The sequence below is a fragment of the Triturus cristatus genome, chromosome 2_1 (assembly GCF_964204655.1).
Source record: "Triturus cristatus chromosome 2_1, aTriCri1.1, whole genome shotgun sequence".
Taxonomy (NCBI): Eukaryota; Metazoa; Chordata; class Amphibia; order Caudata; family Salamandridae; genus Triturus; species Triturus cristatus.
This window is the reverse complement of record NC_140581.1, coordinates 1,061,018,573-1,061,090,661: the sequence shown is the minus strand read 5'-3', so window position 1 is coordinate 1,061,090,661 and position 72,089 is coordinate 1,061,018,573. Positions and strand designations below refer to the sequence as shown.

Here is a 72,089-nt window from a genome sequence, read left to right as displayed (position 1 = left end):
TGGAATCAATTGGTTCATACATATAGAGAGGAAATACATCATAAACAGAGGACCATTGACAATGTTAAACTAACTGGTAACATAAAATGTGGTAATTGTTCTTTATGTGCACAATGCAATGTGGCGAAAGAGATACAACACAATGGTAGAACTGTCGCTGCTCACACCCTCAACAACTGTCGTAGTAAAAACATCATATATTTGCGGAAATGTCCATGTGGGCAAGCATATATTGGAGAGACAGGTCGGGAATTGCGGATTCGCCTCCTCGAACACAGATCAGCAATAAAAATTCTTAGAACAGGGACGTAAAGAAAATGAGTTTGATTGGTATATTTTAGAAAAAATCATCATGAATAAAAGAGGAGGTAATATGGAAGAGAAGAGGAAGGCAAGAGAACAATGGTACATCTGTATTTTTAATACGATTAGACAGGGTTTGAATTCCCGTGAAGAATGGGAAAAACTGCTGAGATAATATAAGAATGACATGTCTCGCTCTTAGTGTAAAAATGAAATTTCTTGAGCTGCACAATCTCTTTTTTATGCGAGTCCCAAGATTATAAAATAGTGTAATCTCTTATGGAAAGGGAATGGGAGTTAGAGAAATTGCTTATTGATTTAATTGTAACGAAGAATCGACCATATCAATTTATAATATTTCTCAATATGATTGGCAAAACATATCGTGTGATGCTAGACCATACATCAAAAATTGCGATTTATAAAACATATGAGCAACTCGCTCGTAATTGAGATGCAATGATTACATACAAACACATTTATAAACATAGAGTTTTATAACTTTTTTTACATATAATTCTCTTAGTACATTTGGAGTTTTTTTATTTAATTAAGTATTAGTGTCACGATATCGGCCAAGATATCCACTAATATGTGTTACACAAATCATACTATTCCTAAATGGCGGATCCGTTTTAGGCGACGAGTCCGTTCTCTTTCTTTATGACCGATGGGCCATAGCGCGTTAGAACAATATAACCCGCTCTAAGATGGCGGATCAGTCAAAGTGGATTAGTCCTCTTTCAATTTAGATTTACTTACTTGTTAGCGGAAGCAACGAGTTGTTTATAAATGGCAATGGGACAGTGTCAGTTACACCAGAGCCTTGCACGGAGAATAGAAGCAGGCCGTGAGACTCTTCAGTCCCGGTAAGTTTGTGTGGGTATGGACGTATGTTTGCACTAGGCTCGTGACAGGGATTTTGAGTTGCCCTAGCATTAACAGTTAGAACCAAGTTATATTTTGCGTTTATTTAGTTCTTAGTTTATTGCATTTGGCCAGGCAGTGTGGAATACTGGATATATATATATACTCATGGTGTTACATAAGAACGCTAAGGTTTAGTCCTTCGTCCCCCATTAGACACACTTTTTTACAATAGGATAGAGATTTGGTCCACATTTATAATAATATTAGGACTCTGATGCCCGAGCGTTGTAAATAGTGATATCTATTGTTAACGCGCTTATGTCTTTAGAGAACTAAATAGGACTACTAGTTTTATGACTATTATTAGACGAATATACAAAAAAAGAATTCCCTATTTAAATTTTTTTCCCTATTTAAACTAACTGGGTGATTATGATTTTCCCAATAGGTTAATGATACGTAGAACATTAAAGACAATTCATGAAGCATCATTGAGGCTGTATAGGTTTTCCAATGATGATCATAGCTTCTGCGGTCATATGAGGTTGGACCCGAATATCAGGTATTAACTGTTAGAGATATATATAAAAGGTATTGTTTTTGCTATTAAAATTGCCATACACAATGTTAGACTCAATATAGGGCTAACTATTAATAATTTACCTTGCAGTTTAACGGACAAGGCTGGGCCCTGCATTAATTATTTTTAATCGAGTGATTCAAAGATTATTGACACCCTCGAAGACCCTAGAAAAGGTACTAAGATGGAGGGGGGGGGGGGGTATTAATAAAATCATGATTATTCCTCTATTATACAGAGCAACTATAGAACATATATGTATATATTTTTCTAGGGAGGAGAGTGCGTCCCCCCATACAGAGTAATACAAGCAAGGTATATTCTGTGTTTAGAAGCTTCTACTGGTAAAGGAGAGATATCCAAGCCTCCGATCTACCCTAAAGCAGGTGGGTAGCCATTATGGGAATGGAAGATAAGATGTGTAAGACAATGTGTGGATATGAATGTTAGCAAGTTGGCTTTTGAAGTATTATGTTGAGCATTTATCTTGAGACTGAGAGTACAATATTTGGAATTGTTCATTTTTAGGTTTTTTTAATTATTGAGAAACGATTAGTTTGATACAAATAAATGATATGATGACATGCAATAGGCTAACCACATGAAATTGTAAAGTATCAACTTGCAATGCAGTTTACGTATATATATTTGATATGTATATCTTTTTACATTGTTTTTAGATTCAGCTTTTTGGGAGATTTACTATAAGTATTTTGCTAGCCTGAAGAAGGTGGGGAATTATATGATACCACCGAAACGCGTCGCTCTCTCTTTTTAGACCTATGGGAAGAATTTAAACAACGATTTGCTATAATAAAGAAATCTTGGGCTCACGAAGGCATTGGCACCATCTTGGACTTGAGCAGAAGAAGAAGACTAAATGCTCACTGTACAGCTATCTACGAACATTACCATCTAGGTTCATGCACTCTGCAGTGCCTATAATACATCGTTGTCTATTTACCTTCCTAAGGATCTTTAGGTTCTCCCTTTTTTTAAGTTTAAGTTTATTTGTCATGAAAGAATAATGCACACATAGTAAGATCATGTACAAAAGTAATCTTAACAACAATACTCTGTAAAGGCAGGCATAAAACAAACGAAATTAATTTCTGTAAGCATACAAGGTAATTTGAGGGATTTAAGAAAACAATGGTTATAATAAGAAACTAAGGAAATAAAAAAAAAAAAGAGGTTCTCCCTTTTGCTATGTGGAAAAGATGTTTTTAATGATTTTATGACATTTATAAATAAAAAACATATATTTTCTTTATATTGTATTTTCGGACTCTATTTGGTGCGAGCATTTAGTTCAATCTGAGTGAATGTGAGTGATTCAATGTATGCTTTATAAAGAAACCCAAGGGGATCTTTTTCATTTGACATAGTGTCTCTTGTTGGTGTCCTGTCCCCCTTGGTGTAGTGGGACCCCTCTCGCTCATTTTTTGGCATAAGTACTACTCTTAACATACGTGTGTTAGCACAAGTCTGAATTATGTTGTAATTAAGTATGTTTGTTTAACATTCGTTTTTGCTTTGCGTATGCAAAAATTGCTGATTGCTGGACTCATCTGTTCTATTTTCTGTACATATTTAGACAAGCCTTCTGCTCCCCAGTGCTTACTAATAACTGCAGCTCACAGGGAAAGTGTCCACTACTATACTGCTTATTATAAAGAGCAGCTCAGAGGGAATGCTTTCACTGCAAAACAACCTTTTTAAGACTCAAATTCCCACACTGCTGGTCTTCAAATGCAACTTATACTAAGATTTCTGATGCTTCAAATGATACTTCAAATTTGCCTCATATTCCTGTCAACCTTGTGGATGAACCCCCATAATCTGCATTGAGAGGCCAGGACACTACCTACCCTTCAGAAGGCACTCAAAGATGCGGCACAACGCCGTTGTAAAGGCGCAGCACTAGAGATGTGAAGCTATGTGTGACCCTGCGACTGACAGACACCATGTGTGGTAGTCTGACAACCCCGCAAGCTCTATGCAATCCTGCTTAAAGTTCTGCCTAGAGCCAGCATCCCAGAAGTAATATATACAAGTGCACAGAAGATGCATGGCATGGGCCAGGAAGGTGAAGTCTGATCCTGGGGAGGCCCGCAATGAACATCTCCTGAGGGCGGGACCTCATGGAAACACAGAATGCCCGCGAAAAGAGCCTAGCACCCAGGAAGCATACAAATTGCCATGGAAATGTGATGTTTATGCTTCATGCTTTCAAATAAACTGCGGATGTTATGCACCAGCTAAGATTCTGACTCTGATTATCCAGTAGGGGGGTAGCTGGGGGGAACAAAGAAGGCCGCGAATAGCGGTGGGGTCACTCACAAGTCTGGGAGGGGTTCATCTCCTCTACACGCCACAACCATATCCGAGGCAAACAACTCTCCGTCTTCGCCTGCACTTTACAACAGCAACCCTCGGGCATCACCATGAGTGTGAATACTTGCACCAACGTGGGCCGACTGGCACTGCCTGGCCTGCCCTCCACCACTAAAGGACTGTGGATGGTTGCATGCAGTTCCTCATGTCTACAAAGCTGATGGGCCCCACACACCGCAAAGACTTTGACCTTCTCTAGTGAAGCATACCAATGCTATATTTCTCTTGACTCCCCAGATCATGAAGGCATACACACCAGTCATGCAGAGTGAAGAAAACAGCCAAGTGTCCCAGGAACCATCAATCCTTACATTATAAAAGAATGAAGAGCCCATTTTGGTACAGTCAGTGTACTAGAGATCCACCAGGTGTGTTTGCAAGCTCCCCTAGCCCTAGCAACTTATGCGCCACAAACACGCACAAGACATGTCGTTCAGACACATAAATGTATTTAATATACACTAACGTTGTATCAAACATATGTAGAAAAAGGTCAGCTAAGATCATGATTATATTGGCATTAGTGGACATGGAAAAAGTAAACAGAAAGAAGTAATTAAGCATGCATATACTTATAGATATATTTCCTATGTATCCTCATATTAATTGGTAGTGGCTGAGCTCTGCCATCATGAGAAGTGAGATAGAGTCTTATACTTAAACCAGACCTAGTACAGTCCTTGGCCCACACAGCCTGTAGATAGTGTAGAACAGGCTTGATAAAAGTCGGACCTGGAGGGTCGGATCCAAGACAGTTTTTTAGCATGTACATGTTAAGATAAATGTAGTTATCTTAAAAATCTGGCATGGATCCGGCCTCCAGGACCGGCTTTGGGGAACTTTGGTCTAGAACTATTTTCGGGGAAATACCAGAGATCATTGGAGACTCTGCCGTCTGGCAGCTTTTGTCCCTCGCTCTCCCAGAATATTCTGAGGATTGCTCTTTATGTATCTTTTATCACAAGATATGTGAGATGGTGTCCTTTGTTGCGGCGATATGTGTCGAGAACCTTAGCAAGAGAATTTGTAGAGAGAGTGTGATCCTATGAAGGGCTCAGTAGTTGGATGCATTTGTTGTGTATATCTTAACATCATAATTCCATGCCTATTATGCATCCAGAAAATGTGGGCACACTACTATACCAAGCGGTAACTAATACTGGACATATATTCCTAACAAAGGTTCAAGAAGCAAATTGCTTAAAAATACAAGACAGAAATATACAAATCAAGAATACATTGATGAAAAAAAGAAGGAAAAGGAAGAAAAAAAGGAGAGAAAAGTAGAAATAACCATATGCAAAAAAACAATCAATATAAATGTATTACAAAATCAGGAACAATTAAGACAATAATGCTCAAAGCAATGTGCTGGTATACAAACAATACAAATCACAAACCAGACAGGTGGCAAACGAGAAAATAAACGTAACATTGGGGGTACAACATATACAAAAATAAATGTGTCGTTCATAAATATTGGCCACAAAGGTGTTGACGGCGTTTCGACCACTGTAGAATTACACAGTATGTCATAAATCCTGACTAATGCTCCTGCCTTTACCGGCTGGTAGATAATTGTTACTTTGGCTATATTGTTTTAAAATTAACACACTTATAGGTCTTTCTGTCTCCCTTTTTTCTTTTGTCATTTTAGCTGATTTATATGTGGCAGCAAGGTTTGATGCCATTAAATCTAAAATATATGAACCTGGATTCTTTGAGATGGGTTGTATTTTCGAATTCAGGACCTTTTGTGGCTGGTTGAAGTTATATCTGCCCATTTTATGTAAGTGGCCAATGGTGTAGGATTTATTCCTCAGTTCCTAAGTATATATGGAATTTTTCTCATTGTAGTTTTTTCTTTTAGTGATGTTGTGTAATTGTCCTTGGACCAATCGAAGTAACTAAAGTTGCAGTCCTCCCCTTTTTAATAGGTGACTTTTTTGATATCTTTTTGCTTTTTACTATGGTTCACTGGGTGTCCATTATGGAGGCAAGTTTTCTATCCTCTATCAGTTCTTTTGCACGGTTCTGTTTTTTCCTCTTTCTTTTTCTCCCCCTCTTTTCCTCTTGTTTAAGTGGGCCTTTTCTTTTGAAGGAGCTTACTTTTTAACTATTGTGACCCATATGTATTTTTCAGATATTGAATTATTTGTGACGCTCAATGGAACTTTTGTCCTGAGGATGACCGTGTAATTCTACAGTGGTCAAAACGCCGTCAACGCCTTTGTGGCCAATATTTATGAAGCACACATTTATTTTTGTATATGTTGTACCCTCAATGTTACGTGTATTTTCTCATTTGCCACCTGTCTGGTTTGTGATTTGTATTGTTTGTATACCAGCACATTGCTTTGAGCGTTATTGTCTTAATTTTTTCTGATTTTGTAATAAATTTACATTGATTGTTTTTTTGCATATGGTTATTTCTACTTTTCTCTCCTTTTTTTCTTCCTTTTCCTTCTTTTTTTCATCAATGTATTCTTGATTTGTATATTTCTGTCTTGTATTTTTAAGCAATTTGCTTCTTGAACCTTTGTTAGGAATAGATACTACTGCCCCTGGTTCAGGTGTGTTGGGCTGCCCCTGTTGTTGGTAATAATACTGAACATAAGCAGTGTTATGTAATACAGCATCATATAAGTCAAATCAACGAACTAACTTAGGAAGAGAGGTCACGTATTAGGTTTGACCTCACAGGTTAGAGATTATAACAGCCTCAACCATTAGACATAATGGTTAACACCTGGAACTGGTTGCCCGAACTCTTAAAGAGATTAGGAAAAAGGATGATACACATGAACACATTCAATTCGAGAAAGCAAACTGTTTGGTTGAATGTTTATAATTGGCGCCTTGTTTCCCACTCCCTGCACCAACTAGAATTGTAGGGGCTGTGACAATCCACGCAAACTCGATGCAGTAGAACTTCTTTAAGTTACTTAGATTTACTTTAGCGCCTTGACGCCTTAGGGTATATGTTTGCGCTATATAAATTGTTCATTCATTCATTCATTCATTCACATTAGCTTAATTTAATTTAAGTCATATTCCTCTTATTTATAAAAAGAAAAAAATGCTTAGATTTAGATTTTTTGTGAGTGACACTTGTGTTGCCTGTACTAGACATTGTACCCTAACAAAATCTTGATGATTAAACCACCAGAAAGTCAAACCCTAAAAAGAAGGCCCTTGGCATTTTTGTGAGCTCACAATAGCATTTGGTCTCTGCTTTTCCAAGAGCGCTGCACGTGCATTGGGCAGGCCTTGGAGAACTGGCCTATCACGCTGCATTCGCATCCTTCACAGAGACTGTAGTGAATTAACATATGTAACAGGATATTTTATTTCTTTGTTAATTTCAGCATTGTATTTTTTATGTGTTTTCATCCCCTGTCGCTTTTTCCAAAATATGGCATATGTCTTGGGGTATCAGTCCATTGTGTATGAACCTGCACAGGAGAATAAACTGAACTAAGCACGCTCATGTACAAGTCCAAGACCTGCATTCATGCATGTCTGAGTGTCTGCCCTACACAGGACCATGAGCAACCTCTGCTTGGGCCCTATCCAAAGATGAAAAAAGGGTGGCACTCATTGATAGAGATGGGTGAGCCAATAAGTTTACAGGACGAGCCGAGCCTGGGCCAAGCCAAGGTTCTGGCTCGGAACTATGATTCCATGTATGAACCAAGCCATGAAGATGTTTACCATGTAAATCATAAAACAACTCACACAAATATGACAAAGTCTCTACAAAATTCAAAAAAGTTTATTTCTTTAACATGTAGAAGTTTTGACATTAATAGGCCACATTATAGCGCTGCACTGAGAAAGACTTATTAAAAGTTACCGTTTTTGAACCTGAACTTAGAACCATTCCTGCTGCTGCCCCCACTCTCAGTGACAGTGTCATTAGTGAACTAAGAGGCAAGACAGTTGTCATGTGAACCCTGTATGTGGCCGAGATTGTTATAGATAGGGCAACAGTATAGACAAGTTAAATCAAACACAATAGGTTTTGTACAGCTGGTATGCTGAACTCACTTATTTGAAGGTGCTTTCATATGCGATAGTGAAGAAAAGGGAGGATCGCTAAAATCAAATATTTGCCAACGATCACACAGTTTGGTTAAGGGTGAGGCTGTGATTAATATAGGTTTCTGGTTTCCTTTTGTACAAATCAGCCACTAAATGAGTATCTATTTAGGCCTCTTTTTAACTGCAAATTTGAATGCTTTGTTTTTATCTCTTTTTACATGAAGGTAGAGTGAAGGTGGCAGGCAGAAGCCATATGAAAGCTCGACATGCTATGGGCTTCAGGATATAAAAGATTGGCTTGTAATGGGATTCAGGTTCCAATGAGACCTCGCCCTCAGCCAGAGCCAGGCTCCAGCTTTCAGTGGCTCTTCCACCTCTGCTCATTGAACTATATTCTATGCAAAGAAATGCTTCCCATGAATCCTCTTAATTTGTAGAAACCTGTCTACAATTAACACAGCTTCCGGTGTTCTTTACTATTGCTCATTTTCAAGCATTAAAGTGTAGTGGGTTTTTATTTTCTTTAATTTTTGGTCATGCTTATCTGTGATCCCAGATTACCTCCCTCCAAAGTCTGTGTGGTATGTGTTGCAGCTTCAGGTTCATATAGGCCAATTCAGGAGGGAAACTCCCGATTTTTAAAGCCAAGAATGACTTTATTATAACTTTCTCCTGCAGGGGCAGATCCTCCGTTTGATCAGAAGTGCATCGCCCCCATAAAAAAAGCCCTAGGCCCAATGTTAGAATCCGGGTTCTCTGGTTGGCACAGGTAGGTACTTGTGACAAACAGGGCACCTTTCCTCTAGTCAGGGTAAGGGGGTTACACTACTAAAACAACCCCTGCTCACCCTCTAGGTAGATTGGCGCGAGCAGACAAGGCTTATCTCAGAGCGTTATAGGTTAAGCATTTGTGAACACATACAGTAACCAAGTGACAACACTACAAATGGACACCACACAGGTATTTATATTAAAAATAAGGATTCTTTATATAGGAGTATCACAAGACCATTAAACGATTAAAAATACACAATACGGTTGCTTAGTTGGTAGAAGATTGCTTAGTTTCTCTTAAGTTCTTAAATGCAACACTTTAAGTCAATGTACCTTAGATGCGACACACAGGGCAACGAAAGTGTTGCAGCGATGCAGATGCGTTGAAGTTTGTGGTGCAAAAGAAATAAAGACGGGATCTTCCCGATGCGTTACGCTTCTCCGATGTTGCGAGAAGACTCGACTCGATGCGTCAGCTACAGCGGCGTCACCCTTGATGAGATGCGACGACAGCGGCCTTGGGTGCGGCACTCTTCTCCGACGTTGCGAGACGCTTCCGCTCGATGCGATGCTGCAGCGGCGACACCCCTTCTGCGAGATGCGATGACAGCGGATCCGACGGCGGCACGCTTCTCCGTGGATGCGAGGCGCTTTTCTGGATGCGGTTCAATGGGACAACTATGATGGCTGCGATGGCGACACGCTTCCTCCTCGATGCGAGACTCTTCTCTCGATGCGGTGCAATGCGACAGCTATGATGGCTGCGATGGCAACACGCTTCTTCGGCGTTACGAGACACTTCCGGAATGATGCGAGATGCTTCCGCTCAATGCGATGCTGCAGCGGCGACACTCTCTGCGAGATGCGACGGCAACAGCTCCGACGGCGGCACGCTTCTCTTCCTTGCGTCGCGCTTCCAGCTCCTTGCGACACGCAGTCCCTCAGCAGGCCCAACAACTGCAGCAGGCACTTCCAAAAGACTCTAGGGAGCTGGGGGTGAAGTCCACTGGTCCTGGGACTTCGTTCAGGGGGCAAACTCAATTCAAGCCCTTGGAGATCTTTTTAAAGCACAAGTTGAAGCAAAGTCTTTAGTAGTCTTTCTCCTCTCCTTCAGCAGCAAGGCAACAACTGCAGGCCAATCCCCCAGGTCAGGGACAGTACTCCTCCTGCAGCTTTCCCAGTTCCTTCTCCTCTGGCAGAGGTTCTTCTTGGTTCAGCAGGATCTGATTTCTTGGGAGCAGGATCCCAATACTTATACCCCTAATTCCTTTGTTCCTCTGGGGTTGAGTGGCCTTTGCCCAGTCCAAACCAGTTCTTGAGCACTCTGTTGACATGACTCTGCCTTTCTATTCAGGGTGCAGGGCAGAGACATCAGCTGCTCCGCAGGAGGTGGAGCCAGCATTGTGGTAGCAGAGAACAACCCTATTCAGAGCCCAGGTGTACTCCTCCCACCCATCTAACTGCCAATCTTTCTATTCACCACCAGGCTACCTAGCCCTGCCCCTCTGGGTTTCCCCAGCCCTGTCACTCACACAACCAGACAGGCAGATACACATCATAGCAGAGGCGGGCTGAAATGGTTAGGCAATCAAATACCAACTTTCTAAAAGTGGTATTTGCAAACACAGAATATTAAAATAAACTTTACTAAAAGATGTATTTTATTATTCTGAGTTCAGGCATACTAAAACTCGCATTTCTACCATGTTCCCTGGGTCTGTTAGGATCATAGAATGTAACAATTCTAACATGGAGAACAGGTAGCCTTACAATAGTGAAAAACGAAAATGGCTGTAATTCACTATTAGGACATGCCACACACATCAGGGCTTGTCCTACCTTATGCTTACAATGCACCCTGTCCTTGGGCCTACCATAGGGGTGACTAATATGAAGTTAAGGGAAGGTTTAGGGACTGGCAAGTGTGTGCACTTACCCAGTCAGCATGACAGTACCAGACTGCACGCAGGTTCTGCAATGGCAGACCTAAGATACATTTTACCAGGCCGCTTCTATGGGTGGCACAACCAGTGCTGCAAGCCCACCAGCAGCATTTGTATTTACAAGCCGTGGGCACTCCTGGTGCACTTTACTGGGGTCTGACAGTACACCAAATAAGCCAATCATGGAATCCAACCAACATATACAGTTTAAATAGGGAGCACTTGCACTGTGGCACTGGTTGGCAGTGGCACAGTGCTCTGAGCAGCTAACACCAGCAAAACACATGAGGCACAGCGACAAAAAGTGGAAGGGAGACTCACGCCAAGGTGCCAGGTCTAACACCAAAGCTGAAAAATAAAATGATACTAAAGTTTATTTATTTCCATTTTATTTTTCAGTAATCGACCCCTCCCGAACTAAGGGGCCGATTCACAGAACTAATCTGAGACAAAATCCTAAAGTTACTACTTTTGGTATTCAAAGAAGGCATTTAGTAGTAGTAAAGTTAGTATTTTGTCTTAAGTTAGTATTTTGTCTTAAGTTAGGATTTTGTCTTAAACTAGTATTTTGTCTTAAATTAGGATTTTGTCTTCAGTTAAGATTTTGTCTTCAGTTAGGATTTTGTCTAGAATTTTGGTCTTAAGTCAAAATCCTAACTTAAGACAAAATACTAACTTTACTACTACTAAATGCCTTCTGTGAATACCAAAAGTAGTAACTTTAGGATTTTGTCTCAGATTAGTTCTGTGAATCGGCTCCTGAGTGACAGGACTTTGGGTCACGGTGCGCAGGAAGGTAAGTGTTTTTTTTTTTTTTTGCATATTTATATAGCGCGAACTCGACCCGAAGGTATTGGAGCGCTTTACATAGCACCGTATTTACATTACACATTCAGGCATGGGAAGATTAAGTGATTTGCCCAGAATCACAGGATGTGGACGCGACCTCGAGGCTCGAACCCTGGTTTCCTGCACCAGAGGCGGCAGCGCAGCCGACGTACCACATCCTCTCCCCTAGTGTATTTTATTGTATTTATTTTTTTGTGGCCCCCGCCACACCACCCTCGGTACATGCCACTGTTTATCTCTTGCCTGAAATCACACCCATTTCAATGCAAGTCAATAAAGAGAATTGGTTCTCCTGACTAATTTCTGAAAACTTCCCTTTCTCACTTCCAGTTGTTCGCATGTATGCAGGTGGTTCTCGTTCTGCAAAGCACACGCTTCTAAGAGATTGCTCGGTTTCAAGCGAGTCCACACAGAAGCTCCTCATCCACAGGGTCTCCCCTTACCGTACAGAGAGTCCGGGGCTCTAAATGAGCCGGGTCCAGCCGGGTCTGAGCACCAGCAGTAACTAAAATGAGGGATTAATACTGGTCCCTTTCGGGCTCTATATTAATCCTCTAAATTAGTGAGCTGATTAGAAAAAAACAGCAGCAGCTCTGACAAACAACAGCTTTCATTTACAGTCAAGAGAAACTCGGCAGCCTGGCTCGCTACTGCCATTCCTGATCGTTTCTCCACTGCTTGCACCAATTGGGGGAGAACAACGGGAGGCGGGGCTGGAAAGCCTATACCACGCTTTCTTTTCTGCCACTTTTGCAGCCCATGATCCTCTTCAGACAGGGCTGGGCTCTCCCGAGGAACGCACCTCGTGGGAACCGACCAAGCCTGCCTTCTGTTTGTTGTATTGCCTGTCTTCTCACGCCAGTAAATGATCAGCCATTGGCCTGTCGGCATTCAGACTGTTTTGTGGTTGTTTGCAGCTGCGGGAGACAGGCGGGCCTGGTCCGTTCTGGGCCTCGCGCAATAATCACTCCACGCAAGGTAACTTAGCGTAAAAGGCCATTTATTAGGACAGGGTTGGACAACCATACCCAAACATCACACAAACCCCCCAACAATCCCCAACAACATAACTTCTCATTTTCCCATACTCTCCCATACTCCAACTACTCTATCCCATTTCACACAGCAACCTCCTCACTTATCCCATTCGCTTCCTCACTTCTCTTCCAACCTCCTCCATCATCTCCATTCATCGTAAACTGGTATGACGCACCCCCACCTTTCACCAGTATTCCCCTCCCCGGAAGGGTGAGTATGCCCGTCATGGACTCCTCCCCCCTCCCAAATCCGCTCCAAGCACTCAAAACCCGTCCTAAACTGGCACGCTTATAGAAAAAGCTTATTATCCCGCAATCAATTCCATCGACTGTAGGGTGGGCGGGTGGCCAAAGCACGACTAACTAACCCACCCTGAGGTGCTGGGGAAAGGAAGAGGAAGGACTACCTCTCCCAGCCCCCTTTAACCTCACCTAACGACCCCACCCCTTATCCCACCCCTTCCTTCCCTGTCCCTCCCTTGCGCGAAATCCCCGGGGGAAGACTAGTCTGCTGACCTTTCTTCCCCCGGGGGCCGCATCGCGCAATAATCACTCCACGCAAGGTAACTTAGCGTAAAAGGCCATTTATTAGGACAGGGTTGGACAACCATACCCAAACATCACACAAACTCCCCAACAATCCCCAACAACATAACTTCTCATTTTCCCATACTCTCCCATACTCCAACTACTCCATCCCTCTTCACACAGCAACCTCCTCACTTATCCCATTCGCTTCCTCACTTCTCTTCCAACCTCCTCCATCATCTCCAATCGTCGTAAACTGGTATGACGCACCCCCACCTTTCACCAGTATCCCCCTCCCCAGAAGGGTGAGTATGCCCGTCATGGACTCCTCCATCCTCCCAAATCCGCCAACCAGGGAACCCCCGGAGGGCGGTTACCTGCCCCACCCCATTCCAGTGCACCTTTCGCCCTCACTCTCTTTGACACCAGATAGACTCATTCCATAAACCGCTGATGACATCCCTCAACTCCATCATGTAGTACGCATTGCCCATGTGCGAAAGGTGCACTCCATCGTCTCTAAAAAGCAGGGGCTCCTCGAGCCGCAGTCCGGTGTGCGCCAGCACTTTGATCCCAATGTTCTCACAAAACACCCGCATTGCCCTATTCAATTTCCTTCGGGCTCGTTCCACCGCTGCGGGCTTTAATGCCCCCCTCCAGATCCGACGAGGGATGAACTCAGTCCACACAATACAGGCGCTAGCCAGATTGTGTTTCATAGCCTCCAAGTTCCTTTGCATCAAATAAAGCAATGACACCCCCGATTGTTTCAGCAGGTCATTCTCCCCCAGATGGATGACGAGCAAATCCGGACAGCCTCTCTGCGAAACTTTCTTTGTCAGCCAGGGCAATAGCTCACCCCAGCGCATCCCACTCTTGCCCCACCAATGTACATCGTGACGGCTGCTTCTCAGGCCCAGGCTATGACCGTACACCTGCCTGTCGGAATACTTGGAGGCCCAATGCACAAACGAATGTCCAACGATCCAGGTAACCGTCTTGGCTCCCGGACCCCCAACACAACCTACGAAGAAAAACAGAAATTAGAACACGAAACAGAACAGAACTGCTCCAGCAGCCGTCGCGCCCCTATGCACCTCGCCGCTCTACTTCCTCACGTACCGCTCGCAACAGCGTGACTTCCACCTACCAATCCGCCTGATCTTGTCCCAGGACCACCCCAGCCGCGCTGCCGCCGTCGCCGCGTCGATCCGGAAAGAGTGCGTCCCATACCCCGCCGGGTCCCTACCTAGGCGCCTCAATGCCATGCGCAACACCGCCAGCAGCTGAAACGCCGTGACCCTCTTCCCGGAAGCATGACAAAAAATCTCTCCTACACTCCTGCCCACCTGCCCACAAAAACTTCTCCATTCTCGCACCGGACAAGCTCCCACCCCTTCCGACTCGCACAACCACACCCATTTTCCTCTTCCAGCCTGGTCTGTTTTGGACCGTCCCAGCCAGATACCCAGGCGTGCCCCGTCCAGTCGAACGTCCTCAAACCCCCTCCCCGGAGCCCCTCTAGCCCCCAACAACTCCGAAACCCGGAATGCCCCAAAGAACATCCACGTCATGCACAACGGAAACAATGCCAACTCAACCACGTCATAACAACAAAAACTCAATTCCGCCAATATGTCCAACAGCAATTCAAATGTAATAGCCTCACGCACAGCCGCCCGCCCAATCCCCCCCGCACCCTACCCTTCAACATCTTACTCAGCAACTCACTCCTGGCTGGATCAAATCCCAAATACACCATACCATAGAAGGAAATCCCCGCCAACTTCCCCGCAATCGTAACCGGTGACAAACCCTTGTCCATGCAGTGCAAAACGTACCTCATCACACCCTCCTCACACTCCCCTTGAGACATACGCCAAGCATCCTTTGACCATCCCAGAAAAGCACCCAACTCTGCCCAAGCCAAACGGTACGCCCGCCTTGTGGACTCTGCAACAGACTTCTCAACCAACTCCACCACTCTCACTCCCCCCAGCTCCAGATACCCTCCGGCACCTTGGTCTTGACAACCTCTGCTCCTGGCGCCAACCTTCTGAAACGCTGCCACTGCGAACGAGACAATGCATCCGCAATGTCATTGCTAGCGCCCGGCACATGCTTCGCGCGAAACAGCACATTGAAACGCAGACACAGCAGCATGAAACTTCGCAGCAAGCGCAGCACCCGCAGATCCCTCGCCCTCTGATTATTCACCAGGTCAACCACCGTCCGGTTGTCCACATGGAACAGCACCGATCTGTTTTGGAATTCCTGCCCCCACACCTGCAGCGCAACCACGAGCGGAAAGAACTCCAAAAACGCAATACTTCTGCCCTGCGTCAACCAGTGCGCCGGCCACTGCTCCGCACACCACCTCCCGTCCCAGAAAATGCCAAAACCTCGTGCCCCAGCCGCATCCGAAAAGATCTGCACCTGCCACACCATATTGTCATCCGCAAAATCCAATGAGACCCCGTTGAAGTCGCTCAAGAACACTTGCCAGATCCGCAGATCCGCCCGCACGCCCATGGAAATCCGCACCCTGTGGTGGGGCAGCACCGTCCCCGACATGGCCAGCCCCAGTCGCCTGCAAAACATCCTGCCAGCCGGCCCCACGCGACACGCGAAATTCAGCAAAACCTACAACCGCTGTACGGACCTCAAATCAATCTTCTGCTGCGCCACCACCTGCAGCAAAAATTCCTGCATTTCCTCTGCCTTTCGCTGGGGCAAGCGCGCCACCCACGCGACCAAGTCCAATTCAATCCCCAAAAACGACAGACAACAGCTAGGTCCAGCCGTCTTCTCCGGCGCCAAAGGAACCCCAAAGTCACCAGCCAGTCGCTGAAAATGCCGCAAAGCTTCCCCGCACTCGCCCGACTGCCCGCGCCCGATGAACAAGAAGTCATCCAAATAGTGGGACACCAGCCGGTGCCCCGATCCGTCAGTGAAGGCCCACTGCAGGAAGGAACTGAAAGTCTCGAACAAAGCACAGGATACCGCACAACCCATGGGCAAAACCTTGTCCACAAAGATCTCCCCCCTAAACTGCATCCCCAGCAATGGAAAGTCCGCCGGGTGAGCTGGGCAGGAGGCGAAACGCAGACTTGATGTCGCACTTAGCTAACTCCGCCCCCTGGCCACAAGCCCTCACCAGCTCAATCGCATCATCCACCGACACATACAGTACCCTGGAATCCTCCTCCGCGATAAAATCATTCACCTACAACCCCTCAGGCTACGACAAGTGGAGAATCAAGCGAAACTCCCCTGGTTCCTTTTTTGGTACCACCACCAAAGGGGATATGATGAGCTCAGGCCTCGGCCACGTGTCAAACGGGCCGGCAATCCTCCCCTCCAGCACCTCCTTGCGCAACTTCGCCTCCACCACCCCCGGCAACTCCTTCGCTGACCTCAAATTCTCTGCCCATCTGCGCTCCCGCTGTCCCTGGTACCCCACCCGAAACCCTTCAGTGAACCCCCAGTAAAGCTTCAGCACCGCTTCCCTATCAGGATAACGGGAGAGCCATGGACCCATGGCCTCCACACTAACCGGCGTAGGAGCCCTTTGGCCCAGCCTGTCCCCTGCCTTTGGTAATCCGCCACTGTTCGGAGGGAGTGGCCAGTGTAAAACATTGTGTCACCGGGTGCCGCCCTCCACACTTAGAACACTCGTGTTTGAACTTACACGGGTGGCGGGTGCAGAAGCCCTTGTTAAAGTTCCAACAGGCCCCTGTGGTGGCTCCCACGCTCTTGGCCGACTGTCCTGCTACGCCTGCAGCGGCAGCCTGTCCTCCTGCACCCCCGACGCCACTTTGTCCTCCCCCGCCCCCGTCGGGGCGGGACGTGACTGAAAAGGCCGATACGACACCGGAAGCCCACTAGCCGTATGTGTGGACGCGGATGATTGCATCGAAGACATCCACTGTACCCACAACTCCTGGTCTATCTCTCCCCAGGGCTTGTCAGGATTAACACTGATACGGGCCCTAAACTCCTCATCATAACTAAGCCAGGCGAAACCCCCAAAGTGCATCTGCGCTTTGCGAATAATATCCATGTATTTAAATAACGCAATAGCCCTGTCCTGATGCTTTTCGCAATAGATGCTCGCGTAAATCAAAAAGGCCGACGTCCAATTTTCCATATTCACCGGCACCCGCGGCCGTCTCGTCAATTCCCACTCCTCCTCCTTAGACCCCTCCTTAGCCTGTATTTCCCTGTGCAACAGCTTGAACACATCCACATAATCATGCTTCCAAATCCGCGCCCTCATCTTTTCGGACAAATGCGACCCCAAAGGCCTCGCCAGGCCCATGTAAGGCAGCTTCTTTTTGTGCTTCTCCCCACCTTCATCTTTCCCATCCTTCTCCCCCTCCTTGTCCGTCTGAACACCTGCCCCCACGAGCCGCTTCCCTTCCCCCCCTCAGGACCGCCACCTTAGCCGGGTCCGTCTGTTTTGCCGTCTCTCCCGCCTCCCGCACCGATCCGTCACCTACCCCCACTGACCTGCATGTCTTCTGTCGCCCCACCTTGTCCCCCCCTTCCCACGCCCCCCACCATGCGCCCTCACCTGCAATATTGACTGGCACCTCCTGCGCCCGTCCTCCGAACCCCGGGGCTTTCGTCCTCACCACTGGCGTCTTGCTGCAGCTGGCTTTTTGCACCTGTAAGACACCAAACTTTCGGGTTGCCGCCTGCCCCTTCACCTCACGCAGTTCACCTTCCTCCAACTCCTCACTCTCTGACTCAAAATCAAGCTCCTCCTCATCGTCATCCGCACATAACCCCGTCCGCACCTCACGCACCACTCGTTTCACACCCTTGCCTTCCGCACCCTGCACAAACTCATACTCCGGCGCCGACGATGCCCGGTCCCGCGATGGAGAGCAGGCCGTCGCGGACCCCCCTGCTGCTTCGCCCCGGCGTTTGGAGGCCGTCGTGCGCCCCGCCGGCCCACCCTGGCCTCTACCAGCAAACTGCGCTGGCTTGGATCCCCCCCCCCCCGGGACCGGCATAGTCCGAGGGGGCCCCAGCGCCACCAGGTCTCTGAGACATCAAGTCAGTCCCTGACTCATCCACCCATACCCACCGTCCGCGCCCCACCACCGGACCCGCATGCCTCCCACGCGCCGGCGCCCTGTCCTCCGCCCGCGCCCCCTTCCCCGGCGACACCCCCTCCTTGGCCGCGCACATCTCACCCCACTTGTGCTCCGTCTCCTCGATCAATCTACGCTGTTCCCAGATGTGCTCCTCCAACGACATCCCCTCCCACCTGTCTTCCCACCTGACCTCACCCCTGCCCGCTCCCTTTGACCCGCGGCCGCGCCCCGCACCCCAGGAGGGGCCGGGGGCCTCAGGCCCCCCCAGGCCACCCCACCACCTTCGCCGGGCCCTTGCCCTTGCCCCCCCGCCCCCCAACCTTCCCCTTGCCCCCACCTAGGACGTCCGGGGGCTGGTCCCCCCACCCCCCGTCGACTCACTGCCAGAGAGGTACAGTGCAAAATCCTCCCCCACCGGCTCCTCACTCTCCCCCTCCTGATCGCTGTCCTCACTGTACTCCACCAGGCCCAAGCCCCTCCCCCGCCCAAGCGCCACTACCCCCCCTGCTCCGCCCGCACCCCTCCCATGGACACCCCCTGGGGACCCCCTGCATCGCCAGTGCTCCCGCCCCCCCCCGGTCCCCCCCACCCCCACCTCACGAACGCCTGTGGCCCCCAGCGCAGGGAGGCTCATATGCCGATCCCCACGCTTCCCCCCAGAGCCTGCTCTCTTGCCCCCCCCCGCGTTGCCACCGCGTGCTTCTTAGGAGGCGGTTCCTCCAAACATGCTGCCACTGCCGCTGCCACCCCTGCGGAGGCCGAGCGTGGCGTCCGGGTCATTCCGACCCACGCCTGGTCTAGAACCCCCAGCCGCAGGAGATCCGCTCTCCCCGCGCGGCCAAGGAGCTGCAGCATCATCCGGTGCCTGCCCCGCGCCTACCTCCATAGCCGTTCGACCACCTCCGCAGAAAATAGACCCGCCTCCTCCGAATCACGCCGCTCCCAGGCCGCCACCTGTCGCCAGACTAGGCCGCCTCCCGTCAGCCGCTCCGCCGCCCGAAGGCCCCGACAGACTACTCCAAAGCACGACTAACTAACCCACCCTGAGGCGCTGGGGAAAAGAAGAGGAAGAACTTCCTCTCCCAGCCCCCTTTAACCCCACCTAACGACCCCACCCCTTATCCCACCCCTTCCTTCCCTGTCCCTCCCTTGCGCGAAATCCCCGGGGGAAGACTAGTCTGCTGACCTTTCTTCCCCCGGGGGCCGAATTCTATTGGGTGGGAAAGAAAATAATGAATTTGAGGAAAAATAATTCCGGTCTGGTCTTCAGATCAGAAGCTTTGGCGCTGAGGGGAACTGCCGTGATTAAAAGTGGGGTGTATGTGTTTTGTTTGCATGATTTCTTCTGCCACGCTTTGCAAGAGGACTGACCGCCGGTGGAAAGAGCACATTTAGATCTGCCCCTTTCCTCAAACGGAGGAAGGTCGCTTTTCTCTTCTGATCGCTGGGCCTGTGTTAATTTAGCATTAACCTTGCTTTTTGGGCAGCGTGTCTGCTCTTTTAGGACTTTAACCACACTACTACTCCGAAAGAGCCATTTCTGCTTATTACGCGGGGGGCTTGGCTTTCGAAAGAGGAACGTGATTGGTGGGAGAGCTCTCGCTCTCTCTCTCTCTCTAGATACATCTATTAAGCAGGCTACAGTGGGGGCGTGGCTCTGCAGGTGCGTTCGCTTTTGAGAGCGGGGGCGCTTACGTAGTACTGCTTGTTCCCGGGGATCAACGGTACCTTGCCCCCTACTTCGTTCTCCTGTTCTCTGAGGCTCGTAATCAAAGGTAAGATGTGCCCCCTGGAGCGGAGTGTACCGTTTCCACTTTGGATTTTCTCCAAGTATGGCACAGAAGCAACCGTCCTTGTTGCGCACGGGCAGAGCACATATATGTGTATAGACCGATTAAGTGTATTTGATGTGGCCAGAAAGTTTCGTTTTCCCTTTTAAGCGGCCTTAAGACGCCTGGCTTACTGTGTAGAAAATTGTGCATGCGTGCTTACTTCAAATCGGGGTAAATACTCAAACTCCAGCAACGATGTGAAGTTGAGTAAAATTGATGGCGTGACTTCCACCACAGGCAGTGATTTAAATGGACAGGTACTGAGTCCCTGCACTTTTTAAAATTTGAAATGGAGAGTATGTGCACTTCTCAGCACTGCTGCAATATATTTAATGGCACTTCTCAGGAGAAAACCGGCACTCTAAATAGCGAGCACCTGCACTTTTACATTTACAGTTAAAGCCCTATGCACAGGGCTGTAAGTGGGCTGGCCCCCTCTGGTTCATAAACCCTTCAGTAATTAGAAACGGACATCGAAGCGGGTCACTATGGGCCCCAATATCCATTTCCATAACATCAGTGGCAACAAAACTGATCTAATGCTGATCAATAAAAAGTAATCTACATCAGCGATTCCGTTCCTGTTTGTATTCCCCATGTTTTACTTAATCTTGCATTCCCTGGGAGTGTCGCTTTTTTGCAGGATGTTGCCTTTCTGTGTTTTTGGCGTAGGCTTTTAGGCTTGTGTAGTGCATATTTTGAACTTAGTCTCCTGGTGTTTATAACGGGAAACGACTGAGCGCTCTGGAGTTGAGGCTGAAGGCAGTGCTTGTTTCTCAGTCGGTCAGAGGGTGTTCAGAATACAGGGCCATCCAATCCTTGAATTCACCGCTGAGCCCATAGCGCAGTGGTCCTGTATTCCCGGCACAATTGTGATTCTGTGGTAAAGTGTGTGAAGGAGGTACACAGTTGTCAAAATATTAACCAGGGGGAAGTAAAACAAAATTCAGTGCTTAATGGTGAGTGGGTACGTTGTGTACTGAAGATGAAAGAGATGAGGTGTAAGTTATGCAGATGGAGAGGTGGGGATAAAAGGGGCGCCCATGTCTAGCATTAACTCAACACAACGGGAGTGATTGAGACACTGAATACCACTCCTCCTTCCACACCCCGCATAATGTTTAATTAAGTCAGTCTTGCAATTTCTCAGTTGAAACATTATAAATATTTACAATAAAATTGTTGTTACTCATTTATCTTAAAGGGCTAACAACCATTATCAAACCAATAGTCCTTGTTTTTGTTGTTTACCTTAGAGTATGGTCTGAGTCAATAAAAAAAAAAATTGATTGACCAACTGCAGTCTTGCTTACATGTTTGACCTGCCTAAAAAAGCTCAAGCTGGTGCACCTATTGGATTTTGTTTGAGCTCATCTTTCCAATGCTTACCAGTTTCTGTCATTACAAAAAAAAAATGGTAGAGAAAGGGGCAGCATTCTTGTTGCCAGTTTGGCTCCAATGTGATGAGCCAGTCACCATATGTGGTCTGAGCCAGGCTTGAGTCTTGCTCGGCTCACCCTCCTAATATGACGTCACAGCACCACACCAACTTGCATCCATGCACAGACTAATTGCTCACTCAGAAGCACCAAGAAACCTTTGGGCATGTGAACACATTAAAATGATGTAACCTCAACAGTAGCCGTCTGGGTCATCTATAAACTCGGGCATATATACTCAGTCAACATACATATATAGACTGAGTAAATGGATCCATACGTTGTTGGGTGTATAAATGGATAGTTGGTGTTTAAGTTTGGCTGGCTGTGGGTATGCAGTTGGTTTAGCGAAGGTTTGATCGTTGGTGTAGTGGGATTGATCAATGTTTGGATAAGGGTGGATGGATAATTGTCTGGTTTAGACTTCGTTAGCGGGTGGTGTGGTTTCCATTACTCCAAATTTTCTACACACAGTCTGGCAGTATATGATCAATTCACGCTATTTAAATTTCTTTGAGTTTGCAATTTAGATAATTAACATACATTCAGCCACTGCCCTCCCTTTAAAAGATGCAATTGTATCCGCTGCAACTCTTCTGTTGCGCAGTAATGCATCCGGCTGCATGAGTCTTTGCTGCACAAGAGCTCGCCACACACCCTGTTGATGTTCTGGTTAAAGTTGTGGTCTCCACAACCCATTGAGTGAGCAGATATTTATCGAGCTCAAACAGACACCCGAAGTCCCCCTTTTGCTAAAACAATCCAACAAATACATCCCTCAGTCTTAGTTACTCAAGAAAGAAATGTTTTTGGTTCTTTTCTAAATGAAAGCAGCTTAGCATTTTGACGTAGAGATAGGTAGGCCATTCCCCTGGGGAGCGTCAGTGAATGCTGTACCCCAGTTCTAATCTCCGCAACACGAGGAAATATTTAAAGGGATCTCAGTAGCCTTTTACAACATTTTAAGAAGTCTATTAAAACGGATTTTCATGGTATAGAAATCTCTGTATCAAAGAGCCTTAAACTTTATCCATTTCTCTACCTGGAGCCAGTGAATAAACCGCCACACCTCTGAATTTGTCACATTTTCTCTGATTCACTAGTGCCCCGATTGCTAAATCTTGGTTTTGGTGGCTGGCCAATCTCTGCGTGGAAGACCTAAGTAGCAAATATTTGCATAATCCTGTTGATAGCTCCATTTGTCAGCACTGCAATTAAATTGAGCTGTTTAAAATGAAAGATTTTACGACGTGTCTTTTGTTTTGTGAATCCGGTAGAGACAACTATATTCATTTGATATACAAGACTGAGTTCTTTATCTAATATAAATCCTAGGCTCTTGACTTTCTGTGCTGTAACTGGAGGTGGTCCAAGAGATTCCGCCCACAACCACAAACTCCAAGTGTTAATTTCGCCTCAGTCTTAGACCATTCAGGATAATGAAGTTGAGATTAACCATTTAGTCGACGGAAGTTGAGATTAATCCATCAGCATATCTGATGATTTCAAAACCTGACATTTTTAGCGTATGGTTGCATATAAACATGAAATCCGATTTACCTACCATCTAGAAGGTTTGCATTTCAGTAGACAAGAATGCCATTTGGCTATGACCTTTTCTCCAGTTGTTGACACTGCTGGAATCAGAGAACTGTAATTGCTCACTTTGCAGGGACCAGGATTAGGTTTTTTAGAAGTGGTTTTACTATTGACAGCTTTAAACTATTAGGGGCTACAACCAGGAGAATGAAAAGTTTGAAAGGGACGTATTTGCATGTATCGTGGCTTGAGCTACCCTTTCGAGGTGTTCTTAGGGCAAATATCTTCAATTGGACCTGAATTCTGTTCCCTTAATAGACCCTTCACCTCTACTTCAGATACTAATGGTAGCGTATTTGCTGAGTTTATCTCCTTTCTCCAAATTTGCCATCTCCTATATCTCAATATCCCATTTATTGAGCTCTATATTAATGTCCTGGTGTCCATAGTTTTCTTTTTGTCACAAATAAAGCCATATCAGACTCCAAAGGAGTCCTATGTAGTTTGACCAGTTTCATTACCACCTGCAACAGCATTTTAGGGTAACTTTCTGCTGTATGACCTTGCAAGAATATCCTTATTTGGCCTTAAATAGGATCTTCCTATAACTTCAAAGTTTCCCTAAAATATTTCTGGATGCCTTCATCATATTTGCTTTTCCAAACACTCCCTGCCGGGCTTACTTTTAGTGTCTGTTGATGTCTGAATTACTTTTGGAATTGTAAAGGGGGAATGAGTTTTTTTCCTTTTTGCATTTGACGCATTTGACTAATTTGAACACCTCAGCATTATATGAAAACTACTTAAAATCAGATTTTATGAAACTTTGAATAAAGAAGTTTTCTATAAAAATATAAAGAATATGTGGATGAATTTTGTGCAACCCAAATCTTAAAAAGATGTATGTGAAATGTGTAGGGTGAGGAATACCTTGGGTGGATGCCAAATAATATTCCCCTAAGTAATCGTTTTGACCCACTCATGGGGATGGAGGGGATAGACTGACTACCAACCAGTCAAAAGTCCATTGAATTATTCAGTGAAAAGGCTAGTTCTTTAGTGGAACATAGTTATGATGGATCGAGGGATAATACTAATGAGGTGGTATTAACTTGTAATGTACAACGGGATAATCTCTTGGAATCAGAGGTTTGTGATATTGTAGACTGTGAGCTGACCTTGCCTGCCCCTAGGTTGGATGTGGCCACCCGTATTGAACATCCAGGTAATCCGTCAGGGGAAACAAGGTTCCGCCTGATTTCGTGGAATATTGCAGGCCTTTCTGGGAGACTACAAGATGAGGCATGGCTGGATTATGCGGGTAGCCATGATATCTTGTATCTTCAGGAGACATGGAGTAGAACTGATCAGGATATTGACGGTTTTCAGTCCTTTAGTGTACTAGCTGTGCCATCACAGGCAGGCAGGGCAAAGGGTGGGATACTGACTGCACTTTCCCTAAAATTGAATAATTTAACAACATCTAAAATAGTGGATACTCCCTGGTACCAATTACTTTTGCTACAATCTGTTTCCTGTGCCCTTATTGTTGATTAATTGGTATCACAATGTCTTTGATAAAAATGAAATATCTGTAATTGTGAGGTTGCAGGAAGCTATATCCAAGGTGCGTAGCGATTTACCCCTACTTTTTATCATTTGGGTTGGTGATTTCAACTGTTCATTGTGTAAATTTGGTGGGTCAAATGTATGTGGCTTGGAAGATCTAAATGAACACCCTGTGCAGCACTTTAAGCACACACCCCATGGTGATGCGTTAAATAACATTATTGTAATTAATGATTTATGCATAATGGAACCATGGGTTGCCCCAAATTCCCTCCCAATACCAACTTTCCAGGGAACAAGAGGCTCAATGAGTGTTATTGACTTTGCCATTGTGTCCAGTGGTTATTCTCAATACATTGATAAACTTGAGACGCTTGCAAATTCGGCAAGCGATCACAACCCTTCGATTCTAACATTATGCCCCCCTGTTAGCACAACGCACCCAATCTGGGACCAACCTATAAAATATAATAGGAACCAAGGTGTTATCTTGAAGTGGGGGAAAGTAGACGCAATTGGGTTAGAGGCGGAGGTTTTAAGTGCCAATAGCTCCGAAATTGAGTCCTGTTTATTACCAACAACTGACCCTGAAATTGTTATTACGAACTTTGAAATCCTATGTGGAAATGTGGCAGAGTATCTTAAAAAACCAATTGGTAATGACAAGATCAAGGGTTTTAAATGGTTTGATGCTGTATGTTCTGCCTCTCTAAAATCATTAAAAATGGCTTTGCAACAAAAACCAAGGAATAAGGAGCTGGTAAAAACGGCTAGAGGCGCCTATAAAGAGGCAATTAGAAAACGGAAGTTGGACTTAAAAAACCTTGCTTGGGATGATTTAGAGAAGGCCTCGGAATTAAAAGACAGCAAGCTTTTTTGGGAAGTGGTAAATCGCCCCCTATTTTCTAGCAATGATCAGGATAATATGGTGATGCAGATAACGGGTGAGACATGGGAGGCCCATTTTGGGGCAATTTTTAATCCCAATTCAGTAGCGCTTTCAGGACTGCAGGATGAAACAAAGGATATGGAGTTCTCGCTGACAGCTTCTTTGCTTAGTTCTTCGCTTACATTGCAGGAAGTTGAAGAGGCCTTGAGGAAAGGTGTTCCACTAAAAGCCCCTGGCCCAGATGCAGTGCCATTGGACTTTTTTAAACATAACATTGTTGTATGGGCCCCATTGCTGTTAAATGTATTTAAAGCGGTTATTGTTGCTCGTATTCCCCTATCCTGGAAGGAGGCAGTGGTGGTGCCGATTTTCAAGAAGGGTGATAAGAGCGACCCTCGTTGTTATCGCCCAATATCATTAATTGATGCATCATGTAAATTACTAGGAAGGATAATCCTTGCTAGATTGGAGACGTGGGCAGACTCTGTGGGCCTAATTGTAGATTCCCAATATGGATTTAGAAGAGGAAAGGGAACAATCGAACAGTGTCTAAACTTGGCACTGATTATGAGTAAGTACATGAAGGCCAGGAATTCTTCTGTTCATCTGGCCTTCATGGACTTATCCAGTGCCTTTGACACTGTTTGCAGAAGCAAATTATGGCGAATGATGGAGGATATGGGTTTTGAGGAACCCTTGGTTACCCTGCTCCGCAGATTACATGCAGCTACAACCGTGGCAATAAGGTTTGGGCCAGGGGGGGAAAAAACAAAATCTATCCCCTCAACTGAGGGTGTGCGACAAGGTTGCATTTTAGCGCCTTGTTCCTAGTTTATACAAATGGCCTGGAAAAGTACTTGTTGGATCATTGCTCTGATTTCCCAAAGGTAAACGGCAAGAAGATACCTATGCTATCTTATGCCGATGATACGGTATTAATGACCCTCACAGCAAATAGCATGCAGACTTGTCTGGATGCATTTAATAACTTCATGTTGGACCTGGACCTAAAGGTAAACTTTGCAGAATCTTTTGCAATGGTCTGTGGTCCAAAAGGGACAAAAACCCGTAAGTTTATGGTAACCAACAACACCATTGAAAAAGTAGATAATTTTAATTTCTTGGGAAATCTTTTTAACAGCAAATTGAGTTGGGTCCCTTTGATGAAGGCGCGAGTACAAAGTACTAGTCGATCCATAGAGGGTCTTTTTCGCTTCTGTAGTAAACTAGGGCAAAAACCGGTCGCACAATTAAAAAGCTTGTATAGAGCAAAATGCTTATCTGTGGCCACTTATGGGGCAGGGGTCTGGGGTACAGAAAGCCCAGCCATGATCCAAGTCATGGAAAACAAATTTATGAAGCGTTTGTTGTCAATCCCATCAGGTTCATCTAACAGTTTCTGTCACACTGAGATGGGAATGGAATATGTGACTGACATCATTCGCATTTCGCCCTTATTATTATGGGGTAAAATATGGCTATCAGAAGACCTTCAGCTCTCTAAAGATATCCTCCAAGACTGTAAAAATCTTGATCATGCAATGCAGATCCCATGGCTTTCATACGTCAGCGATACTTTGCACAGAATAGGTCTGGGCCACTTTTATGATAACCCCGAAAAAATACAGGGAGACATAAAAACTTTAATTAAAACAAGTTATCGTAAAAGTTTAAGCATGTCATGTCTAGACCAGTCAATAAACTGCTTGGGCAAACTACAGCACCAATGTTATCTAACATTTACCACTCATGTGCAATGGCGTTTTTACCTGACAAGGTTTAGACTAAACACACTTCATTTTCTTTTTGCCTTTCTAAAACAAGGGGGTTGGTGTGAGAGGCTGCCCCCTTGTCCTTGCATTAACAAAGTTAGTCAAAGTACTATCCATATTGTTCTTTTTTGTTCTTTATATAAGGAACCAAGGAGTAGGTTTATTAAACCTATTTTAAAAGAACAGCAACCATGTAATTATAAAGAAGGTTATGACTACTTGTTATCATTATCATCCCCTAGAGTATATTGTGCTATGTTAAGTTTTATAAGATTGTCACTCCAGATCAGGAAACTGTATAGCTAGTTTGGTCTAAAAACCTTTTATGGTTCCCATTGCTTTCTGACAAATGATGTAAAATTGTACACATTTTTCTTTTTATCCTTTTAATGTACAAATTGTAGAATGATTTTCTAGTGATGTTATGTTTTTTCTGTATACTTTTATGATTCTTTCTTTTTGAATCGAATAAAGTTTATGAATCGAATCGTGTAGGGAAGTAAAATTGTGTGTACTAGTCACTCTTGTGCAATATTATTAGGAGTAAAACTCCTGTGAGGAAGATTGGGAGACTGCTCTTCCTGATCAGAGCACCACATCAGTTTAATTAGTTTCGCTCTGTAATAGGTGTGATCTCTCTTGCCTCCATCTCATTATTTGTAAATCACACATAATATGAAAACTAAACCTTTAAAAACATCTTCCTGTTAATGAAGTGTTTGAACTGACATTCCTTTGCTTGTAGAGGTTATAGCATTGATCATTGTCCACAGGGCTAGGTGAACACAGGGCTAGGTGAACACAGGGCTAGGTGAACACAGGGCTAGGTGAACACAGGGCTAGGTGAACACAAGACTAGTGAACATGTTCTTCATTGATCTTCAGTTGTGAGCCCCTCCCAAAATGGCCTCTCCCAAAATGACCATTGAGGCTCTTGAGTCCTTAAAGGTTATGAACTAGAGAAATTAGGTCATGACTTGTGTGCATGATTCACAAAAAGACACCACCTGTGAGCTGTGGTGGTTGCTTCCCTGGCCTCTGAGATTAGAAGGAAAATGTAGTTCAGTTTCTGTTCCTAAGCACACCTAGTGGCTGTAAAGTTAAAACCGAGACCTGTGTTCAGACAATAGGAATTAGAAATACTGAGTCTTAATCTAGAATTGTCTTGATTGAATTTTAGAGTCGTCAATTAACAGTAAGGCATGCTGTGCTTGTGGGTAACGTGCTGAGCAAATCCCAACTATTGTCCTATACTAGGACTATCATTGAGTATTTGATTCACTTAATCAGGACATTTTGAATGGATGTGTGGCGATAGAGGAGCTTGCTTGCTTCATTAGCTTGCCCATAAAGACTATTTGTTGCATTAGCGTTGGAGGTATGGCTAGAGGGAATTGAGGAAAATTAATTAAAAAGGCAATTTAATTTCTAATATTTTGGATATTTATATCTAGGTTTTGGGATTTGTTTTAATGCCAGTCTAGAACACAACACATGTATGTAACAAAATGTAATGGTCCAGTTTGTGCAATATATAATGTAGAACTCAGAAAAGCTGTAGACATGCAATGGGATATCCTCAATAACTTGAACCATGAATCTAAGTCTACATGCAGTGGTGCACCAATCATTCATTTACATATTTGGTTCAAAAGTCCAGATATATATCATTTTTTAATCATTTTTTTTCAGAAAACAAGCAGGGTGCCATCCACAACTAAGCCCGTTTTTATAATGGTAGCAACGAGTGCCCTAAAAACCAAGAACTCGGAATGCGCTTCAGATTTGGTAGATCCTGTAAAAAGTCCACAAGTCTCTGGTGAGTATGCATTTTTCCATGCTGTCTGCTTAAACATAATTTATTTTAGCATTTATTCATTCGCAATAAAGTATAATAGTGGATATTGCAAAAAATAATACATTCTCGAATGACCTCCCAAATAACCAATTATCAGAACATCAAAATATCAGTGTCTTCAATGCAAACATTTCATCGGTTAATTATCACAACTGATTTTCCTGAAGACATCAACCGAACTCTCAAGAGAGACCATCAATCTGACTGTAGGAGAAAGGGTATAATTACGAGTGAGCCATGATACTCCTTAGAGCAGAAGGGTCTGATGGGGTGGTCGATATAATGGAACCTGCAACCACCCACACAACACTCCACATTCGCATGGGTGCTCCTGCACACCCGCTCACTCACCAAATGCTCCCCAGAGATCCAGAATCTGCTACAGGACAATGATGATGATTGGGACCTACGTTCTCTCACAGGAACCTGGCTGAACCCTGCACCAGACATCACTACAGCTATCCCTCAGCTATAAGATTGCCAAACAAGACAGACTATGTCGGAATCGATTTCAGACTGCTACGTGGCAAGCAGGGGGTTACATGCCCGACCGTGGGGGTTGTGGCGTTTTACTCCTGAGTTCCCGGGAGCCCCACCTTCTTGGATTCTGAGCAACTGCTCCAAGTACCCCTTTTGTACTTTCAGTAGTAATGTGATCAAGCAGTCCAAAGCCCCTCGGGGAGGTGTTGATACAGGGAAGTGAACAGAGGCTCACAGCTCAAAGTGCTGGTAGCAGCAACAAATCATTGCACAACCAAATACTCACCTATGGGGAGGGGGGCGCAGAGGAAGAATTTTATTTCTACCGTTACTAACACAAAGGAAAAATGACATTCACAAACCACTGCAAAGTCCTCTGAGGTTAGGTTCTAGTGTTTTGTTAGACTGTTTCCTAAGCCCCATTTCCTCCTTGCTTCTAGTGGTAGAGGTTAATCCCCATTTATTGTAGGCAAATCCAGGGTAAGCCCCACTAGTAGTTGAAGTCTTGAGTCCACTAATGCTCTTTTAAAGTCAACAGTCTTCCATTGCTGCAGCACTAACTAGTAGCAAGTTCCTCTGGGCTGACTGGTTCAGAATAAGTCAAATGCACACCTGGCAGGATCAAGGTGATCAGAGTTCCTGACTGTACCGCTTTCACAGGTGGTGGAGCGGCAGCAGCTGATTCAGGTGAGTTTGCTGCACAGAACCCAAGTGGGTTGCACTCACGTCGTTTAGTCCTCACATGTGGTTGTGCCTCCGTGGCGACCCTAGGTTCTCTCAGGCTCCTCTTTGCAATATAAATATCTGGTCCCTCTCGCAGTGCGAGTGCGTGGTGGCGATGCAAAGATCCTAGTGCAAATCCTTCATCCTGGGCAGGTTTGCAGGGTCCCACAGTGGTCTCAATCCACTAGTGACGACTCCAACCCGATCACATGACTAGCTGGTCCAGTTACACCCTCTGGCATACAGGATCACCATATCCTAACGGGATCAAGCCCAATTGACACTGAAGTCCTTAATGACTGCTACTCCTTACATATAGGGTCGTAGCCCACTACCGCACACAGGCCCTTACCGCATGGCACTCTCCTCACGGTAGCCTGTCTTAACATATGGGGTCGCCACTCCCCCCTATGCATGGGTTGTGCCCAATCGGTACAGCAATGCACACGGTTCAATTCAAGGTTCCCCTTCTCTGGCAGACAAAGTTCGTTCACTTTGTCCTGCACATGGACAATGACCCTAACAGTGCAGCACCAGTCTCCACACACCCTGCAAAGGAAGTCAACTCTAAAGGGCTCCCCACTGGACCTCTCTCCTCACAGGGCACAGGTTTTGGCAGACAAGCACTGCTACTCCAAGGCAGGTTGTTCAGGATTCCCTAGTTTTTCTGTCCCAGGAGGGAGAATGGCGGACCTTGGCTACCAGTCCTAGTGACAGGTAGAAGTCTTGCAGAGCTTCCCCTCCTCACACAGCCGATGGGGCGGCTCGCCTGATGTCAGTTTTGGAGATCTCAGCCTTTCCTTCTTGTAGTCCATTTCCAAACACCTAATGTGATTTAGAGCAGTTCTTTCCAAACTTTTTAGAACCACAAACCTCGATTTAGCATGACAAACTTTTATGAACCACCTAGCTTTATTGGACATGAGGAGGGCAGTTTCATTTTTTTTTCCGTAACAAATTAATTGCAGACAGTTATTTATTGCCCAAACTTTGATAATCCATCAAACATTGGCTTGCGACCCACTGGTCTGTTGCGTTCCACAGTTTTTTAAACTGAATTAGAGTCTTAGTCTTTGAAGTTGATGTTGGATGGGGGTGGAGGAGGGGGCTGGGGAGGGGGTGGTGGCTTGGGGACAAGGGAGGATGGGTTGGAGGAGAGATGGAGAACGGAGGGGGCAGGGGAGAGTGGGGTTGGGGAGAGTGGGGTTGGGGAGAGTGGGGTTGGGGAGGTGGGCAGGGGAGTGGGGCCCTACTTGGTCCGGCATACATAAAGGGGAAGTGTGCCACCAACACATTCTGAGAACACCAAAGAAACCAGAGGAAAAAAACCAAAAACCAATCCCCATGAACAGAACCTGGGAGGGCCGGGCTTAGGAATGTAACTGAAAAACCAGGATACAGAGTAATGAAGATTACCGGTGAGTAACCGGGCATTACCTGCTCTTCGGTCTTCCAGTCCCATTCCTTAATGAGCCCATACCCAAGCGCATGGTGAGTGAAACGCAAAGACCAGAAGGATGCAGCAAAAAACTGATGCGTGTAATGACGAAGAAAATAGTACAAATCACAAAGCATGTACATCAGACAAAACCAGAGTGCCAAAAGCAGCAGAAGCCACCATCTCCAGCTGAAAACAGGAATGGGAAACAAATGTGTGGGTAGAGGACATGTAGCAGCATTACAAACATCATGGAAGGAGGCACTCGGAAACATGGTGCAAGATGAGGACAACACCAAACGTGTCAGAATGGACAAGGAAGGCACAAGACCCTACACAGAGCACAGGTGTCACATAAGGAAGCCACTGCCCAAATGCACAGGAATGGCCAGCGAAAAGCTCAACACATCCAGAAAATGGAGAACTCCCATCTCCGGAGAAGACCAGGCAGGAGAAAACACCAGAAGGACAAAAACCCTCAAGATCAATAAAAACCAGGTGTGCGAAGTAGGACCAGGCAATGACCGAAGCACCAATGGAAGACCGCGGGCAGGAACCGGAGAGCAGGGCATAGGATCCAGAAGCAAAAGACTGCGTAAAGTGAGTCACCATGGAAACCGGAGACAGACCTGTTGCATACACCATAACCCAAAGCACTACCAATGACTGCAAAACGCCAGGTTTGAAGGTCGGTGAGAGAACCAGATGGAGTGAGGCACTGCAAGTGAACCAACAGCCAACAGGGACAACCATCCCAGCGACAAACTCCCAGCCTGAGGTGCAGGAGAGAGGACGGGCTGCAAAGGGATCGAGCAGCAGATATGGGTGCACGAGAACCCACAAATGCAGCCAAACCTACAAAAAGGGGAACCACGGTCTCGAGACAAGGACGGAACAAACGGAAGAACTGCCACCCAAATCCCCTTAAGGAACCTGGAAATCAAGAACCATGGGACCAAGGACGCAGCAAACGCCCAGGCTGAATCACAAGGAAACCTAGCCGCAAACGGGGAAGTGCCAACTCTGCCAAGGCAAACCAGCCCAGACTTTGAAGGCCGAACCAGGAGAGAAACGGCTGAAAGAGAAGGGGCACACTCAGTGTGAAAGAAACCTGAGGCCCTTCACCCCCGAAGAGAGACCCCTGAGAGATAGAGGCCACACCCCAAAGCTCACAAATCGCCCAATCCTCTAGTGAAATAAAAAACAGACTGGCTTTGCTCCTCTTGCCGGTCGACCAAGGCACGAACTACCAGGATGGCTGTCCGAACAGACAGCATGGGGCCGAAGGAGAGGAGCCATAAAAACCGTGCCCGTCACAATGCCATCAATACCCACCAGGATGAAGACTGGAGAGCCTGGAAACTCAATCATTAGGCCAGGAATCCTTCAGCAGAGCCACTACCACAGGCGCACGTATTGGTTCCCCAGACACCAAAGGGAGAAGGAATGAGCCCATGAGGGAGCGAGAGGGACACCCACCACCAGAGAAAGACCCAGCCTTGTGGGGAGTGGAGGGGGGGCAGGAATTAAAGCAACTGATCCAGGAGAATGGAGACTGACCTCGGAGAGTATGGGCAGTAAAGAGGCCAACTCCCAAAGACCCAGCAGTCCGAGACAGGTAGACACCCAAGAAAGGAGAAGAACCCAGAAAATAGTAAGGAATAAGGTACGAAGAAAAACCAAGCCAGTGGGGCCAAGAGGTTTGAGGGGGGGGGAGGGGGGGGGGGGGGAGAAGAAAAAAAACCATAGCGAAGATGAAAAGCCAAAAAAGAAGCAGCTGGAAATTGCAGGAACGTGAGCCTACAGCGGACCAGCCAGATGGAAGGAAATACGCAGGCAGGAATCCATCAGGATGAGATGCGAGGTAGCAATCCACAGGAGCTGAGTACTGGCCCTTGAATACTAAGCAGAACCAAAGGTCTCTGCTCCGTAACTGGGATCAATCAAAAAGGAAGGGAACTAACATCCCCTCTTGATGACACACAAAAGAACCACATCCCCAGGGTGTATGTCCGAACACACCCATCGTCGCCCCCGGCAGACACAAGTAAACCAAAGCCAAAACGGCACCAAAGCCTACCAGACAGAAAAAAATGAGAACCTGCCCCTGTACCAAACCCCCTGCAGGAGGGGCAGACCTAACCAAGGCATTTGAGTAGAACCCATGTCCCAAAGCCAGGGCCACAGGACCCCAATGTCTGAGATGCCACCAATGGAAAAGCATCTGCAAACAAGTCCACAGTAGAACGCTGAGACAGGAAGCAAGGAAAAAAGGATCTGTCCCACCACATGCCATACATGCAATAGTACCTGTACAACATAACATGTAACTGCAAAGCTCACATACACCCAGAAGAGCACCGTGGCGTGAAAAACTGGAGTATATCACAACCCAACTCCAGTGGTCCCAAATCATCGACCACAGAAGTATGAAAGGCCAAGTGGATCTGCCACAATGAGGCAACAAACCACCTAAATCAGCCACAGCATACTGAGGGGTGCCAGAAAACCCCACGCACCTTCTCTGCAAAGAAGTAAGGAAAAACAAACAGCCAGGCAATAAGGCAAGGGGTCAAGTAGGCTTGCCCAAGCAGAACCCCGAACACAAGGACCCCTCTGGCAGACTGCCCCATGACCATAATCGGGCCAAACACAACCCACAGTGGGCCCCAAAGAGGGTATACCCAGGACAAAAAAAAGACACTTCCGCAGCCTTAGCATGGCCCAAAGTGCACACACTCCTCGGGGCAAGGGGCACAGAATGACAAATGTACATAGTAACACCGCACAAAGGACTTCTGCCATCAAACCCCAGAAGGAGGAAATGCATAGCAGGCTTGCAGATAGCCGAAGCAGTGACCAAGAGGAGAAACACCGGGTAATGGAGCGGAAGCAACAGGCCACAGAACCACCAGACCCAGCCTCCGATGGCACCATCGCAGCAACAGCCACAAACCAACAATCCTATGACACTGAGTGACCCCTATGCCAAAAACACAAGGTAGCAAAGGCGACCTACTGCGCACATACATGAAGGACTCTGGAGAGGTGAGACCCGGGGCTGAGCCAACCCAATGTAGCCCCCATATGACATGCGGGGGAAACAAAACAGTCCACAGCAAACCCAGCCCTCATCACAAGACCGCTGTGTGAGGCCCTACAAGAGGGAAATCGCCAACAAGCCCATGAAAGCAGGGCAAATAGTACGTGGATACCCCCCAAGCCCCACCTAAAAATGCCAAGCCCATCGGGCAAGGTACACTAAGGAGCCAAACCCGGAGACCCCAAGCCATGCTTGATAATGCAGTGCAACATGGGCCAGGGACACCAAAAACAGTGCAACACCTTGCAAGAATACCTGGGCGCCAGCCATGCCCCCCAAGGCAGGTCATCCTAGGTAGGAGCGATCAGGCAGGAGCGGCGTGCAAAAAGCGCTTGCCCACAGAGGACTCCACCCAGCAAGCCCTGTGGAAATTAGCCTTTTTAGGGGCTCACCGGTGCAGGGGTTTACCCCTCTCTGTCCACAGGTCCTTAAACCAATAAAGAGGAGATTGGCACTGAAGCTGGAATTCAAAGAAAAAGTTTATTCACTCATGAGTGATACCACGTCCATACAACACCCTCAAGTGTTCCAGGAGGTAGTGACTTGAATACACAGACCATAGGCATGAGTTTTCTGCACTGGTAAGCATGCGGTTACAAATAGAAGGTCCAGGCCTACACAAGAATAACTACAGACAAACATGGTCAAATGGGAAATCACTTAGTCAGCAAAGTGGGAGGGGAGACAGAACTGCTTACATCAGTAGGATATGATAGACAGTTACATTCTCAAACAGGTGCATTCTAGCAGCTGCAGGCCTTTCTGTGCTCATACATTGCTTGAGCTTAGAATAGGAGTTAACTAAAGGTGATAACTCAAGCAGAATAGAAAGGCAAGCAACAGTGAAGACGGAAGAATCACATGACTAACAAAATGGATGCCACAACCAAGATGGCTTCAGCTCATGCTAACAGCAATTATTTTCGATTTCCACAGCCCAGCTCCCTAGGTGTCGGTACTCAGTGCCAGTGAGTACTCGCCCATTTAAAGCACTGCTCCGCAGTCAACACTGAATGCTTTTTAATTAAATTTAGAGAAACTCTTCTCACTAAAGATTCACTAGTGCTATATTTATATTTGCCGCTATATAGTAATTGTACTAAATGGTAACACATCTACTGATGCAGAAGGGCATCTATATGCTTATCCTAAACTTTATGCACACTGTGTACACACTAGTTGCACTAGGAGTATTCAACAATACCCAGTGCTTAAAAAAAAAACTGGAAATCTTGGAAAAAATTAGAGTAACTGGTAGAGCAGGTATGCTCACTGAGAGAAGAAAAACGAGGGAAGGAGGGAAACTGTGGGAGAAAAGCAGGGTAACGTGTAAAAGGCCACTGGGAAAAGGGGGTGGGGGAATGGATGAGAGAGCGGAGGGAAGTCGGGTAGAGAACCAGAGCAAAGCACAAGGTGTGAAGTGCCAGGAGTAGGTGAGCATTGGGGACAAAGGTGCGGACTATGGATCTGTGGAATATGGTTAGAGTCTTGGCGTCTGCTCAACATTCTGTGATTCTGGGCAAATCGTTTAATATCTTGGTGCCTAAAAACAAAAAAAATGAATATTTCCCCATGTAATGTAACTGGTGCTCATGTGAAGTGCTCCAATAACTTCGAGTTTGAGTTTCTATATTACTGCAAAAAAGGGAGAGTAGAAGAGAAAGGGAGGAAAAGGTATATAAATATGCCTCTGCACCACTCTGTGTCTCGTGCAGAGCTCAAGTCGTAAAAATAAAAAGTAGGTGGGGGACTCAACAAGTTAGGCAAAATGGGTGTGTGGCATCACCGCGCATGACATCACAGTAAGTGTCATCACTGCATGGGTCATCACAACCCAAGATAATGTATTTGCGGGAGAGATCTGTTTTGTCTAGTCCCAGTTTTGAATCTTAGAAGCAAAGAGGGTTAATATATCTCCTGCAAAGCACATTAAGTAACAAACAGATGCCAGATTTTTATTTTATGCAAATGGACAAGTGGGTTACTACTTTTTAAGATAGATCATTTTGTTACTTGCAGTTCATAAACTGTAATCCCTCTGTCGCACCGTGAGCTCTGGGCATATGGCTTCTACACTGTGTAACCCTCACTCTCCTATAACCCATTCTGTACATTGATTTACACATGATGTATTGTTAATGTGTATCTATCTGTACATGTGATGTAACGGTCTCTGACACCCTGCATTGGGATCAGTAGTGCTAAAGCGCTCTAAAAGAATTAAAATAGTGGTATTTAAATTTGTTGCCCCAGTATTTACAAAAACAACACATCTGACAATATTAGTATTTTGCATATCTTATATACAGGGACTAAACAAGGTCAAAAGCATTTCTCTTAAGTACCTCTGTAGTGATAAGCTTAAGCCTTTGTTTCCCCCTCCATTGCATCTAGGTGTGATGCTCCGGATAGCTCCCATCCAGGATACTCCAACAAAAGTCCTGATGGCCACTTATCTCCAGCCTTTGTAATGGGCGCAGCTGGAATCTGATCAGCCTTCTCCCCGCCTGTATGTGGCTGCTTGGAACAAAAGCAGACAACATGCTGGCACTGTTTCCCGGTGACAAATTTACACTGGGTCGAGTTCAGCATATTTTGTGGGACCCAACCTTTGGCAGGGTAGATGGTATCTACCCTCTGAAAATAGTGGGTAGACTGTGTTTACCCCTGACTACCTTTGCATGTGCACCTCGATTCACTCACTAGTCTGGATACAGTGATCACGGTTTGTTTAGGCTTGAGACAGCAGAGTGATTTGGACCAACCACCCCTCTGTACCTGCGACCATCAAAACATGGGTGCAGACCTGTAGACCACATAATTCAGGGACATTGTTTTTTATTAGCAAGTTTATATAGCACGGACATGGCCCGAAGGCATCAGAGTGCTTTACAGCAATAGCGTAATGCAAGGGTACAGCAAGTTAGTTACAATAATTAAGTTCAGACATATTGACTTGTTGGCTGCAACCAAGACAAATGCAGCCAACGGACAAGGGATGTATACGGCTCAAGCATTGATTATGATGGTGGAACACACAATGAAGGTAGTTTGTCTCCTGGGTAGAGTACTTGGGTATTGAAGGTGATTAACACAGATGTCTGTCAAATAGAAGGAGCTCAAGGTCCTTTCTGAATGTGGCTTTGCAGGTTGTTAGGTGAAGGGAGGTAAGGAGTTAGATTCTTGCGGCACTACCAGAGAATGACTGAGTCATGTACTGTTCTCGACTGAACGAGAGGGGTTCTAGGAACAGGGATTGGGCACTTCTGGAACCCCTGTTTGCTCCAGAGATTTTCAGTTTCTCACTTAAATAGGAGGGTGAGCAGGAGTTCAGTGCTCTGTGGATAATGCAGGCAGTTTTAAGGTCGGACCCTACTTCAATGGGGAACTATTGGAGGGTTAGCAAGGTGATCCCATTGACGCACAAGCCATCGGCAGTAGCTGCTGCTACCGGACCCGGGCAGGGGGCAAAGAACGAGAAAAAAACTCACCTGGAAAGGCTGGCCTGACAGCCGCCGCCTCTCATGCATTCTCCATCATCTTTCTTCAGACTCCCGGCCAGCAGCAGGAAGCACCTGGCACACAGGTTCCCCCTGAGCCAATCACAAAGCTGCAATGCAGCGCTGTGATTGGTCTGAGTGCTGAGGATCGGTGCTCATACTGGAACAGGGAGCCTGTGTATGTTCCTGACCAGGCTGTGTAAATGCAGCCTGGTAGGAACATGCAAAGTGTGCATGAACTTGATCGGCCCAAGAGAACCGGCCAAACAGGTAAGGCGCGCTTTGGGAGTGCACACCACTCCTCACCTGCTCTGGCCAGCTCCGCCCTGCCCGAGAGCCACTGACGACGATAGGAAAAATAACATGATAACTATAGTTATCATTTTTTTCCTTTTGTTTAGTGGGTCGACGCTCCTCTGCCTTGGCGGAGGAGCCGCCACTATCAGCCTCCAAGTTGCAGACAAAGTGCATTCTTCATTCAATGGTTAGAAACCGCTAAAACAATACATTGTCTGAAGAAGGTTGTGGTTGAAAATGAAGCGAGTGATCCAGACCTCTGTTACATACGCTTGAGACTTGCCTAATTTCCCTAGTTTAGTTGGAAGTAACATTACTGATGACGTATGTTGCGCAATCTACTTAACACAAATAGAGCAGGTTTCACTTCGCGGGCCATAATCGTGAGTACACAAAGGGGATTTGGAAATGGACAGAAATACTTAATACAAGATATTTTTAGTACTGTCAAAACAGTTTTGTGTTTTGTTACAAAATAGGTAGCTACTGCCATCTTCTGTTCAAAAGAGGAACTCCTCAGATTTTAGACAAAGCTTCAGTCCTCCGCCATGGGTTTCTTTTTTTTGTCATTCGAAATATGTAACCATAGTGCACCTCAACATTTTATTTATACATATAAATACATATATATTACGCATTAAGCACTTTACCAACATCTGGACAGCTATGTAAATATAACAAACTAGTTAACTCCCTACTGAGAATGGATTTTTTGTAATCTATTATTTTTTATATAGCGCGAACTCGACCCGAAGGTATTGGAGCGCTTTACATGAGCCCCGGTTACGTGACACATTCAGGCACGGGGAGATGGAGTGATTTGCCCAGAATCACAGGATGTGGATGCGACCTCGAGGCTCGAACCCTGGTTTCCAGCATCAAAGTCGGCAGTCTAGCAGTCAAACCAAATCCACAGTTTGATTGAAATCAGGCACTTTCCTAACATTATTAACTCTTGTGCACATATCCTGTATTTAGATGAGTTTGTGGATACAGGTACAATTACATATTGGGCACTTGCCTGGGACGATGGGATGAATCGTGCTTATTTAATAGTATTTTAATCATGATGAAAGTTGTTTATAGAATCAGGTTGCCATGAAAAATGATGTTGCACAATGAATTGTAATTGTTGCACACCGACATTGCAGGGAGGGGAGTACGTCTTTCATTTGTCTTCTGGACAGCCGGAAGTAATAAGTGCGTAGCAACACATGCGTGTCATGTGACAAAGGCTGTCGCAGGGGGCGAAACGCATAATGGCTGATTGAATTAAAGGAGAATTTGAAAATCCTCGTTCGAGTAGGCTCGGTTTGATTTCAGTGATTGCGAACGCAAAGTTGAGATATATATTTGAAAACACGTTTGCCTTTTAATATCCAGATTGTCGGAGGTGGGCGCACTACAATAAGTGCCCCTCCACTCTTAACCAGACCCTAAATTGGGAGGAGGGGGTCGAATGGGGCTGAGCCATCTTCAGAGCTGAATACAAAATTTTCCAGCTATCGCGACCAGTTTACATTCTGTTAAGGACACGGAGGCGAGGATTATGCGATCTCAATTTCTTTACTGAACTCACAGCAGCCAATTAAAAGTAAACTAAACAAGTAAAAAACATCATATCCCATGAGGCTTTGAACCACGCCTCCTCATAACAGCCAATGGCAACATGTCAAAGTACACAAAATAGAGAGACACCCTCTTGGCTTCCTCTTTCTTTGCGAAAAAACAGTCCATAAGTACGAACGAAAAACACAGTCCCAACTCTCAACAGAGACAAACAGTTCCTTTTCATTCTCAACAGAGAATATAATTCACAAGTCCTGTGATCAACATCTTCTCACAAGGAGGTGATCCATCTCCAGCTGGAGTATCACTTCAGTTTTTGTTAGTCATTTCCTGAAAATAGAAACAAGGTTGAAAATAGGGAACCCACAAACTTGATTCATTAATACTTGTATGAACATAACAATAATACAACTTAAGTTGATATAAACTGTTCCAAAGGGTGGGATAATCCTTGCCTCCGTGTCCTTAATAGAATCTAAAATTATTGTCGCAATAGCTGTAAATTTTTGTATTCTATGTCAGAACTGGAGGCTTCTGATTATGCTGGTTCAAAGCTCATCAATAACAGAAGAAACATGAGAAATAGGCTTGTAATAAAACACTTTAAACATAGAATCAGTAGACCAGTCAGTGGATTGTGCACCATATACCGAGATATCAATGCAAGCTTCTGACATCACCCATCTGACCCACCTAGCCAAGGTGGCAGCTGACACCGATCTGAAAGGTTTCTGAATCGCTAATAGTAACTGCTCCAACGGATCAGACCTATGTGCAAGAGTGCGTTCCTCATAACATTTCAAACATTGCAAAACACATTTATTATTATGAGGGAAAGCAGGATACTCTACCGAACATGACATTGTTTTCGTCCGTCTCATGATGATGAAAGACACCCTGTAGAGAAAACATTCTGCCTGCCAGATCCAGAGCTCGTACATCTGACACTCTGCAACAGGAGATTAAACATAACAGTATGGTGAGTTTGGCAGATAACTGTTTCAAGGAAAGGTCTGAATTATCTGGCCAAGACTCAAGTAAGACAGAACCTTAGAAACATCCCATAAGGTTGAATATCTGGGACGAGGGGGGTTAGCCACTCTGACACCCTTAAGTAACTTGCATACCAGGGGATGCATCCCCACCGGTTTGCCATCAATAGAATCCTGGCCTGCCGAAATTGCGGACCTGAAGTTATTAACTGACCTGTAGGTAAGACCCGATTCCGCACACTCAGACACAAGGTTTAAGATCTGTTACATCTGATCCCACTGGATCCACCTGCCGTTGAAGGCACCAACCCACCCATCGCTTCCAAGAAGCTGAATATCGTTTCCGGGGGGATGGAGCCCAAGCTTGTTGTATAAAGCCGGCAGCTGCCTGTGAAAGGCGTTCTATGCTCTAATGTCTCCTGAGAGCATCGACACCATGAGAGATAGTTGGTTCTGCAGGACCAGCGGATGGCAAGCTCCCACTGGATCCTGGAGAAGCGTCGGGAATATCGGAAGCTGAAAAGGAAGATCCACAGACCACTCCAATAGTGTGGGAAACCACGAGTGAGTCTTCCACAACGGTGTCACCAACACTATTGAGGCTGTCTGACGACGGACGAAGGCCGCCACTCTCGGGATCAAGGCAAAAGGAGGAAATGCATAATTCCTCTGCGGTCCCCAATGGTGAAGGAACACTTCCATCCCATCGCCATTGGGTCCGGTCTCCAGCTGAAGAACGGGAGCGGAGCATTGAGGCGAGAGGCAAATAGATCTATCTTGCAGGGGACTCACATACTCCTGATCTCCGCAAACAGCGTGGGGTGAAGCCTCCAGTCGCTGTAATCCTTGAGGAACCTGGAGTTCCAATCCGCTACCTGGTTGAGCTTGCCCGGCAAGTACTCTGACCGTGATCTTGTGATCTAGGCAGAAGTGCCAGAACTCCTTCACTATGTTGACCAACATATGCGACTTTGTTCCCCCTAGGCGATTGATATATCTCACCGCTGACACATTGTCTATCCAGAGGAGGATGCAACAATTGCTCTTCAGAGGAGATATTGACCTTATCGCAAATGAGCCTGCTAGTATCTCGAGACAGTTGATGTGCAACCTTAACTCGTGGGCAGACCAGCATCCGCCTGTGGCAAAGTCTTCACACCGAGCGCTCCAACCCCAGCGGCTGGCATCGGACTCAACAATGACGTCAGGGGAAGTGCCAAAAATGTCCCTTCCGTTCCAGGCCGACATGTGTTCTAGTCACCAAAGAAGCTTTTCTCGAGCGTCTGGAGAGGAATGAGATGGTCGTAGTGAAACTTCTTCTGAATGTAATAAACCTTGAGGCGCTGAAGAGCCCGATAATGTAGCGGGCCTGGGAAGATGGCTTGGATGAAAGAGGCTAGAAGGCCCACTATTCTCGCCAATACTCTCAATGAAATCATTTGTTTGGACAGGGTGGTTTTGATTTCCCTTTTGATAGACCTGTTCTTGGTCAGTGGGAGGAGTAGTTGCGCAGAGACTGAATTTATCTGGAAACCCAGGAATTCTATCTGTTGGCTCGGAATTATCATTGACTTTTTGATGTTTATGACAAAGCCCAGATCCTGTAAATGGGACAACGTCCACTCCAAGTGAGTGAGAATGTTCCGTTCTTGAGCCAGAATGAGCATATCGTCTAGGTAGACAATCATGCGCACTCCCATTTCCCGAAGGCAGGAAACTACCAGTTTCAAGAGCTTGGTGAAAACCCACGGGGCTGACGACAGACCAAAGGAGTGTGCGATAGCGGTACCATTGCCCTTTCCATTGGAACTGAAGGAACTTCTGATGAGAGGTGCAAATTGGAACCGTGAGGTAGGCATCTTTCAGGTCCAGACGGACCATCCAGTCCTTCTCCCAACAGGAGATCTCTCAGAAGATGGATGCCCTCCATCTTGAAATGTCTGTAGACTACGAAGGGATTGAAATCTCGGAGGTTTAGTACTAGTCTCTGCCCTCCTCCTTTCTTTTGCACCAAGAAGACGTTGCTGCAAAATCCTCCAGGGATGAAGGATCCTACGGCAATAGCCTGCTTGGCCAAAAGCTCTTGAAGCTTGGAGTCTATAAAAATCTGTTCTTGAAGGGGGGAAAAAAAAGGCTGAGGTTGAGGAGGAGTCCTTTGACACTGGGAATCCAGAAGTTCTATCTGATAACCCTGAACAGCCTGAAGGACCCAAACATCTGTGGTTAGGTGTGTCCAATTTACAACAAAATGCAACAATCTGCCCCCTAGGGGAATCGTCGGACACAGAGGACTTACCGGAAGACTGGGAATCTAGTTTTTGTAGCCTTGGTTAACACCTCTGTTGAAGCGGCCCCTGTAGCCTCGAGACCTGGAGGGGTAGAAGCCGGCCTCCTCTGGCTCCTGGGTGTAACCCCTGTATCTGGGAGCGAAACCTCTGAGGACTGGGGTTGGTGTAGCGGCCGATCGAGCGTCCTCTGCCACGCCCGGCCCTACCAGAGACCTGATTTAAAAACCCTCTTCAACGAGGACTGTGACTTATCCAGGGAGGCGAAGGTACTCACAAATTTGGCAATATCTTTAACAAACTTCTCGCCAAAAAGTTGTCCTTCAGCCAGCGGGCCCGGTTCAGCCGAGGCCAACTCCACCAATTTCGGGTCAATTCTAAGAAGGACAGATTTTTGCGGTTCGGAGGCCAAGGTGCAGTTAGCATTACCCAGGATACAGATTGCTGCTTGAGCCCAGGCTGCTAAGACTTCGGGGTGGATAGCGCCCTAGTTTCTTGCGCTTGTAGGGCTAACTCGAGAATTTTGGCCAGATGGCCGGCAAGGTCAAGCACTTTATCTTGACAAGCCCGAAGGGCGCGGTCGATACCTTTCTTTGGATCATTTTGTATTTCTTCAGGAAGGTGGTCATGGACGAGTCTGTCTGGGGTAACTGCCACCTTATGAGCTAAATCTGGACGGGGACATTCGGATTTAAGGCGCGTCCTCGCTTCTTTATCAAAACTTTTACGTAAATGTGTCTGCATGTACTCTGCAACAGCAGGGGGGAGGAAGCCAATCAGCAGAACGGGGATGAACAATGTCTGAAGGATCGAACATGAAGGGGGAGGGCTGGACTGGGGAAGAGGAGTGTTTGCGCTTCTTGGTGCATTTGTGAGGTCTAGACTCCTGAGATGAGTAAGAAGATAGGGCGTCAGATGGGAGCAGTGCCGGGGCAAAGGAGCCAAATAAACAAATCACCCAATAAATATACTGTAAAGCACATGACTAATGGGGGGAGTAACACCCCCACCTGCCAGTGCAGAGCAGGGATGCCAAAAATTAATTTCCAGGGCACCTCTAAGTTGAAGGGTTAATAATCCCCACACATTGAGCAAAAACGCTGCCTTATCTGGTAAAACGGCCCGATAAATGCTCTAGAGCCTGCTGCGTATGTCCCCGATTCAGCCTGGGGCAGGGCATCAAGTCCAGCAATGGAAGGGAGACTTACGCGCTCACAGATACGTGTGAGCTCCCGAGACGCACGCTGGCAGCCCAGTCAGGCTTAAGCGTATGTCTTGCACCCTGCGGGGGGGGGGGGGGCCCCAATCCCCTCCGAACGCGCTCAGCGATCGGAAAGCCAGCGTGCTGGCGGCAGCGGGGGAAAAAAAACACAACGGGGGCTAAAACCTAAAATGCAACACTCGCTCATGAAGTGGGACAATCTACCTTGGAGAACGCGCAACAGAAAGTGGAGCGTTCAACTTGCCGATACGGACTTCATAACACGCTACACAGCGTGAAATGGTCAGTAAGCAACAACAAAGCAAACACAGAATGATAAAGCCCAATATTAAAATTAGAAATAACAATATTAAACAGCAAGCAATGCACAGTGGCAAAGTAGACCAAATAGAGAGACACGTATCTTGACTGCGGAGCAGCAAAGAAAGAGGAAGCCAAGAGGGTGTCTCTATTTTGTGTACTTTGACATGTTGCCATTGGCTGTTATGAGGAGGCGTGGTTCAAAGCCTCATGGGATATGTTTTTTACTTGTTGTTTACTTTTAATTGGCTGATGTGAGTTCAGTAAAGAAATTGAGACGGCATAATCAGAAGCCTCCGGTCCTGACATAGAATCAACCACTTGTTGGGCCTCCTTTCACTCTTCTTGTGCAATAACTCATACGGGGCGTCAATATTCTCAATATATAGCCAATAATGCCTTAAGTGCAACGGGCAGTAACAGTCTTAAACAATGCTAACAAAATATTTGGGTGGCGACCACCAAACTAAGTTTTGCAAAAATGCCACTGGTTAAACACTATATTGTAGTTATTATTCTGGTCATACTTAAATTCGTCAGCACACAATGCCAACACATTTGCAACACAAGTTAGTATAATAATCCACAGTCTTGCAGCCAGGGGGAAGAATGCCTCTGGCTCGATAACACTTAGAATATTGTATAGGATTTCCATGGTTCCTAAAGTTTCCCTGGAGTTTTAGCTACCATCAAATATTCTTTGCTATAATATGCTTGGGTGCTCCCAAGGCCTGAAATGGACCTCTCATTTCGAAAACTGATGAGTGTACAAACTGGGCATGAAATAGGATTGTCCAAGAGGAAGAAACCTATTGCTTGAATACTTAAACCATTGCAATAAATGTACACAATTTGGAACCTAAAATACTGTACAGATCAATTCCAACATTAACACTGTGCAAAACCATGCGTAGCTGGCCTATTCTGTGTTGAACTATGTTAAAGTATATTAATGTACCTTAGAGGCCCTTTGACTAATTGACCAAATCAAGTACATGCATTGAGGTCAGAACGTGTCCGGCTCTCTCATTATAGCATTATGCAAAACGTTAAAAACAAATTCTCTTAAAAGGAATAAAAAGAGAAGAGCTTGTTGGCCAACATTACACAATCCATTTACCCAGCTTCAAATTGTTGCAATAACCTATTTAAGAAGGTAGTGATGAAACTAAATAGTTTTACCTCCATATTTCATGAGGGTTGACCCAACAAATGACCTCCATTTTAAAAACCTGCCTAAATGAGCAGGCAGCCACTGTGTCGAGAGGTGGAAGGTACTAGCAAAAATACCCAACACCGCGGATGAAGGGTTTATGCTAGAACTCAGGTGGCGGCAACATTCTTCTACTAAAGGTATCCCTAAAATAAGATGCTGTTGAGCCTAAACGCCCACCAATTGCTATTCCTAAATTATTCCTTTGGCTTCCCGGTACTATCCAAAGCAACAAGGGTAGGGTGCATGAGCTTTGGCTAATGAAATGCTGGTGTTTTTACTACCTGCACCGGTTTTGTAAACCAAGAAGTGGTGCTGATATGGCTGGGTATCTGCCACTTCTCGTGCCTTTATAGTTCATCTTTCGGCTCCCAATGCTGCCCTCATCCGTTGGCTGGTACAATGATCGAGCACTAGCACTTTCTCACCCAATGCACAAACAGCCCATCCATTCTTGCGCTTGGATGAGATGAGGTGCCGCTTAAGTCAGGACGTAAACCTATTTCCGCCCCAAACAATTAGTCATTAAACTGCCCAGCATTAAGCGAATCAACTGAATGGAAGGTGCTTGCGCCTTAGTAAAAGTGCTTGTGCTCCTGTTCCCTGACCTGTTTTTCCTCCTTGGTGATGAGGGCGATTGTGCTTGGGCATCCACCTCCTGCTGTTCCTTCAAATTAAACTCTAGGCTGCATAGTGCTGCCCATACCTACTGACTGTTAAAGTGCTTGTGCCTTAGCAGGTAAATTGCTAGTGCTCTAACAGCACAACCATTATTCCCTTCATAAGTATTACAATTGGAGTGCAGCTTGTATCCGGGGATTAGCCTCATTTTGTTCCTTATGGTTTGACTATAAGCTGCCCTGTACTATGCCCTGTGCTAACCAGAATGATTGACTGTTGGGGGGATTAGGTCTTGGCTAGTAAGGTGCCGATGGATCTGCTACCCGCTCAGTTCAACAGTCCAGAAGATGCCATCTGAATTAAGCTCGAAGCATGCACCTGAGCATCTAATATGCCGATGTTCCTTTGATTTCATATTGAGACCTGTCAAGTTAAGTTCTCTGGCTGTACTCAAACAGCTACTGCGATTAAATTACTCTGAGTTAGTCACATCCGGTTCGAAGACCGACCCTCGGGAGTAATTTCATTTCATAACTGCAAAGTTCAGTCGGATGGGTTGAAGCCAACTACCACCACCTCCCTACATGTCCTTAGACCTCTCTCCATCAGTTTCCTGCACAGGAGTACGCGGCGGTCTTCCAGAATAGATTTACACAGCCACAAAGAGGAATGTCCTCCGATCCTTGGCCGTATAGCCCGCAGGTTCTTTGGCTTTCAGTTCTTTTCCATGCAGGATAGAACTTTAGAAGAGGCAGTACCTCAGCATGTATTTCCGGAACGTTTCCTTAATCTGGTTACTGTAGAGTAACTTTGAGGTTTAGCCTTGGAGGAATTGCCAAGTCATCCAGCCACAACCGTGCCTCGCCAGGCTGGATTTATCCTCTAAAATTGGCAACGCTTGTGGTTTATTTTTTATTGTTTACAAAAAAAAGTTCCAAGCAGCTTAAAGGTAATGCCCAGGCATATGAGGGGCCAGGGCTAGTAAGGGCAGATGTAACTAAGCTTTTGCAGGAGGGTTCCCTATCTTGTATTTCTAGCCAAAGGTGGTGACCCAGGGAGCCCTCCAATGCAAGATTTACGCCATAACAGCAGTTCACGAATGCCACTTGCTGTGCCAATGCTCGGTTTACTAAACCAAGTTCTAGTCTGATTTGGGTAGGTGACATATATGCTGGCAGATGAAAGGTTGACCTATAGATTTTCATTATTGTATTGTCCAGGATGGCGCTGTCCCAGCCCCTTGGGGCTCGCTCCCAAAGGTCAGTGTACGGAGGACCTTGGCTTGGGCCACTTGTAGTACAGGAGTTTGCATTGACCCCTTCAACTTTCTGTACAGGGACCCTACACCAGCTTGCCAGTGTTAACTTTCCTTTTTGATTTCATCCAGTTTGTCAGTAAATCTTCCGTTTGAGTTAAATAGCACAACAAGGTAATTATAGTAGTTCACCGACTCTACCTCATCCGTACCCAGGAACCAAGTGTAGTTTTTCGATCCTTTTCCTTGAATTGTTAATGTTTTGGTCTCTTTGATATTGATGATCAGGCCATTGGTCTTTAAGTAGGCCAAGGTGGCATCTAAGAGTTTATAACCCCACCTTGGCCCTCCTGACTAGTACTAAATCAGCGTAGAGTATGTTTGAGAGCTGGAGGCCACCCGATATAGTGTGTGGCATTTAATTTATTTTATTTATTTAATGCAATTTTATATAGCGCAGACTTTACCCAAAGTCCTCAGAGTGCTTCACAATAGAACCAAGACAGTTACATGAGGAAATTTACTTACTTACAAGCTACAAATACAAACGAGGAAGATGAAAAAGTAAGATCAAACAATAGATGGCAGTCACACAAATCAAAAACACAAAAGGATTCGGATCGTACAGCCATAGATTACATATTTTCAACATTATAAGAACTTCCTTGAGGGGCATGAAAAGGGATGCATAAATTCTAGAAGTGTCTTTGGAAGAGAAGAGATTTGAGGGCCGCTTTGAAAGTCCGGGAAGAGGTGGTGGTACGGAGTAGAGGAGGAAGCGAGTTCCAGAGTCTGACTGCATTGCCTTAATGTTTAAAGCTGGTGAGCGATCTACGAGGAACAAGTTAAGCAGGGTTGTGTTGGCTCCAATCCTCTTTAAGAACTTGTGCTGTTGAAATAGCCCTCGACAGGTAGGAGCCATCCCCTAGCTTTACACCAATACACTTGTTAGTGTGCAGTCATTGTATTGTTATGTTATGTTAACGGGTCTTGTAAAGCGCCTGGTTACACTAGAACAGTGTGTCCCCGCGCTGCGGTGGGGCTGCTAGGGCAGAACCCGGTAGATTAGTGGGGGAACAGGAGAGTCTTGAGCTTCTTCCTGAAAATACCTTCAGCTGGTTCGAGTCGGAGACACACAGGTAGTTTGTTCCAGGACTGAGCTGCCAAGAGACGGAAAAAGCGGCCACCCATCCTGGCTCTTTTTATCATAGGGACACAGAGTAGGCCCAGTCCCTCAGACCTGAGGCTACGGGTGGGAGTGTAGGGAGTGATTAGGTTACGCAGGTAGGTGGGAGCGGTCCCCTGCATAATGCGGTGGCACACACATAGTGCCTTAAAACGGGCTAGTTCCCGGATAGGGAGCCAATGTAAAGAGGCTAGAGCCGGTCTAGAAGGAGCTCTCCTAGGGTGCTTTAGGATGAGACGAGCCGCTGCGTTCTGGACGCATTGGAGTCTCTGAGTACACCTATCAGTAGCCCCTAGAAGGAGGACGTTCCCATAATCAAGGCGGGAAGTCACAAGTGCGTGGACATGGTCTTTCTGGCCGCAGTGGGCAAAATGTCAAGGGTTTTCCTAAGTCTTTTTAGAACCCCGTAGCATGTGCCAGCAACCCGCCTGGTATGATAATCATACGAGAGGTGGGTGTCGATCCAGATTCCGAGGTTCTTCGCTTGGTCACAGGGTATAGGGGTAGGGCCCAAATATTGCGGCCACCACGCAGATGACCATACAGAAGGGGCTTTCCCCACTATAAGTACCTCAGTCTTATTACCGTTGAGTTTTAGGCAGTTTATATCCATCCAGGCTGCAAGTTCTCGGAGGCATGCCACCAGGTTCGGTGCTGCTGAGAATTGGTCTTGAGACAGGGACACCACCAACTGGGTGTCATCGGCATAGGACACCACACCGATCCCAAAGCCTTCAGCAATCTCGGCCAAGGGAGCCAAGTAAAGATTAAACAAGGTGGGGCTCAAGATTGAACCCTGGGGTACTCCCTGCTGCAGTGCCATCACTTTGGAGTAGAATTTCCCCTGCCTCACCTGGAAGCTACGGTGTTCAAAAAAGAAATGAGCCAGCCCAAGGCCTTCCCAGACACACCTCCCTTCTTCAGACGATCGACCAGTATCTTATGGGCCACCGTATCAAAGGCCGCGCTGAGGTCGAGCAGGATCAGGGCGACCGTCTGGCCCATGTCCACAGATTGCCGGATGGTCTCAGTGGCAAGGAGGAGGGCGGACTCTGTCGAATGACAGGAGCAAAAGCCCGACTGGGTGGGATGGAGGAGATGGAATGTCTCAATGTGCGCCGTGAGCTGCTGGTTGACCACTTTCTCTGCGATCTTAGCAAAGTAGGGAAGAAGAGAAATGGGTCGAAGATTCTCAAGACGCTCAAGGCCCAGGTGCGTTTTTTTAGGGAGGGGGAGAACGACTGCCTCCTTCCAGCGGAGAGGAACAGTGCTGGTCTCAAAAGAGATCTCCAGGAGATACCTGATGAAAGGTTCCAGAGCTTCTAAGCATCCCTCGAGTTTCCTCGGGGAGGCCTGGTCTTTGGGAGAGCCTGACTTAACCGTCCAACAGATTTTTAACAGTAATTCGAGGGGGGGGGGGGAATTAAGAGGTTCTCAAGCCTATCCTCCTGAGGAATAATGATATGGCGTGGTGAAGCCCATCTGTCATGGTCGGCCAGAGCCACGTCAGGGAAGGAAGAGTAGATGTTGGTTACCTTCTCGGAGAAGAATTCCGCTATTTGGTTACAACGTTCGGCTGAACCAGTGGCAGGCGCTACTCTTGGGTCTACAGAGGAAATCTCTCTATAGACCCTGAATAATTCTCTGGTGGAATTATCCGCAGACCTGATTCTTTCTTGGTAATATTCAGCCTTGATTTTCCTGATACGCCGATGATAGGCTTTCAATGACATTTTGTATTCATATTTCCCTTGCATAGAGAAGTTCTTCCTCCATAGTCTTTCTAGGCGTTTACACTCTGCCTTAGCAGCTCTGAGGGTATTATTAAACCAAGGGGCAGATTTTTTGATTCTGGTGAGTGTTTTACGTGCCCAGGGGGCAGTTATGTTAAGGGCTTCTTTTATCCTATCGTCCAATTCAAGACAGGCACTATCAGCGTCCTTACCTGTGGGTGGGCAGCCCATTTCCGACATGCTATATCCTCAACTGAGTGTTCATTCACCTCCGGAGTGGGGATCAGAAGCATGAAAGGGATTAAATAGTGGTCTGACCAAATCAGAGGGAGGGGAGTACTGACTACCACCTCCTCCCGGTTGGTAAAGATAGGGTCAAGCAAATGACCCTTCTGATGGGTAGGGCCCGTAACATTGAGTTGGAGTTGTAGTGTCATTAGCTCCTGGCGCAAGGCTTGTGCCATTGTGCAACCGGCATCCTCCAGATGTAAATTGAGATCGCCTAGCACAATGAGCTTGCTATATCGGAGCGCGGGTATGGTGAGGTAATCAATCAGACTTGAAACAAATCTGGATGAATACCCCGGAGGCCTGTATGCCAGGAGGCCTTTAATAATACACTTGCTGTCAATCGTGATGGTAAATAAACCGGCCTCACAATCAGTAATGGCAATAGGCTCAAGCTTGCATTGAATATCGTGTTTAAAAATTATAGCCACGCCACCACCCCTGCCAGAGGTCTTATCAATATGGTTTATAGAATACCCAACTGGCAGTGCTTCGAGGAGTTCAGGAGCAGCGTCCTCGTCCAGCCAGGTTTCGGTGAGAAACATAATATCGATCTGATTGTCAGTCAGGAGGTCATGAATCTCATATCTGTGTTTCTTTAGAGAGCGGCAGTTGAGAAGGCCGCGAGTCAACTTGGGTAAGCCCAACTTTCCCTCAAGCATGGTGGTAAATTTAAAAGGGCAATGGCTACAGGCACTAGTTGTGCCATCGGCGTACATAGAGTGAAAGCAGGTGTCAGCAGTTTTGGGGCGAAGAGCACAAAGGCTAGAGTTACTGTAGTGTAGTACCTTACTAGAACTACCAGGGGGACTGGCCCCGGGCCCCGTACGGCCGCGGAAGGGCGCAGACGGGCTTGCCTTGGGCGCGCCTTCGGCACGCCAGCGGCGCGCCCGCTGCGCGCGTCCGCTGCGCGGGCGCCGGAGCATGTGCCTTTAAGCCTCCCCACAGCCTGAGTGACCCGGACCCGGAAGTGCCTTGCCCTGACCTTCACGCCCTCCGCGCAACGGTACTAGTTACCGGGGTGGGAAGGAGGGAAAAGGAGCAAAGGCGTACAAGACCCCGGGTGAGCAGCACTTAAAACAATGTTAAAAGCTTTAAAAGAAGTTAAAAGCTTAATAAACAAGGTTATCACAGGCTAAAATCAACAAGCTATTGCCTTCAACAAGCTGGCTGGAATGTTCCATTCTGCAATTTTTTTCCATAGCTTCTTTCGGTCAACCCTATCGAAGATGAATTTGCCGTAATATTGGTTATTGTCCCCACATGCTTAGTGAAGCCAGTTTTGTTTAATGGTATTATGGTGTTTCACAGCCCAGCGATGTAATTCTTCTAGAAGGGTCCCTGCAAAACATTTGGTATCATTGTCCATTAGTGCCACTAGACGATAGTGCTCTGGGTTTCATTTATCGCCCCCTTTATAGATCGGCGAGATGATTGAACCATGCCATGAGATGGGAGCACAGTTCAAGCCTATGACAAAGTTGAATAATCTGCCCAGTAAGTGGGCTCTTTATAAATCGTCAAAGGGATCCCGTTCGGACACGGGTCCCATTCTCAGTACCCCATAGCAATTTGGTTCTGGATTACCCTTCTGCTGATTGAAGGCTTGAAATCATTAACATTAAAGGGGCCGCTGGAAGATGCTTCATCAGAGATGCATCGCATGGACTCTGAGTTGCCAGAGCTTGCACCTACAGGGCTTTTTGCCGCAATACAATGACACCTCCCTGTTGGTCGTTGCTGACTTTGTTCGTGTCAGGATAGCATTACTGCACATCATTAATGGGGTTAGGGTACCTCTCCCAGAGTACACAGGATTCCCAGTCAAAATGTCCCTACAAGTAGCGTGCCCAGACAGTCTTCGAAGTGTTTTAATTAGCTGCTCTGGGGAAAGAGCTATTGATATCATTCACTGTCCTAATAGCACACATCAATTTTGCAAAGGAGTCCCTGAAACCTCTCGGGGGCTCCCATTTTGATCTTTTTAGAGCTTTCTTGGCTTCCTATAGCTAATGACGTAGGTCTAGGTCGGTTGGTATCCTCCAAAGGCCTGATATTGCAGGTTTATTTGCCTTTTATACGCCTTAATGGAGCGATTCTCTTCACAAGTGTATTGATGAGGGCTCTTACGGTCTCCTCTTCCTTTGGGCGAAGACTGGTTTGCCACATTGACCAGAGAATATTGTGGTTAAGCTTTCCCAGCTACTCAGGTCTTCGTCCTTCCACCTTCGTTGCTTCCAGTGTTTGCTTGGTGCTCTGGATGAGTTCTAGGTAGGTGGCTGCGCATTTAACTAACTTGTTGTTAGTTGTGTACCATAAGGTTCTCCGATAAGCAGAGATCACATGTGCTCTAAAGGCAATCGACAGGGCTTTTTCTTGTGGAAGATGGTCACTTTCTGATCTCTCACCATAACGGAAGAGATTGCAAAATGGAAAACTCAGCAGAGTATAACCAATCTCAGATGTACTGGATTTGGAATGATCTGAGAGTCCTGGCAGTGTATCTGGGGCAAAGAGACCATTCAGAACACGAAGGCCAAGATGCTGTAAACTGCCAAGTAGCAGCTCAGCTGGCCTCTTTTATAAAAAAAAAAAAAAAAAAAAATCTTTTTCGTGCCAATGTTTTGTTGGTGTGGTATAGCCCAGTATGAGTCTTATGCCTCAAATTTCGTTCAAGGGAGTTAACTCATGAGCCATATTGGAATGTCCTGAGACGGGAGTTTGGTGTCTGCTCTAGTTTTAACCTCATGATCCGGTCAGTCAGTTTGATTGCAAGCTCCGTGCTCGCTTTTTTGCTTTGGTGAATATATACATTCACTGTTATGATGGTTTTAGTAAGGCCTTCAGGAGAATCCAGAACTATTTCCACAGATTGCAGGCTATCCCTGCCTCCCACTTCTTTTCCTTCTATAGCATTGGCTGCTGATATGTAAATGGCAAGTCCCCCCCCCCCCCTTAAAGTGCCTTTGCTTGAGAGCTTTGGTTACGGCAGTGAGGAAGTAGACCAAGCCCCCCAGTGGCACTGAGCCCTGCCCCCATCTCTTGTAGAAACTCCACTTGGAGGACGCGCAAATAGTAAAGGATTTCTGGATGCGTTTGCTGGCCAAGCCATCTTTGTTCCACGAGCACACTCAACATTTTATCTGTCTGGGAGCTTACGTTTTTCATTATCATTTTCTGGTCCTATTCAAAGCACCCAATAGCCAGTCCCAGTTTGTTTTGGTGCTAGGCGGGGACTTGACTTCAAGGCGTGTTCACTGTGCTTATTTCTATAGGGCCCTTGAGATTTTCTCAGTGTTTCTCACGACTGAGTAAGCTTTTTGCTCGGCTAGTTGGTGTCCCTTCAGACTTTGTATTGCAAATTATGGCACAGCCCTTACTAGTTCTCACTGGACTTGGTCATAGTCATATATAGCTTTATTCGGAGCCATAACAAAACGTCCATAAAAGCATTTACACAAATAAAAGCAGCAAGCATCAAATTAATTTCACTACATTTCAAAAAGGGTTAAAAGGCGATTTCATCATAAAAACAATGTTAAAAAACAACTAGTTAAATTCATTCAGGTACATATAAAAAGTTATGGACAAAAGGACAAATTGCGAAGAGATCACCACTACACAGAGTTATATTCTACAAATCCTAAAGAGATTAAAGTGCATTTATACAGTCTTCCTCATTTCCCACGTCCCGTTTTTATTGATCCCAGTTACCTTTGTGATCGTGGCTCATTGGTATATATTCCCATTATTGTACTCTATATGGCACCTATTGTCAGCTTCTTTCTAGCATAAAACACTGCCCAGAGGAATGATGACATACTGCAGCAAATCTCTAGTGTTGGTAATGACTGCAAGTATAAATATGCAGGACGACATTGTTTAAAATTTGGTGCCTTATAATTGCAAAAATATACCTCTTCCTATACTTAAAATAAAATTTACACAAGAACCACATGCCTAGTGTTCTGGCGCAGCCTGCCATCCCACGGACAATTTACCAAAATTAGCGGTGAGTTCTGACCTGTGCGCCCAGGGGCTATCAGAGTTCTGTCTTTCCTGCAGTCGAGGTGCCACTGGGCCCCTGGTTTTACCAGAGCGCGTGGTGTGACTTGCCCAATGTTAAAATGGAACTCCATAAAGCCATGACCACTCTGTTGAAGTTGACTAGGCCTGGCGCAGACTTGTCATTTCAGACCACTTTAAAAGTGCAAATGTGTAGGTTTTGTGGTATGAATTGATCATAGATCAAGTGAGCAGTTCGATTAAGCAGTTTAAATGGTGTTCCTAAAGTGGTTTTCTCAATCCCTGATTCAATTAGGGCTACTTTTTCAGCCTCCAATGAGAGAAACAATGCGATGAGGAATGCAGGAGCAGGCCGACAGGGGGGTGAGGCGAGCTATGATATTTGTCATGCAGACTTTGAAGCCTAAGGTTGACCACCTGAATTGTACTATCTTTCAGGTGTGATCTTGCGAAACCCTATGTGGGGAGCAAACCGCACCGGCCACCTCCACACAGCGCAGAGAGCCTATTGCCGCCCACACACTACATACTGACACGTGCTGCTCCAAAAATGCTCACCAATCACAGCACTCTGTATTGTGCTCCAGACCGTGCTCCACGGCTCAGCAGCACCCGGCTTATTTTACTTCCTCTTGGTCCTGCTGTGGAGTGCTGAATGGAGAGCGGTGCGGTAAAGTTCCGAAACCAGTGCCTGAAGTCGTAAGTTGTGAGGGGGTGGAGGGGCGGCACGCTGGCGATCTACACAGAGCTCCTGCCTGCTCCAACCATTGAACTGCAATGCTGGCCACGCCCCTAATCATTAGAGTCCACCTTAGAAATGATTATCCAAAGTACCAGCACAACATAGAATCAATATCAAAACTTGCAACATACTCCTAAGCACTGGTAGCGATAGGATATTCAATATGAATACAAAGTATGGAACTATTTGGCAACACTGCTTGAACTCTTCAACTTTGTACAATTAGTGCAGTTTATATTGTGTGCAGTTTATATTGTGTGTGTGTGTGTGTGTGTGTGTGTGTGTGTGTGTGTGTGTGTGTGTGTGAAACAAGTGATGGGACTAATTCAGAAATGGAATTGGAAAAGGTTCTAGACCATCAGAAGCAATTGGAGTAAGGAAAAAAAAAAAACGAGTGGCAGACATGCAACATTCTGTTATGTTGCAGAGGTCAGGGAAGTGTGCAGAATAGATGGGCACTGCAATCCTAATCCCAACTTAATTTGAATTTCAGAGGTAGAGCACTCGCACTTCTGAGCAGGAAAGGGGTAGTTTAAAGCAAATACCCACCCTTAGCATGTGCCCTTTCAACAACTGCCCTACTTGTTGACTCAAACCATGGTCATCTCTAGCGAAGGGAATCTTTTTCCTTTATCACCATTTCTCGCTACTGTACCACTTTTCTTTCTCACCTCCTTGTTTCTGGTTTCCTACTCTGCTGATTCTCTTTTGCTCTTCTCTGCCTCCCTTCTTTTTTTGTCTTCATCTGTTTATTCTCCTGTATCTTCCCTCTCCTGAATCTCCTCATTCTCTTTCCGTCTTTCTTTTCCTCATTCTGTATAGCTCCTGTTTCTATTTTTCCCTTATTTCAATAATTTTCCTCTATATCTGGCTATACCCCTCCATCTTGTTTGTTCTTCCTCTTGCCATCTATCTCATTTTTCTTGGATTATTCAGAGGCTTGAGTGTGCGCTGAGAACCTGCAGGACACGCAAAATGCCATCAACCGGTACAGCGTATAGTGAATGTCCCCAAATGCCATCTAGTACAGGAAGCTGCAAATTAAGGACCTCCTGTCTTGCAACTGTAGGTTATTGCCTAAGCCTGCATTGTCCAATCCAGCAAAGCCCGGCCATCAATGCAGACAGGCTATTGGTTACACGTTATGCCTTAAGAATATGAACAGTAATTTTGAAGGTGCAGTGATATTACAGTTAACCCTAACTGTCAAATCTTTTCAACCTTTTGATCATAAAGCTAACCATTCAAAATCAAACGGGAAAGATGTCCTAAAATTTTTACTTCATGGCTATTGTGCATGGATTTTAACCAGTAAGAAGCCTAAAGATGTGTATAGTAAATTATAATATGCCATACTTTCCGTACATATCCATAGTATTGGTGTGTGCCGTTGTATTGAGTTGGCATCTGAAAAACATGGTGTGCTGAGGGAAGTGGTGGTGTTCGTGGTTTGTGACAACTCAAGTAGGAGGCATGTCACATAGGTAAGCGTCCATGCAGAAGATGTCCTGTTGCTCTTGAGTTTGAACTTTTCTGAGCAATGCATCTTTGATCTACTTGACTCTTGTGTGCTACATAAGGGATGTGACGCTCCATTTCAGAATTTCTGTGCACCGATCCCTAAAGTACAGAATGAATCGGATAACATTGGTTTCAGTCTCCCCTCTCAAACGTATGAAATCAAAGGAGTTATTTGTAGTGCATCATTGGCCTTGCTGTTGCACACACATTATTTTGGTCTGGTAATTCTAATGTTGTGCATACAGTCAACCTTACTCTCTTGCCCACAAGCCCCGCGCTGCACAGGTCCACTGAGGACTACAAGTGATGAATTCTTGACATTGCTCCACTGCCTTCTTCATGTCAGTTGCTGGTTCCCTGGAAACATCAAAGTGACATTACACCACCTAGTCAAATGTAACTCTTCCCCTCACCTCCATCTGTGTAGTTCTATCCCTCCACACAGCCAGTGACTCCCAGCAGCTTCATCAATAGGGAACATTCGCACAGGAAGTGACGTCGCTGAATTTCCTCTCATCCATCTGGATATGAAGTGACATTGTTTTCCCGCCAAAAATGTATTTAAAAGAAGCTAAGCAAGAGGACTTTGTTTTCCACCTACCATCAGCACAGGAAATGACATCATACCACCCTGGACTCCTTCCCTCACCCAGAACCTAATTAATGACCGCTGCGAAATTGGTGCACTGCCGGCGCACCAGAGAAAAGCTCATCTGCACCAGTCCGTGCCTGGACCACACCCAGCACCAGGAACCCTGGTCAGATTATTGCCCAGTGGTACTCTGCAGCACACCTTTAGATCTGTAATTACAGGACGACATTCCCCAATTGCTGCTGTGCCTCACCTCCCATCACGGTAGCTCTCACCTGTACCCACTGCCGGTTCTCCAGCAGCCACCCACCCACACCCCAAGCAAATGCTAACACTCAACATCCCTTCTCGACACACACCACACAAGCACTAACCATGCTTATACTCTCACCCTATACAACACTAAACCCACACGTTGGCACCCACTCACATTCATCCTTAACACACTATCACTCGGCAAACACACAACCGAAATATAGGACCTTCTGAGCAGCGACGCACCTGACATCCTCTTTATCAGAGACCTGGCGCAACCCCTCATCGGCTACCGACAACACTACAGCAATCCCAGTAGGTTACAAGATCACTCGACAGGATTGACTTCACAAGGAAGGAGGACTTTCTATCATCTACAAGCAATTCATCAAGTGCACATCGACCGAGAATGCCACCCTATTCATGGAACACCTGCAATTCAATCTGCAAATCTCTGGAACTTCACCCTGAACTGAACCCTCACCTAATTACCACCTGGACCATGGGACACCTTTACCATCCTCATCACTGACTAAATTGCCCTGCTCACCTTTGGCTCCAGAGATTACATTTTCCTTGGTGACCTCAGCTATCACCTGGAAGACCAAACCAACCCCTACTCCATAGCATTTCTCGAAAGCTTCACCAACATCCGACTTGCCCAGCTCGTCACAGAACCAACACACACCCTGAACCCACCATATCCACCACAAGCGATTGCATCAAATACAACCCCACCACATAGCTCACAAGTACTCACCTCGCCATCATCCACTTCCAAATCAACACACCTGTGGTCAACACCCCTACTAGGTTCAGCATTCCAAGCCGCAGTTGGGGCAAAATCACAGAAGCAGACTGGCTCAGCACCCTTAGAACTGATCAAACTAGCCCCCCAAGACAACCTCGACAAGGACATCAACAAATGGATCATGAGCTGCTCGGACTCCCTTGTGCCCATCCAACCCAACAGGCATAGTAGATGAAACCAGGCAAGCTGGTACACAAAGGACCTCAGACACCAAACGACACTGTAAGCAGCTAGAAAGGAAATGGAGAGCCAGCCACAATACCACCAACAGAGCTACCTACAAGGCTGCTCTCAGATGCTTTCACCAGAAAATTAGAGACACCAAGTAGAAAGCACTGGTGGACACCATAAAAGGGAACTTCAACAGCTGCAAGGATATCTTCTTGATAGTCAATGATTTCACTTCTCTCAGTGACAGTAAACCGCATTGCTGCCTGCCAACAACTCTGGAACAACCTATCCAACTTCTTCCACAGCAAAATCACAAACCTCTACAGCCACTGTGCACACCAACCCAAATCCAGAGAACTCATTGCTAACCTACCCACCACCAACCAAGACTGCCACCTAACCAAATCGAAAACCCTTGGCAGAAACTACAGCAGCAATCATGTGGACCATCATCTTGGGCCCCAACGGACCCATGCTTCCTTCACATATACAACCTAGGAACATCACCAATCTGCACCACCCTAACCCACATCAACCCCTCTGTCTGTTACTTTCCTGGATGAATGGAAACTTGCAGAAGTCAATCCCCTCCTCAAGAAGCCCACAGCTGACCCGAATCAACTGAACAACGTCTAACACTTGTCTGCTCCCCTATCCAGCCAAAGTGATTAAGAAGGCCAAGAAGCAACTCGCAACCCTCCACGAACATCGCCATCCTCTAGACAAGACAATAAGGATTCAGAAAGAACCACCGCATCGAAACAAGCAATGCTCATCAGGGCCACCGACCTTCAATTCATCCTGGATCAAGGATAAATAGTGTCCCTCATCCTGCTTGACCTCTCCACAGAATTCAACCCTGTCTCTCAACTCCCTCATCCGAAGACTCCACGAGATTGGCATAGAAGGATCCGCACTTCAACATATACATGACACCATTGGCCAACATCATCCAATCACAAGACCTCATTGTCATTTCCTACGCCAATGACCCTAACTCCTCCTCTCCCTGACAGACAAGACAAAGACCACAAGAACCAATTTCACCAACTGCATTATCAGGGTAACTGACTAGATGCAAACCAACTGCCGGAAGCTCAACTCTAACATGACGGAAGTACTGGTCTTTGGCAACAAGACCTTCCTATGTGATTCCACCTGGTGGCCATCAGAGCTTAGACCAACACCCCCAGACCATGCAAAAAATCTAGGGATCACCCTAAATGACCAACTCAACATGGCTTTTCAAGTCTACAGTGTGCACCTTGTGCTTCCATATCCTCTGCATGCTGTGAAAGATCTTCAATGGTTGCCTCAGAACACCAGACGGATCATCACACGAGCATTCTTCACCAGCAGGCTGGGCTATGGCAAAATTCTGCAATGGAATCTCCAAACAACTCCTACATAGACTAGACCATTCAGAACACTGCCTCAAGACTTGTGCTTGCCCTCTTACGTGGCACCAATATCTCGCCACACCTCAGTAAGCTTCACTGACCACCAATTCAGAAGCGTAGACTACTCAGACTTCTCACGCGCACATACAAAACCCTGCACAACACGGGACCAGAATACACTTTCACAAAGACACCAGACACATACACTCTACCTCACTTTCATTCACACACACACACTCCCTGCATCTGCAAAAGCTAAACTGGAGGTTGCTCATTCTCCTACATCACACCCAAGACATGGAACGACCTCCCTCAACATATCAGAGCCTCCGTCTCACTCCTTGAGTTCTGCAAGAAGCTGAAGACCTGGCTCTTCATAGAAGCACCTACCCTTTTTCCAAGCTCCTAGATTCCCTCTCGGGTGATTGGTGCACTATATAAATCATCAAAACACAACATTAACATCTTTTTTAGGTCTGACTTGCTTGCACATCTGTCTGGATAAACGTATTACCAATTATTTAAATCACCATTGAGGCTTTTGGCCCCTTTTTGTATGAATATTTCTCACTGAATGCTAGTGGCTGCTTGGGGCATCATTCCATCGCCTATGAAGTTTTCATTGCAATTCATGAGGGCCTATTTTCCATCTCAAGGACGTTGAATCAACACTTTTTTTTTATACACCAGTTGTATACTGAATGCAATTATTTAGTTTTGTACTGCAGCACGCATTACCTGTGTTTTTAGTAGTCTCAAAATCCAAGCTAGACCTATTTCATGAATAGTTGTTTATATTGTTTGATAACCTCTTGTTTAAATTTTGTAGTAAGTAAAGGCACACTGGTTTCTGTTGGCCGTTTTGATGGTGCGTAACCATATACTTGTTCACTGCTCAAACTCCCCAAGTCCTGATTGGTACCACCTAATGCACCCACATGTACCTCTTGCTTGGTATAACCATCAAGTCATCTCATGGACGACTCGGTTGATCAGAATTTAAGCAGGGACGATATGAAACTCCAGTAAGACAGCTGAATGTTATTGGGCCACCTTCTCACATGAACATTCACAGATTGCCTTTAAGTAGGTTTGAACAGGCAGTTTATTTGCGGTGTAAATTACGCAGTGATACATCTTGTTGAATTGAATCATTTTTAATAAATTGGAAATAAAGCAAACCGCATTATGTTGAAGACTAACTGAATGATAAAAAGTAATAAACATTAAGCTAACACTTATTTTTTTAAGGCTTCTTAAAGGTCTTATTGTTCAAAGATGTTGTCTATTATACCAATCTCTACTCATGCATGGCAGCCATTTAGGAAACTGGTTTCTTAGCCATCATTAGGCAAGTGATCTTCTGAGTTGGTGTGGTTTAATTTTTGTATGTCTATTTTAAACAATCTGCCTGACTATAAAAGTGAACATAAATCTACGTTTCAGTCTAGTGATGCTAAAAAACACTGGAGTGCGGTAGCATAAATACATTTACTGCTCCATTAAAGTGTTGTTCCCCATTGACCACAATTCTGAAGCAGCGTTCTCTGTGTGAATTGAACTGTCTTAATGGACTTCTGGCAGAGATGGAACATTTTTATGGAAACATTGGGCAGCATTAATATGGACACTGCTCTGCATATAGGATTTGCGTTTGTTCTGGTCCACCCCATTTAAGCATATTATCCCTTAGTAAGTTTACTAGAATCTATTGAAGTCGATTGGAGCCAATTCTTTTTGGGTGTACTTGACTGTGTTTTCGAGAAACGTCATTGTTTTTCAATATCACTTTTTAAGATACATCAACAAACTGAATTTAAATAGTATTTCTTTATGTGGTGATCTTCCTTAAACTTTCATGTGCATTCTGCCCTCCTTAACCTATGTTGGATGTGCTTAGGCTTACCAAACTGAAACCCCCAGACCAACTTTAGTCTACCACAAAAAAGAATGTGATAAGTGTCAGAAACGAAATCCATTTGGCTAAACTGGAATCATTACTTATTGCATGTTTTCTGTAACGTTGAAATGTGCTAATTATTGTGATACCTCCATTGTGAATTTAACTGTTAGAACTGGTTTTATTTTATTCTTATACAATAAGTGGGCTTCCAATAAATTTCAAGGCAATATTTAACAAAATTAGTTTAAATGTTGCATAGCTGACTCGAACAACATGTATTGCATGATGGCATGTCTTGTAATGAAGCATACACAAATTGCTCTCCCTTGTTGAGTTTAGTGTTTGGGGCATTAATGTGCAACTTTATTGCCTCCTACAGAGTCCAGTTACTGGGACAGCCTTGTATCTGAGCCCACCCTCCAGGAATCAACGGTGGAGTACAAGAACATTTGTAATCGTCTGGTGAAGCTACTGGAGGCCTCTCTTTCCAACTCTAAGCGACCCGAACTCCCCTTCACCAAGCTATTTGTTCCTGAGAAACTGACGCGGCGAATAGCGGAAGATGTTCTGAGACTTTCGGTCACTGAGCCCTGTGGTCTCCGGGGTTGTGTGATCTTGGTCATGCTGGAGGCTGGAAAACTGTGCAAGAAACTGGATACAGTTGTTTTCGACTCTAGTGTTGCCCCTACCTTTGAACTCATTCTTGTGCTCAAGCGCGATGGAGGTCCATGGCCCAAGCTGAGGGACTTCGTCCTCAAAAGGACTGGATTCTTGTTTGGGTTCCGGCAGGTCTTGACACTTGTACCCAGTTTCCGCCTCATGAAGAGAAAACTCTATTCATCCTCGGCAGGAATGGTTCTTCAAGAGTACTCACTTGTTTAAAAAGGAAAAATACTATTTTGATCATTCTACTCCAATAATTGGTCTTTTTAAACATGATTTTGGTAGGTTTGCCTAGGAGTATTACTGTAAGATTGCCTCTGTGATTCTTGCAGTTTTTAAATGATTGAACTGCCGGGCCTGTACCACTCAATGCTACATTTTAAGAGATTTTTATGATTTACAGTTCTGTGTATTGAAATGTAGGTTTTATTTGGGATAGTTATTGCACATTAATTTGATTCTTCTGTTCATTTTCTTTTTGTATTTTTTTTGTGCCACCTTACACACATGCATGCGATTCTTTTAATTCGCGTTGTTAAACCTACCCTGGGTTAGAAGTGTTCATTCTTTCACTGAGGTTTGAGGCACAGGTGAAAGGCTCGTTAATAAGGTTCTCTTTTCTTAATCCATATTTTCACATTCTCCCACTTGCATTTACTGTAGTGGCTGCTGGAGCGTTCTCTTGCTCCTCTACAGTTGAGCGCCCACCAATCCGTGGTCTGCATTTTGCCCAAGTTTGTTCACGAACCTTTGGCCTTCTGTAGCACAAAGCCTTGTGCAATGATTTATAATCAAGTACCACAGTTTTAATCTGGGGCAATTTATTAAGTCTAATCAAAACTGTTGTAGCTGGGTATTATACATTTGGTTTCAGAGCTGTACAAATGCACGTGGTGTTGCTGTACTTGGGAATAGCCTGTTATGTTTCTTCAAAGTCTAACTTTAATGTACTCCATGTTTTTCTGTTGAACAAATTCACCATATTCTGCAAAAAATAAACTAGTGATTGCACATCCTGCCCATCACACCCAACACACACATACTACTAATAACGTGCACATGCACTATATTTGGAAAACGAAGCAGCCTACTTGGAGTTAATGCTTTCACACTTCAATAATTACATTATAATTTAAGTAAAACATAATTTACACATGCGCTTTTTATAGTAAGATTTCATTTGGCTGTAAAATATGTACACTATTCCTTGCCACCTGATAGCATTTTTCTTTGTGCCTGAAATGGCTGTCACTCTGAAGAGATCAGACTTTTTTAGGGCAGGGCTTCAGTGGCTTTGTGAAATATTTTATATATTGGTCAAAAGATTTTTTAACAATAAATATATTTTAATTGTATATCCTTTTCCGCTCCATGATTGTGCAAAACGTAAAAAAAAAAAATCCACGTACTGTTGTAAAGATTGGGGTTAGAACATGGAGCCAGTCAAGAGCTGTGTACTGGGTTTCTACAGGGCACCAATTGAAGAGTGCTCTTTTTCCCCATACCTGACCACTACATAGCTGCTCATTTTCTCTCACTTAGCAATCTGCGATATCAATTTGTAAACATAAGGCGGTCGCTCTGCAGTGTAGATGATCTATTCTGCAGCTTTGGATCTCTAATAGATTCACTTGATTTTGAAACGTTAAATGAATTGGTATGTGTAAAGGATTCCTACACCTAAAGAGGTTTCTATGATCTTAAAAAGTAGGGCCTGGCAAGATCCAGCTTCTTAGGAGGGTCAGTAGCAGCTGGAAAAGGGCCACGTTAGAAATGCTTAAAAAAGGGTGCAAGCCAAACATCCACACAAATACAGAGCATTGAATGGTAGTGTTCCAAAGTGCCAAAGCCAGAACGGGGCAGGGTCTGCCCCAAAACTGAAGCGCCAGGATAGTTTTTGCAGAGTGAGTAGCTCGACCAGGAATGTATGGAGTAAAACTGGACAGGGCTTTCCTGCAGAACAACTTGCATGTGATGAATGACTAGGGAGGCAATACAGTTTATGCAGCAGAGAAGTTACATGGCAGAATTTAGATTCCCTTGTCACTGTTAAAATGGCTGATTCTGCAGGACCTGATGCCTGCCAATCTGATGTTTGTAAATGTCCAAAAAAGTTTCCCAATCCAGTCAGGGGCCAATTGGTGGCCATAACTGTGCATTCATTTTCCCTAATGGGTTCTTAGTGCATGATATTAAAGTGCAGTTTGAGGGGAAACAAGTTATCCGATTAGGAATCACTGTACATTATCGATTCAACATTAAAACTGCATTCACTTTAGTGGCCTATCCTCATTTGACCAAGCAAAATGACACCAAGATCCTAAGACAATTGGACAATACTGACCACTACAGCGTACTACCTTGTGATCCACTACTGGAAGTAAGATCCAAAATCCAACAAGTAACGGAACTGGCTAAATCACAGGACAAAATCACAGACAAAGAAGCTATCTATCTTAACAGCCATCCCTGCACCTCGGTGATTTACGTCTTACCAAAGATACACAAGGATCTACAAAACCTTCAGGTGTAGACCAATAGTATCTGGCTGTGGCGCCATCCTTGAGCCCATTGGCAAATGCATTGACTGCATCATCAAGGAATTTGTCCCGCTCGCCAACACTTACGTCCAAGACAGCATGGACCTGATTAATCTCATCGAGGATACCCCTTTTCACTATAGTTTCAGATTTGATGGTTGGCATGGATATTGAAATGCTTTATAACAATATTCCTCATAGGGAGGGTCTCTTGGTTATAAAGGAAATACTTGAGTCAAGACCACATCCTGCACGTATCCCCCACAAACTTCGTGATGTCCCTACTGGAGATTGCGCTAGGAAATAACTACTTCCTATACAAAGACACTTATTACTTACAGATTAAAGGAGTCTCTATGGGTGCCTGCTTCACCCCTAATTTCGCTGTACTTTACATACACAACCTGGAGAAAACAAAGATCCTTACCCCACCCAACCCTTTCAGGACCATCATTTCCTTTTGGCGTTGCTATATAGACACCTTGCTTATTTGGCAACAATGAGACATTACTACAGTTTGTGGAATGGCTTCACAATTGCTAACGCCACCTGAAATTTTACCATAGACCCCAAAGAAAATCATTCGCCATTTCTAGACCTTTCACTACAGGTGGAAGAGAACAAAACGGGTACATCGCTATTTAGGAAACCCACGGAGCAAAATACTCTGTTATACTCCAGCTTCCATCCACAGGGTCTACGCGATGGCCTGCCTTTCGGGTAATTCTTGATGATCTGCAGAAATTGAAAGTGGAGGAAGGATTTCTTTCGGAAGAGGCAATCCTTACAGACTAACTCATCGCCCATGGATCCCCAAAGAAACTGGTAACCAGAGCCCAGAAACGGGCATGGTACAACCACCGGGAGACTTTGCTCACACCTAAAGGAAACACACATGCACCCCTTTTTGTCTCCATTTTCTCCCCAACCAGCCATAAGATGACCAAAATTATAAAAAGGAATTGGAACACTGTTGCCCCTCCTAAGAATCTTCAATGATAGACCACTGTTCTCCTATCGCAGGGGTCGTAACCTGGCAGACGACCTAGTACATCCCATCACTTGGCCTAAGGCCAATGCCAGAGAAGACTCAATCACGAGTGCCTGGGTCCTACCACCAATAGCAGGCTCTGCCAAAGATGCGTTGCATGTTCAACCACACTGAACACCAAACAATTTGAATTCTATGGACAAAATTACCCACTAAAACATTTACCAACTGCATATCACACAACATTATATATGCTATAGGTTGCCCCTGTGATCTTTTCTACATCTAACAGACGACCCAAATGATTAAGGACAGGATCATTCAACATCACAGCCGCATAAGATGCGGCATATTAAATGCACCACTGGTACTGCACCTCCAAGTACATGACCACAATGAGACTGACTTCACTTGGCTGGTCATCGATCAACCTACCCTACCACCCAGGGGTGGTAATATGCAGAGACTTCTAAACAGATGTGAATGCTGCTGGATAGCGCATTGCATCACAATTGAGCACGGCTTAAACATCCTAGATGAGTGGAACAGTGCACTGACATGATCCTTCATGTCCCAAACACAGTTTACCTCATGTGTACATGCTCGATGCATTCCGATGATATGCCTGCTTTTACCCTTTTTTTAGTGTATGCATGCTGTCCACTTGTCCATTGTTCTCCCCATCATGCAATACATCAGCATTCCCATTTCCACTTACCCACCCTAGCACACCGGCAGACCATGTCTTCATTTTTTCTCTCTAGAATAACTGTATTGTTGTGGCCAATAACATTTTTAATTCTATGCATGTTCCACGCAATACCTTGCTATGAACTAACTTTCAATTTTTAATGTTCTCGCTACATTTACTTTCCTAAATACAACATTCATCGTTCATGAAATCACTGGCAAATGTCATTTAATGAACAGAGTGCCTACTTGTTATACATTCCACTGTTTTTAATTTCATAATTTATTTTTATCGCCTTCGCTGCTAGGCCCGCCCCCCTGTGCAAAGCCTTTTTTTTTTTTTTGGCTATTTGGGGTAGTTCACGCTTAGGCCCCTGTAACTTTTTGACCACATAAGGTATCCATGCCAGATTTGCATCCGATTCCTCCAACATCACGGGCATTCTAAAGGTACCCAGGGTATGTGGATTACCCCTGGAGGGGACCCAGAAATTAGCCAAAATACTGCTAAATTTTGTTTCTTTTGGGAAGAAAGTGCTGCAAATGAAACGTCTGGTCTTTTTTTCCTGCAAATGGTATCAACAAAGGGTTTGTGCGGCTGGAATCACCATTTTCCCAGCTTTCAGGGACTGACTGACTGACTTTTGTTTAGAAAACCAAAATTTTGGGCATTTTACTGGGGCATAGCCTATTTTTGCTATTTTGTTGTGCTTCAACCTTTTTTCCAGTTAATGGTAGAAATGGATATGAAAGAAATAATGGATCCTGGAAAGCTATACATTTTAGAAAAGTAGACAAAATTCTGAATTTAGCAAGGGGTCATTTGTGTAGGCCCTTCAAAGTTTATTTATAGAAAGTAACATTTGAAAATAGGAAAAATTTAAAATAAGTTGGAAAAAAAGCCATTTGTGTCAACGTTTTCACCTGTAACTTCTTCTAATTATGATAGATGTTTGAAAGCAATATGCCCTTACATCCGCTGGACCTTTTTTGTTGTGGGGATATATAGGACTTGTAGGTTCACTAAGAACCCGACGAACCCAGAGCCAATAACTGAGCAGCGATTATAATGGTTTTTATTATGTACTGGGTATATATCAATGAATATGGGAAAATATATACAGTGAAAAATCAGGATGAAATACACCTATGTATTTCTGAAATTGGAATAAAATAGAGTATAGAAACAGTAGCTATTTGCACATTTCCGAAGTTGTGAATACCCATACTAGCATGAGAATTATAGGACATTTTTCAAAGTGACTTCTTTTTTACACATTGTCTTTCATTTGGAAGGCAGAAATGCATCTCAAGTCAATAGGTAATAACAGTTGCTCTACAATTCTGTATTACCCTGAGTCTCCCAATAAAAAATGGTACCTCACTTCTGGGAGTAGGCCTTGTGCCCGTGACAGGAAACTGCACAAAACGCAACGTGGACACACTTCATTTTTTCAGTGAAAACGGACCCTTTTTTTGCCTAGGTGTAGATATTGAACCCTAGCTCTGCCGGCACCTAGGAAAACCTAGCAAACCTATCCATTTGTGAAAACTAGACACCAAGGGTAATCCAGGATGGGATGGCTGGTCTGGCTCTCACCAGGTTCTGTTACCCAGAATACTTTGCAAACTCAAACTTTGTAAAAGCAAAAAATATATTTTGCTCACATTTCTGTAGTGGAAAGTTCCAGAATCTGCGGGGATCCACAAATGTCCTGCCACCCAGCATTTCCCCAGGTCTCTCGATAAAAATGGTACCTCACTTGCATGGGTGGGTCAAGTACCTGTGGGCAAGGGCCCAAAACGTATTGAGGAGACATCAAAATTACCTACCACAAAACAACCTGGTTTTGCAAGGGGGGGGGGTCACCTGGGTTTTTGGCCCCGGGCTCGGTGGCCACCTTGGGAAACCTACCAAACCCACACATTTCTGAAAACTAAACACACGGGGGAGTCCAGCGAGGCATGGCTTGTTTGGACCCCCTGTTGGGTTCTTGTTGTGGAACCTTGTAGTTGCCAAGGGAATGTAATGTGGGGAGTGTTGGTTGGGGAGTTGGGTGTTTGTTTTCTTGGGAGTCAGATGTGCCTACTCGTCCTGTCAATTTCTTTCTAATGAAGAAACTTCTTACCGTATTGGAGTCCTTTGCTGTGGCGACGAGTTGACCGGGATGGGACAAGTTTCCCATGCGGTTTCCAGTTTCTTGAAGGCCATTCCTGAGCGGTGCGTTTCCTACCATTTTCTGGCCCTGGATGTTCTGTGGAAATACCGCCATGAGTGGATCGTACCGGTGTTCAGCCTCCTGGAGTTTCGGTGCAGGTTTTCAGCTGTAAGTACTGTGGTGATTAACGTTTGGGCATAGGGCACTGCCTCGAGCCAGCAATTGCGAGGGCCATCTTCACCGACTCCTTTGCTGGCTGTTGGATGACATCACCCCCTTAGCGTCATTGCGCTAAGTTCGGCTCTGTACAGTTATGTGCAGCCATTTTGTTATCACTCTGTGGCCATAGCAACCTGAGTTTTCCACGCTGATGCACTCTGCTGTTCTCGAGTGTGGGGTACAGTGTCATTCTTCATCGCTGATACACACAGCTGTGTTATTTCATTAAACCAACTAAGGAAGCTTTTACGCTGATGTACTCAGCCTTACATGAGTGCTACTGTGAAAGCTGATATGCACAGCTCCATTTTCTCTGAATTCACTCTCCATCTTGAGTGTTGCGTACAGAGTGAACATTATTCGCTTATACACACAACTGGGTGTCCTTATTTTTCATGTCCTGGATTATGTTGTGCTGATGTACACAGTTTATTATACTATACAAGTAGTTTTACACATTCTTTAGTCTGTGTTTTTGCAACATTCCTTGTTATGTTCACTTTTGTTTCCAAAATGCAACATTCACTAGTGCCTTTTCTCCTAGTCCTACCAACCCCGAATCTGACTGGGAGCAATGGAAGGAAGCTTTTGAAGCATATTTGGATGCATTAGACGGTGACTCTTTTACTCATAAAAAGAAGTTTGACATTCTTCGTCATTGTTTAGGTGCAGAAGGATGGAAAATTCTCAAGTACATTCCTTCTGATCCTACCTTAGCTAGAGAAGGTGAAGGAGAGGGTGACCGTGTTATTGATGAGTACACCACGGCCTTATGAGCACTGGATTTAAGACTTAAAGCAAGGAAGAATGTTATAATGGAAAGACATTTTATAAAAGAGTTCAGATTTCAGGTGAATCAGGCTCCAGTTATGTTGGTGCTTTAAGAATTTTGGCTGTCTCATGTGAGTATATGGATTTTGAGGATGAAATGATCCGTGATCAGCTAGTGGAAAAAACTAACAAGAAAATTCAAGAAGCTCTTTTATCTAAACCTAATCTTATATTGGAGAAGACTGTTGAAATAGTTTCCAGAATTGAGAGCACCACATCCTTCATGAGTCAATTGACTGTGTCTGATTAAAAGTCTCACCGTTCTGATGTCTTAGTAGTGAAGTCCAAAGATACCAAAGCCAAGATCAAGGAGGCTTCTGTAAATCCATCCGACGCTGGTAAAACATTGGTCAAGTCATTCAAAAACCCTCCTTTTGGAGTATTGGAGTGTTATCACTGCGGCAGTCCTCATTTAGGAAATGCCATTATTTGTCCTGCCAAGGACCGTACATGTTCTATTTTTTTTTATTTTTTTTTTATTGAGTTTTTTCTCGATTCAGCAGCACAATTCATTATTTACAGACCATTATTTATAGCAGAGAATTAAATGAGAAAAAAGACATAGAAAATCAGAATATACACATCTCTGATTTCTTGACATAAAAAAACAGTCAAGGCAATAGTGCATTACTAAATATCATTGCTGTATTCAAGTTCTAATCGGCTCCCAAATAGCCGCCCCCAACTTTTTTTTTTGTAATCCCTTTCAGTTTGTATAATGCCCATTCCGTATTATATATAGCAATAAGTCCCGCCCTCCAACTTGTGAAGGCGGGAGGCTCAGAATCCAGCCACTGAGATGTTATACAAGACCTCAAAACTGACATACAAATAAACTTAAATCCTCTATTGGATGACGCCTGCCTACCCAAATCTGTACTGAGTTCTATTCCAAACAAAACCAAAGAGGCCGTAACAGAAATTGGTATTCCCAAAAATTGTGACAAAAAACATTCGATATCCCGAAGAAGTGGCTGTAAGACAGGACAAGAATAAAACATGTGCAACGAGTCTGCTGCATAAAGTCCACATCTTGAACAGT

At 45.3% G+C, this 72,089-nt stretch overlaps 1 protein-coding gene across 1 annotated transcript; it reads left to right on the top strand.

Annotated features, from left to right (window-relative positions):
- Nucleotides 1-20,075: 20,075 nt before the first annotated feature.
- On the top strand, nt 20,076-64,966 carry DDIT4L (DNA damage inducible transcript 4 like). Its single transcript, XM_085640849.1, has 3 exons — nt 20,076-20,205; nt 29,163-29,289; nt 63,334-64,966. Exons 2-3 carry the CDS (start codon nt 29,205-29,207, stop codon nt 63,834-63,836), a joined length of 588 nt encoding a protein of 195 aa, XP_085496975.1. The 5' UTR covers nt 20,076-20,205; nt 29,163-29,204; the 3' UTR covers nt 63,837-64,966.
- Nucleotides 64,967-72,089: the final 7,123 nt, after the last annotated feature.

Bases quoted from the DNA above. Each gene is read 5' to 3' on its own strand.
- DDIT4L (XM_085640849.1), top strand. From the start codon at position 29,205: ATGGTAGCAACGAGTGCCCTAAAAACCAAGAACTCGGAATGCGCTTCA. The intron at 29,290-63,333 runs GTGAGTATGCAT...TGCCTCCTACAG, and splicing joins AAAAAGTCCACAAGTCTCTG to AGTCCAGTTACTGGGACAGC.